Genomic DNA, 60948 nt, shown 5'->3' with positions numbered 1-60948 from the left:
TGCACTGAATAGTCCCGTTTAAGCACTATACCACATGTGTCTGCGAGAACAGAGCATATTCAAAGTTTGAACATGTTTGTGATCAGTATTCAACAAGGCACTATACCACATGTGTCTGCGAGAACAGAGCATATTCAAAGTTTGAACATGTTTGTGATCAGTATTCAAGTAGTCACTATTTTTCAATGCAGAAGTATCAAGAATGTTCTGCAGTATTTGTAGCACAAAATATGGGAAAAGATGATATTTAGGTGAGGCTTACATCAATATTGCAACTGTGTGTGGGCCTAGGAGGGAGATACAACATTGGGATACTATTATGTGTCTCAAATCATGATGTTGAAATTTTTGCTTGCTCTGACATTCCTCCTGTTCTTCTAAAAACCCTGAAATACAGAAACACCTAGCCTTTAGTTTTTAAATTCCAACTTGTTGCGGGATTACAGACACAAAAGCATTTCCACAGTCGTGTATTGCCTGTATATTTGCTGCATTCTTTTGTTATGAAGGTATAGTAGCACACCAAATACTTTCTCTTGTAAAATCATGTCCGAAGTATAAAGAAATGAATATCTATGTAAAGCTTTGTCATTGTAATATGTGTGGGTGCTTACAGTGTCTTGTTATGCAAAGTTATATAATATAAAATATGCCATACTTTTACATTTTGAAAGCTCTGCTTAACGTTAATGTGCCTCACTTTCTGAAATTGCCAGATTTTGGCTGACTGAGCTGTTGGATGATACTCAGATGCATGATACACACCCCAGCAGCAAAGTTTTAAGAATTCATGATGCAACTGTACTATTTAGAGGTCTATGAACCTAGTCTTTGAACTAAACATCACAAATGGTGCACCAACAAACTGTTCACTGCATTGTTCATTTTAACAGTGTTGTCTGGGGGAAATACTGATGTTGGTCATTAATGGATTCTTTTTTTCTTCTTCTTTTTTTTTTTGGTAGTAAATGAAAAAAAATCATGTTCTACCCAATTTTTCTAAACCTTCATGTAGTACACAATATCAGAGTACATGGTACCATGCAGCTCTCATATTTCAAATTGGACATGTTAGATGGTGTCACCAACAATCAAGAGCATTAAGGAAGAAGGAAATTAGCGTAACTTAAGGTCATTCGTAATAATTTTGAGGCAGATTACGCATGTGTAAGTAGCAAATTTGCCCAGCTTGATCTGTGGATACAAATTCCATTTATGGAATCATTCATTTGAAATAATCAGATTTTCCTCAAAGAAGAAGGTCCATACCATCAGCAATAATACATAATGAGTCCTACATCAATTAATGCAGAAGAGAGGCAGAGAGAGAGAAAAAAAAACAACAACAAACAAACAGTGACAAGAAGTGTGTTGTTTAATAAATAAAATTGCATGTCATCAATCATTTCAAATGTCAAAATTTATATTTGTGTTCATTATAGTGTTATCACATTCAATATGCCTTGAGCTCGTGTTAATCACATGTTGAAAACTGACAGACACTGTCCCAAAATATAAAATCAAAAAATGAGATTCATATTTAATTTATGATACTCAGTATACATATTTGATATAACGCTTTAAGCTCGTGTACATCAGTGGTTGAAAAATGAAAGGTATCTGTTGCAAACTTATACATAATTATGTACATAATATGTTTACATTAATGATATGTATCTCCACCTCTCAGAATCATGTGTGTCAACAGCTGATGTTGAAGTATATACTACTATGAAATCTATCCAGTATGCCTACTGTCATTTACTCACGTGACCTCCACTTCCTGTGCCTTTAAGAAAATGAACATGAAGGTGCCTTCTACATAGTGTTTTTGTCTTACCACCACCACCCATTCAGACAATGAAGTGCATGATGAAGTTGGATGACTTTGATAGAGACTAAAATGACAATGACGTTGCAATGGTTTCAAGGTAAAACACAATAAGAAAGGAATAGTTGATTTTCGTGTATTTTCACCAAACAGTGATGTGAGAAGCATCCACAAAATATGCAAATTGGAGGTGATGACATCATCACCTGACAAGGCTCCCAATTGACCTGCGCATAGATTTTCACCAACCATCCCCTTTTCACATGAAATTAAATATAAGTAATACATTTATCCTATAGACATCATCTTGTCGCCTCTTTGTGGTAAAAGGGGTATCTCACTGAGCAACGAATGCTTATGAACGTTGCGAATTTTGGATTCGCTTCTTCTTCTTCTTCTCTTCTTGCTTGTGGTCTGTCTGTCTGATCTGTCATCTTAAGTCTTATGCAGTGAAGACTGCGTCCTTCAGCCAGGACCTGGCAGCAGGGGTGAGGCTACGGAGGGCAGTCCACCCTCCCGCCAGGCGATAGATGGTGCAGTCCTCTACCAGGTGATCTGCTGTCTGTATTTCCCCGCAGTCGCATCTGTCTGTCTCTGAAAGTTTCCACTGGTGCAGGCATGCTTGGAAGCGCCCGACTCCAGTGCGGAGTCGATTAAGGCGACACCAGTCCTTTCGTGGGAGGTCGCAGCCAGGGGGATGAGGTGTAAGTGGCAGCATGCACCCTCCTGGACCTCCCCGACCCCCGAGGGATATACTTTGTTTCTTTGGCATGGCGACCTACATGGCAAATATCTCTCGATGGGGCGATTTATACAGTAACCATATGGTCACTTGTTGGTAGCATTGGTGAAGTAGAAAGAACTTCGGCGACACCGTCTTACAACCGTTTGCAGAGACTTACGACTGTTTTGCAAGCGCTTGCAACTGTTTGCTGAAAAATGAATTCGCAAAGAAATTTTGAACATGTTCAAAATTCAATTACGACCAAAAAAAAAAAAAATGTTTGCGACAAGGAAAACTGTTGGCGAATTTTCTTGCAACCTTTAGCGAACCTTTTGCAACCTTTTACGTACCCTGGCGAGCATTCACCGTACTCTCTAAAAAAAATCGAGTGAAAATATTCACTCTTAAAAGAGTGAATACAAAAAAGAGTGAATTTAGAGTGAAATTGTAGTGAATTATGAGTGAAAATGTTCATTTTCACTCATTTTGGAGTGACCTCAAGGATCACTCGAAGATTTTGGAGTGATCCCTGAGGTCACTCCAAAACGAGTGAAAACGAACATATTCACTCAAAATTCACTCCAATTTCACTCTAAAATCACTCTTTTTTGTATTCACTCTTTTAAGAGTGAATATTTTCACTTGATTTTTTTTTTTAGAGAGTAAGCAAGCATTCACCGCTCAGTGAGACACCCCCTTAACGTAGAAAAGATGATTCTTACCTGGAAAGGGGGCGAAATTTATAAATTTTGACCCCAAAGCATGATATTATGATCAGTTGCCTCGGAGATTTGTAAGACAATTTTAACACTATTGCGCCTTCTAATCTCTGTATGTTATAAGATTGTAGATACATACCACTGCTCTGTGAAATCATACATTTAAAATTCCATAAACTTTGGTATTGAACGTCCATCAGGGTTTATTTTAGACGACTTGAACATCGAATGAGGTTGTGTCTCCATCTATATCTGACGTCTGTGTTGTTCTCGATCGAGATTGTGTAGATTAATTTATTGGGATCTATTCACGCCTGCTTTCATTCTGTTCAGTGTTTCCCCTTTGTAATACCTGGGCCTTGCATGTAAAGCACAATAGCTGCGACATACATGATTTATCAAACGATCTCAATAACAACTTTTTACGTATTGTATTTTTTGTGTTTGTGTGTTTACATAAGTTTTGTGTCACTCCGTGCGTATGTGTGCTTTTGTTCGTGGATTTGATTTTTGTGTTTGTGTACACATACATACGTTTGTGTGTGCGTGTGTGTGTTTCTGTGTGTATGCGTGTACACGTGAGTACAGAATATGTTGAAATCGTAGCCAAAAGCGGTAAGTACAAGAATTCAAAGCTTTGGCGGCACAAAACCTGAACCGTATACGACCTTTTACTATGCAGAGCTGTAACTTCACAGTATGAAGTGCCTTCATTTTGACAAGGCTATAGAGAACGTCAGTAAGAATGTCTGTCTAATGACTGACTAGTATAGATTTTTTTTTTACTTCATTATAACGGGAGTGCACTGTATCAAAATTATGTTATTGTTCAGTCAACACCTTCTAAAACAGTCGTTTGAAACTCTGAATATAGGCTATAGTTCGCTCCCGTTATAACGGAAGTCCTTGGGACCGGCGCTTTTCCTTCGTTATACATGTATCGAAATTGCGTTATATACAGTATATACTAGTACTGGAAATGTATGAATACTATGTCGATGATAACCTTTTGTCTTGAATTTTTACTTCGTAGAGCGAGCATTTCGTTATAGCCTCACTTGTTACAATGAGAGTACACTGCGATAGGCCTATACATTGTATTCAGGTGCAAGGTACAAACCACATGAAACTTTGTTCGCGGCCATGATGACATCTCCTCAGCTAATTACAGTGCACTCTCGTTTTAACGAACACAGTTTTAATGAAAATAAATGCTCGTTACAACGAAGCGAAAACTCAGGTCAAAAGAGTGTCACCTAAACATTTAGGCCTACGTACTTTACTGTTCGGCTATAACGGAATTTCGATAAAGCGAAAGAAAACCGCAGGTCCCGAGGACTTCGCTACAACGGGAGTGCAATAGTTATTGTTCAATTAACACTTTCTAAAACAGTCGTATGAAAATCTTGATACAATTGTATGATTAATGTTCTTAATCTGTCAAGAGTTGAACGAATCATTTACTATGTCCTGTTTGACTTCAGTTTCTTGTGTGAAGGTCATCTCACAAACTGAAGACTGTGGCATGGATATTGTCCGTACATTTGAGGGATCTGAAATTGTCTCTTTGATCTCTCGGATGAAGTCGACTGCGGATCCCACGTGTTATCCTTTCGATATTTTGCACCATTGTGGACTGTATACACCAGCTCATCATGTCGAGATATGGAAACCCTGTAACTTTTGATGGGCTTAAAACGATAGTTGAGGTACATCAGCAAACCCTGTTTGATGTAGGGTTGTGGTCAGTTTGACATTTCAAAGGATCTGTTGTAGCTTCATAGATGACACCACGGACTATCAGTCACACCGTTCCTTGTTCGAGTGTTCTGTCTGCAGCGGTTGTGCCTCAAAAGCCGCATTTTCATTATCCACATGTTCCGGTGTTGTATCGGTGTTTTACCGCTGTTTTACCGCTGTTGTACCGGGACGGGTGGCAATGTGAAGGCGCACGCTTCGTCACAGACTACAACGGTGAGATGTGTCACGGTATAGCTCCGTAACATTCTGTTACTAGCATGTGTCCCGTTGCAACACCGGTGTTGCACCGTGATGGATGTCACTCTGAAGGCGTAACCGGTAAAATTTCGTTGCAAGGCATTTTCTCCCCATTATACCAGTCCGTATTGTCTTCTTAGTCAGAACTCAGAACATTCATTCATGGCACTGTCTTATCTCCACGACAAGAGAGAATGGTTTGGGGGTGTAGATAATAGACGACTCGCCAAGATGTCTTTTCGGAGCCCACGAGTCCGGTAAACGCAGAGAGAAGTCTTTGAGAACGTCGACGAGGACGCTTCTTACCAAGGTGAGCGAAAGTAGCTTTCCGGGACAGTTGCGAGGTCCTGAAAAGAGAAAGTGAATAGAAAATAAAAATGGTACAGATATATTGATATCAAGTACATGCTTTACACTTTAAAAATAATTAAATGATAAATCCACATTATTGTCACTCCTTCAAACTAACCTTTAGTTAAATGTTAGATCTAACACCCATATTGTTCAATTTTACACTAAAAAAATGTTTTGAGTGTTACATGTAACATTTACAAAAAGGTTGGGGTAGTGGCAAATTTCTATATGTTGATGTGCAATTTCTTTTATCATTTCGTTTTCCTGAGTGTATGAAAACAATAACGTTGACGGTGTTAATACATGTAGTGCCATTACCTTCATCAGTTCTGTCACCGCGCTTTCTGAGCGTAGGAAAGTTCCTGCAAATGAGCACTTAATTGGTCAAGGGAGACTTCGCATGTATGTATTGTCATTGGTAAGTGTATTTTTACTGCATGCATGGCGATCGATACGCGGGTCATACTTGATGCATTGACTGGGCTTGTTTATACCGAAAAGTTTGCGACATGGTAAAACTCACTTTTGAGCCTTGTTTGAGCAGGCAACTTTCAAAACTCGCTTAGGCTCTTACCCCGTTAATGTTTAGCACGGGAATGCGCTTCGAGTTTCAACAAGTTGCCTTCTCTTCGCATGTTAACATTCCTAAAAACTGATCGTAGTTCCATATCATTCATGCTCACCAATCGAGAATCCCATTATGTCCGTAGAGGTCAGGCCACCACTTTCGTCGATGTATCTGTCTGGACGAAACACCAAGGGATCTTCCCACTTCCTGGGGTCTTGCTGGGCAAGCATGATGTTGGACAGTAGAATCGTGTCACGTGGTATGTGGAACCCGCCAATCGTTGTGTCGCGTGCCGCGCAGTGCGGCGCGCCAAGTGGTGCTGGCGGAAACAGGCGAAGAGTCTCCAGGATGGTGGCCATGGTGTAAGGAAAACTCTTGTTCTTCGCAAGTGCCGATGGCCGTTGGTTGCCTGGAGACAACATCAGAGAGTCAGAAAGGAAAACAAAACAAATGTTAATGACAGTACGCCTATTGTTTGATTAGAGCTAAAGTAACGTTTGCCAGTTTCCTCTCGCCAAAGATGTGATCATTGTATGCCTTCCTTGTGAAAGTTTCTTCTCATTAGCTATTAATTACAATCGGTGAACCAACGTTAATGTGAAATCTGGACAGACTTAAATCGTTTCTTTGAATATTCTATTTACAAACAAAATGTGTATACATATTATCATGTCCATTTCAGATATTCGCTTCACAACAAAGTATAGAAGCTATATTTTCCCCCTGTGATGAATGTCATTTAGTATGTATGCGTCATTATGAGTTTCTAGCCTGAAACTTAGTAGCCTTTTGTCAAGGCCCTCTCGCTGTGTGGTGGTGATCGAATGGGGGCGAACGAAGCGAGCTCAGCTGAGTTGTTCACCTCGCGCGGTCGTGCTGGGCTAGGCTCGCTCCGCTCTCCCGTTATAGCCATCATACAGCGAGAGGGCCTTGACAAAAGGCTAGAAACTTACTGTCTTTGACCGTTGACTCCTTGTGGATCTTCGTCTGTACATCCGGATGGAGTGCCAGGTTGAGGAGAACCCAATTCAACAACGCCACCACGCTCATGCACCCGGCCTGAAAGACGTCCGTCAGAATGCCGGCAAAGTTCTCCGTGTTTTCCGCCTCGTCGACTGGATCGGACGCAGTGCGTCCTGACGTCCGTTCCTCCGGACCGTCACCATCCTGCAGTTCTTCTCGGATGCACTCATCCTCACCCTCTGATTTTCTCCACCCACCACGCTCCCAGTACAGAAACGCATCCACAAGGTGCGTCGGCTTGCCAGCGAAATCCTTCCGATGCTCCCGCACGTGATTCTTCATGGACACCATGACATCAGCGATATTAATGGACATATCGATCCAGTTGGTTAGCAGCGGCTTGAGCCAACTGGGAATGTATCTGCCGACTAACACCATGATTGGATTTGAAGTTAGGGTCTTATCTAAGAGCTTTATGAGCCTGTCGTTATCCTCCTCCATCGGGTCTTGGTGTGGGACTTTCCCCAACGCCAAATCGGCAAAGATCTTCATGACAAGGGCGTATGTCTCCGAGTTCATTGGGATCGGTCGGCCGGTGTTTTGTCGGAGTTTGCTCTTGAACCGGTCGATGTGTTTATGCAAGTGATTGCTGAAAGTGGAATCACCAAGCCCCAGGAGACGAAAACCATTCGAGAGGTGACTTCTGTTTTGACGATGAAGGGGTCCAGGCTGAGTTGTCACAATACCTGTGGATCGAGGAAGGGGTAGGGTGAGAGAATAATGATTTCAGTGTGCTGAATTGGCAATCCCTCGTATTAAAATCTGTGTCGGGGTTTGTCAAGGAACACACTTACTATGCAAATGCACTTCGACTTGTATTGATTCATTATTCCATGATCATCACTTTTGGGGTAAAAAGAATATGTAAATGTGCCATACATAATACATTCTTTCTAGTTTTGTTCAGATTACGAGGATATACCCCCACACACTAAAAACACCTCCCAAGCCAAGATTCTGCCGGTGACGTCTGCAAATTATCGATAAGGCATACATGTACGAGCAAAAGGTATATCGAAATGCTCTTTCCCCCATTAGAGACCAATCAAGCATAACCAAGCATATTTCCCTGCAACGTTTTTTTTTTTTCTTACCACATCAGTAACATGGAAACAATCAAGTTATGCTCAGTCCTATATAGGGAAACATATGATAACCTGTTATATGATATATGTTTATATACATAGTGCGAGAGATTGTTCCTTTCCCAAACGTACGCGGTGCCTCATTGAAAGCAGTAAACACAAGTCGCGGGAAAGTGCAAACTTATCCGAATCTTCATATTGGATATTTTCGTGTTTGAGTGCGTGAGTGACCTCATTGTTCTCACTTCATGCACTTATGATATTGTATTTACAAAGACATTCTGTAACAAACACGTGACACAGACACGTAGACACAAAAGATGGCCCTTTCTTCACCTCTCGTATGCTGTGTGGCGTTTATCATAGCCTGAGGCCGGTGACTGCAGTTCGCGGCATTCCGCTGGAACGCTTCCTTGATCAGGTCGACGCTGCTGAGAACGACCATCCTCGTTTTGCCGATCTGTGTGCAGCAAAACGACGACGCGCAAATCAGAGAAAATGACGTATATTTAATGAAAGGTCTGTTCTAAAGAGGCTGAGGGTGATTCAAACGTGCACCTTTTGCATAAAGAAATTAGCACACCAATTATCAATTTCGACATATTGCAAGCTGTAAAGAAAACTTCAAATATCTATTTTCATTATACAACGTCATGGACTATATACTAGTAGTGTACTGCCTATATGTGAAAAGAGCTAAGAAACACATTATCTACTTTCGAGTGCATTTTATGCACATTATTACTTTTTATCAATCCAAGATTCTGATTGGTTGAAATCGAGGACATGATTGAATTCAACAATTACCTCCAATAATCAATGATAACTGTTCGAAAGGAGTACTCTACTGCTCTATGCTGGTATGAAGTACTCAAGCTGTCTCATAGTACTTCATAGTACCAAACCACCCATGGTACTAATCAGCCCTCTTTTGGTTCGTAGCGGTAAGAATTATGCACATTTTATTTTGACCCTTGTGCGAAAATTTGCACATTGCTACTTGGATTTACCACATGACATTCTGCAATTGGTAAGTGAAATTTTATTCGATTTAGTTGGTATATAAAACAGATAATTGGACTGCTTTTATCCTGGGCGTTGTTGATATCACTGCCACTCATGGGATCTCAACTTCATGCCATGTGACCCTTTAATAGAGCCAGCTTCTCGGCTCACAGCATTCCGAGCTTGGTTCCACTATTGCTGCTCCAATTATATTTAAAAAAAAATGAGAACCCCCCCCCCCCCCAAAAAAAAAAAAAAAAAAAAAAAAAACACACACACACACACACATACACAAAAGATAATGTTTCAGAACGAGAAGCACATCCTGCAAAACAAAGGTATCACCCTCTCATCCTCCACCCCCCCCCCCCCACACACACACATTCGTAAAAGCAAACATCATAGTAGGAAGTATATATGCCGACAAAAAGCCTGTTGTGTCTCGTTGAGCTCTCACGCTCTCTCATATTCCTTGCTTGTTAAGCCAAGGGCAAGGACGGCTTCGTTTGGCTTCTGTTAGGTGATTGGCTATACCACTCCAAGACGCACGAAGTTTATCCGGGGATGACGGAGTGGGCGGACTTTGTATCGATTCTTCAGAGCAAATTGGCCCTGCCAATGACTGTCATCAATGTTGTTACCTTTTGCAACCTTTTATGACCCTTAAGACCTTTTCGAAGAGCAGTGATATACACAAGGGAAGCAATGCTCTTATAACAATACGTCAAAACAGCTCGAACTCTCGATATCTACCGGGAATCAGTCGTGATTAGAATATTGAGTGGCAGATGATAAAGTAAGGGCAGGGGGTAGCTCCATGGTAAGGGCAAGGGCGATCTCTGTATACTGCTCCACGTTGATGAGAAAAAAAAATCACAACAATACTCTAAACGCATTTTTTCACCTCGTCAGTTCCCCCAACAGGTTATGGTAATGCATTCAGTTCATCACCCCCCCCCCCCTTCCCTTACCACAGTCGTGAGAATCTAATAGGCGCTAACGAGCTCCCTGTCACGTACGTGTGTATACGTGTAACAACAGCGACTTTAAAGGGATGGTAACAGTATTGGTGGAGATGAAAATTGGGCTTTAATTTTTTTTTGCGAGATACCAAGAAAACACGAAATAGTACAGAGCATACCATTTTAAGAGAAATTCAAAGATTATTTGATGAAAATCGGGTTTGGAATAGCTGAAACATCAAAAAACAAAGTAAAACAAAACGATCGTAATAAAATGTGGGTCCCACACGTTATTAGGGTCACTCCATTTTGTATATCTCAGCCATTTCAAAATCAATTTTCATCAAATAAGCGTTGAAATCCTCATGGAATTACATGCTCTTATATTTCGTAAGGGGTTTCTCACTATCTCACCAAAATGATAAAAACCTGAAGTTAAGTCTCAACCAAAACTCTAAGATCCCTTTAACTCTGAAAGGCGATTGGCTACTTCTTCAAGGCGTACGAAGTGTTTATTCGGGAATGATGGAGTGGGCGGTCGGACGTAGGCCTATAGTAGTGATTCTTTAGAGCAAAATGATCGCCCTGCCCAGGGCTGTCACCGCTATTGTTGCCTCTTGCGACCTTTTATGACTATTTCAAGACCCTTTTCAATTGACTTCGTAAGTAAATTGATGAAAAATAGACTAAGTGAGAAAGATTGAACTGGCACGCGGCAAGCAGTACACGTGTCATGATGCGAACATTTAGCGACAGCTGTCTAGTGTAAGGGCATGGAGCTACTCTGTTAGTAGCTCCATGGTAAGGGCAAGGACGGCCTGTATTCACTCTTCCGTTTTAGTTGATGAGGTGGATTGTGTAACAAATGCACACACACACACACACACACACACACACACTCACACACACACACACACACCACTGGCGTAGCCAGGGGGGGGGGGGCGATGGGGGCGGTCGCCCCCCCCCCCCCCCCTAAGATTTGGACCGGGGATTTGGGAGGCGGAAAAAAAATGCCTGCATACTGTATGCATGCACATGAAGCGGGTCTCCTTTGCAACCTTTCATCAAATAAGATATTTTTTTTTAATATTTCACTCAAAGTGTGCACCAGATCGTTGAATTTCAATTCAAAATATGCAAAATCTCCCGTGCTTGGGAGGGGGTATCCCCCTCCCAAACCCTCCCCCTCTGTGCCTCTTTCATTAGCTAAGTACACTTTTTAGATTTACAAACAATTCTGAATAATTCTGAGTGCACAAGACTTATCACTTACATTCCGAAACCTCAAGGTTACCTCTTGTATAAGGGGAATTTCCCCTTTTAATCGACCCTTTCCTCCCTCAGCCCCCCCCCCCATCAGTTTTTTTTTTTTTTGGTGATTTCCCAAATGTTGATTCCATCAAATATGCGTATACGAGATATCTCAATTTCAACCTTAAAGAGATAAAAGCTCCATCGGAAGGGAAGGGTGGAGATAACACTCGCCCACGCCTTCTCCCTGCTCCCCCCCCCCCCCCCGCCATGCAAAGAAGTACATTGTGGCTATACCCAGATCGCTTTATTTCAATTCTAAAAACGCAAAAGTTCCGCGAGCGGGAGGGGGAATCCCCCTTCCCCTAAGCTCTACCTCACTAGACTTTATACATACGCACAGATGGTGCACATTCGGAATAAGAGCTAAATTCCGTGATTTTAACACTTCGATGAAAAAGTATTGCACCAAAAATTTGCACCAGATCGCTGAATTTCAGGTCTGAAAACGTAAAATCACCTTCGTGTGGGAGGGGATGTGCATGCCCCTATCTACACCCTCGTGTGCATGCTTTTTCTGTTTGATTGCTGAACAGACAGCGTTCATGATATTCAGTGTAAGAATTAATACAAGAAGACTAGTGTATTTAAATCATACCATTTTATAGGCAATTGTTCAATAATAATCTACACTAAAATATACTGCAACCTTAAACAAGTGGGACTGTTTCAACTCGTTAAAACACGCATCAAATTGCACCATTTGCAACGTCAAAATGCAAAAAGTTCTCACCGTGGGAGGGGGGACACCCCCCTCCCACACCCTCCCCTCCCCTCCCCCCTCGCTCGCTCAGCTCGCTCGGGTTCAGTCGCGTTCATGATTCAGTGAAAAGAATTAATACAAGAAGTGTATTTGAATTATACCATTTTATAGGCAAATTGTTCAATAATAATCTACATCAAAATAAACTGCTACCATAAACAAGTGGGACTGTTTCACGTCAATAAAACGCGCAAAAACATGCATCAAATTGCACCATTTGCAACATCAAAATGCAAAAAGTTTTCTTACTGTGGGAGGGGGGACACCCCCCTCCCACACCCTCCCCTACCCCCTCGCTCGCTCCGCTCGCTCGGGTTCAGTTGCGTTCATGATATTCAGTGAAAAGAATTAATACAAGAAGTGTATTTGAATTATACCATTTTATAGGCAAATTGTTCAATAATAACCTACATCAAAATAAACTGCTACCATAAACAAGTGGGACTGTTTCACGTCAATAAAACGCGCAAAAACATGCATCAAATTGCACCATTTACAACATCCAAATGCAAAAAGTTCTTACCGTCGGAGGGGGGACACCCCCCTCCCACACCCTCCCCCCCCCCCCCCTCGCTCGCTCCGCTCGCTCGGGCTCGGTCGCTTCGCTCCCTCGCAGACTAACCGCCCCCCCTAAGATGAAATCCTGGCTACGCCGTTGACACACACACACACACAATACACACAAAAACGCGCTAAATGTCCTCCCTGCCAGTTCAATAATGCGCTCATGTCATTTTCTTTCTTTTTTTCTTTTCCCATTGCTACATAAGAATCCAATAACAAGCTCCCTATTTGGCCTATTTCGCGTTAATGACGGGTACTTTTGAAAAATTATTAGCTATCATGCACCCCAACACTGGCATAGTTTATCCGGGATTCGGGAGAGTGAGGGGACTTGAGTCCGTGTTTATATAGAAGTACAGTATACTATTCGGGTATTCGGGCTCGTTTTTCGAGGGCACGCGAATAGCTTGAATCGAACGATAGGATTTCCTCACACCGGTTCACATAGGAGGGCACTATTCGAAAGTACCGAATAGCTGCGAAAAGTATAGCAAAGTGGGAATCGAGCTTGTTCGATTTTCTTGCAGCGTATACCGTCTCTCGTTCATGAAATAATGACACTTTTGGTCTGGATTTGCCCTTTAGCAAAAATAAGCATGTAGACTGACATTTTGATGCAGTTTAGAAATTGTTAATAAGATTTGCTGGGATGTAGGAGGAAGAAATCCTCACTGCACGGGATGGTGAGTTGACGGTGCGGATGATGGTGTACTCGGTGCCGGAATAGCGAATAGCGAATAGGCCCTACCGAATACCGAATACCGAATACCGAATACTTCTACGTGAACGCAGCCTTATGAGAGAAATCTCCCTGCCAAAAGGCTGCCATCAATACCTCTTGCAACCTTTTACGACTTTTTAAGACCTTTCGACTTCGTATGCAGGTAAATTGATGAATAGTGGTCGACAAAACTGTAAATTATTTATCGCGGGCACGGATGAGTGGGTTAGGACACTTGGAACAAAACAGCTGAAACTCCCGATATACACAGGGAAGTATCGCGATTAGCAGTGAGTGACAGATGATTCAGTATAAGGGCAAGGACGATCTCTGCATGTTTACTCCAAGCTCCGCACCAATGCGCTGGATTAAAACACAAGACAAAATAAAACAAAATTAACTGGATTCGTCCTTGCTATGTTGAAGTTCCCGATGTATTCAGTTCATATCCAGGGAGGTGGGAAGCATACCATCCCCCCCCCCCCCATGCAAATCCAATAACAAGCTCTATTCCATTCATTTCCAGAGACACCAACTCTCCCGTTTCGACGGGTGAACTCCCGCCGAAAGCCCATTTATGCAAAATCTCCCGTTCTCCCGCTTGAGATTTAATTTCTCCCGCCCTGGCTCTGTGTCTCCCGTTGGAAAGGATTTCTTACTTATTGCCATCGTATGTTCGAAAATAAGCCTTAGATAGCACCAGAGAGCATCTAGAACCCTAGAGCTATAAGAGAGCTAGACCTGGACCCCGGCCGCAAGTAACTTTGCGCTTCGCGCTCGTGATCGCACATTAACTTGGAGTCTCCCGTTTGCTAGGGGTTTCAGGCGGGAGAATCGCCAGATCAGAAGGTGCTTGGGGTTGGAGTCTCTGCATTTCTTATAATGACTTTGTCAGTATACATGCTTGTACCTGGAGTCCAGTTCGGTATACATTAATGTATTGGTTCGTGATGATAATTATAAGCCTTTTGAGAAGGAGTATACATGTATATAATTTCTAGTAAAAAGGATTACATTGCCACTTATTATTGACAACATTATGTTATGGGTGATAGTATTCCTGTTTCTGAGAGAGGTAAGTTGATTTCCCCTTCATTATTACATATACAGTAGTAAAAAAAATAAGATGTTGAGGAATATATCTTCGTTATCTATCGTTGTTTTGCCGTGACGTTACCAACTGGTGCGGTCTTTTCATCAAGCGATGGCGGCACCAAAACCATTAACAAATTCATGACAGTTGAATAGACCCTACGAGATCGTTCGATTTCCCTTACAACTTCACAAATCAAATTTGTACAGTACATGAGTTTTAAGGAGATAACTATACACAAACATTTTGTTTATGAGTTTTCTCTGCATACATCCTGTGTAAAAATTATTTTAAAAAAAATAAAAAAAATCGTTCACAGCCCCTCAAATGCTTACTATTCCAAGAAGAAAGCCATCGTACCTGAAGATAGACGATAGGACCGTGTAACTTGGTGAGATCAGCCAGCTTTTCGAAGACGTCGGACCGAAAATCAAGCAGGGAGCCAAGAAAGGGAAGTCCACGGGGGCCCGGTGGAAGTCGATGAACTCGACTAGCGTATCGTCCCTCATCACTGTGATGACGACGTCCCGCCGCGCTGAGCAGCCTTGGAATGATGTAGAGAGCGATTAAACACGATACGATGGTCACTAACAAACTGAGGTTGAAGCACCCTCCGGCAATGTACTCATCACTCGCAGTAGTACCGGACATCGGGTTTTGTCCCCCTATCTTGTCAGTGGCGTCGGTCATTGCTGCTCAGGTTTTCAATGAAATGTCTACCATTTTATTTTGATTGGTGTGTGTTGCTCCATGCAACAACGGAATCACATCAATTCTGAAGCACTGAGTGGTTACATTATGATTCTTCTTTCACATTGGGCAGAATGTGATGTTACCTGTTTTATAATTGTAATCTGCATCTTATTAAATCAAGAGGATATTGCCCCTGTTTCAATCCAAAGTGATGAATATGATTAGAAACACCTATTATTGTAGAACAAAGTGTGAGAGCGCGATTTCCTTCGTAATGAGTATCTGAAGAGTAAACCGAGGTATCTCGCCATATATTATAATATGCAGATGCGATGAAACATAAAAATATCCACTGCTGATACCCGCATGTAAGCAGGAGGACAATAGCTGACTAACACAAAAACACCACGCAGGAGAATCGAATCTTCCAAGTGGCGACGGCGAAACACGCTCTGCTCATTCAATCTACTGCGTCAGAGTGCGAGGTAACGCATCGGGTGTGTGGCATTCATTCATTCACCGTCGGGATCAAAGCGCTCGATACAAAAACACTCCGTTTTCAGCAGCCGCGCGGGAGAGCTTTTATCTTTTCAAACCTTGTCAAGTATAGGGAATACGTTATGCTCATCCAAGCTACTGCGTTGACTAGAGTATACTGACAACGTAGGCTTTATCATTTTAACTATCCATCCATTGTGATCAAAGACCTTTGCAGGCTGATTGCCTACCCACGCACGCAACAGTGCTAATCTGACTTAGGTTGATCGCTTCCCCGCGGGCACGCTTCCTTGAATTTGGGATCCCCCTTCTTTCTGAAGGAGTCAATTAAGTGCTCTTCCATTTAACTACATTATGCTAGGAAAGTAAAAATGTGTTGATTTTTCTTCATGTTTGCCTTATAATTGTTGTCCATAATGACGACATGAAGAATATTTATTCTTCTCAAATAAAGCGATGACGGCACCGAAACTTTAAACATTCATAACTTTTGAACGGATTGTCCCATTTTCCTCAAACTTTCACTGATCATTTGTGTTCTACTAATATCGCTGCTTTCACTTAGTCCTACATTTATACTGGGTTTTGGCTTCCTTTAATTTCTGTGAACGTGCACATAATGAGGGACCGAGCTACGAGGGAGGCGTTAGCCTGTGAGAAGAATCTCTTGGCAATATTCGGCCTGTGTGTGCAAATTTATGTGTAGGGCTGATATACATTTATATGCACTATCGATGCACTTATTCACTTTCCATGCTCTAAGCCGCTCCTCCAGAGAGTGTGAATTTTGAGACCATGGTGGGACCAAGGAAGAGGTTCTTGATTTCAACAATTTTATGCTAATTACTACGCGGAACAAAAATAAATCCGTTCAGTTTTTCGTCAAATCTTCAAAGAACGCATGTATCTCATAAAGAAGTTCACATCTAAGCATTGTTTGTGCACGATAAATGTAATCGCTAACGTTTTGTTTAGCACTTATGTAAGAGTGTTAAGTCTTTCGAATTAATAGGCTATATTATGCACGTTTCTGCTTGTTTAATGGCATAAACAAGTACAAATTTCACATGCCGATTTTTGTTCGCGTGTCCTATTATCCGATTATCTGCGTATAATGATAATGCTGCCAATAATACTGAAAGGGACAGCGAACTACTGCTCGATAGGTTTGTTTTGATTGAAAAGTGTTGTCTTTTGTCGAAGCAAAAATGGATAACTCCATCTCTTATGCATACAACTTTGCTGGTGCAAATTGATTATTTAATTATCTGTAAGTTGCCTTCCTGAACTTAAACGGACATGCACACACACACAAAAAAGCAACCAAAAAAAAAAAAAAAAAAAAGTAAAAGGGAATAGAAGCAAACGGAGTCAAAAGCATTACAGAAGCATCATCATTTTAATTACACAATTGAATTAAATAAGAGTATTGCCATAAACAAAATAGAAGCATTTGTTTCCTAAACGAATACAAATATAATTCAGATAGGCAATCATAACGAGTATGAACATACACACGCACAGATGGGCACAATCCAACGCAAAACTAACTGTGTGATCATGAATGCATGTGTGTGTGTGGGGGGGGGGGGGGTGGCTTACAGTGGGCGGATCCAGAGGGGGGAGCACCAGGGTGCCCGACCCCTCTTGATTTGTTGTTAAAAACAAAAGAAATAGAAAAAAATGAGATGAAACCCAGAAGTAGCACCAAAAATACTGTTTGTGCCCCCCCCCCCCTCTCACAGAATTCCTGGATCCACCCCTGGGATATGCACTCTTCAAGTGAAAAAAATTCACTTGAAGAGTGCATATCCCAGGGGTGGATCCAGGAATTCTGTGAGAGGGGGGGGGGGGCACAAACAGTATTTTTGGTGCTACTTCTGGGTTTCATCTCATTTTTTTTTATTTCTTTTGTTTTTAACAACAAATAAAGAGGGGTGGGCACCTGGTGCTCCCCCCTCTGGATCCGCCACTGTATGCCACCCCCACCCCCCCCCCCCCCACCCCCACCCCAAAAAAGATAAAAAAATAGCCAGAGAAACCAAATTGCAGCGACATGGAACAGACATAGGTGTTGAGGCAGAAATAGTGACAAAAGAAATGTGTTGACACTAGTTTTGTGCAGTGAAAAGAACAAAACAAAAAAATGTGATAATAGAATATTTTCTCTCATACCCCCCTCAAAAAAAAAATACTATAAAACAGGAGAAAAAGCTGTTTTAAAGCTGTAGTAAAACGCAGAAGGGGAAAAAAAACTTTCAAAAGACGGAATTAGAGACTATAGGCCTAAGTGTGCACTGCACTTGTGAACCATCAAAACACATCAAGCCTTTGGGGTGATTTACAAGTGTTTTTGTTTTTTTCATGCACCTAAGGCACAAATCAACTAGCATGTTTTATCACTAACTCATGGTTCTGTGTATACTGGATCCAAATATGGCTGTATTAAAGAACTCTAGGTTCACCAATTTAATGTTTTGTTTGTTTGTTTCATTTTCCATCTGAGAAGATGGCTGGATAGCTAATGTTCAGCTGTACTAGCTAGTGTTCCATGGGGTCCAGTTGGATGTGAGGCAGGACCACTCCACCAGGTTGTGCACCCTGCTCTTCGTAATGAATGAATGAAGCAGGATTTTTACGTGCATGAGTTGCCACTCTCTTACACAATGTAGCTTGCAGCTGATTCACATCCTCTCATGGTTAGGCAGCTACTTTTCACAATACGAGTATGCCAGACAACATAAACTTTTATCAAACCTCCCCTGGGAAATTTGTGCCCATCAATACATTGTACATACAAAATATAAATATTCTTCTTTGTTTGTTGTTCCAAAAAGAAACGTATCACAACTCGATATTAAAAATAACAATAAAAAAAAATGATACACAACATACTTTGTCAAAACTGAAAATGAAGTGTCATATTCTGCTGCTAAGATATTTCACACGCATTAAACAAATTGCCAACACACACTTCTCCTGTAAGAGAAAGTATCTCCGATAATAACCTCCATTATTACACTTTATTCATAGACAGAAAAAAAAAGTTCCCAACATATGAATTAGTTTCAACACTTGATATATATTTCTTCACCTTCTCCTTTCTTCAATAACTTCAATTATGTACTTACAATGCAATGGTTACTTAAAACTGATGACCACTGCAGTGTAAAAGCTGGATTCCTATTTGTGTCATCTTGGTTCCTATCTGTGTCACAGATGATAATTACTTCAAAATTTACTGGAATGTCATAGATACAATAAATCAACTGACACTATCACATGTACAACACAGATGTACATTTTTACAAGATAAAGCAGAAAAAAAAACAAATAAAAAGCTAGATAGAATAAATTTCTTTCTACCCTCGTCGCACAGAGAAACATGCAAACACTGAGCACACGGCTATTTAGCACGATAAATCATCTCCAGAGTCCTAATTGCAATTAAAGGGAAAGTCCTAATCACTTAAAAGTTAGTCTGAAAAGAACAAGTACAATCTCACAAGCATGAATAAAAATTTGCTCAAACTCAGACTCAATGTAAGGAAGTTCTGAGATTTTAAAGATTCACTTTTTTTTTTTGAAAAACAGTTCTTGAAAAGCTGCTGGTATGCAAATAAGACAGATGATGTCATTATCATCCAATTTTCCGTTGATTGTGTACAAAAAATATATATATGAAATTTAATTTTTATGCTATACTATAAATGTAAAACAAATGGTAACTCCCGACTAAATAACTTTCAAAATAATGATCGCTCAAACACATTAGGATTTGAGGCTGAAACATAATTACGTTTGAACAAAAAGACTGGATATTCAAAGTTTTTGCGTACAAACTGTATGGTAAGTTGTGAGGCCATGACACATCATTAACACACTCATTTTCATATTCATATTAAATGTATTAAAAACTGTTTACAGATAAATAAGCAAAATTCCACAATTTTACTCTTTCTTTTCAGACTAACCTCTTAACTGGTTCAGAATAGCTCTTCAATATAAGACTTCTTTTTCTTGTAATATACTTCATAAGAGCAGTAGCAGCAACAAGAAAATGTGCACTTTGTTTAGGTAATTTCACTTTTGACATTATAACTTTTCTTTCAAAGAAACCACCTGGGTGTACTGTCCACTAAAAAGTGGTTAAAATAAATATCTTCTAACAAAAGAAAATAGAGTATACATTTGTTCTGTGAAAAATATTTACTGACATCAAATGGTGCATATAAATATTGGTCAGTGATTGGTCACAACGCAATCACATGACTGATGCAGCGAGGATCAAAATTGTCATATTGTTACCATTGATATCACGTCAGGCAATGTGATTCAAGAATTTGACTGGATGCAATGGGGCTAGTATAAAATGATGTGTATCTATGTAGATCAGTTCATAGTACAGTCAACCTGGCTTAAGTCGACCTTGCATTAAGTCGAATAATCGCCTAAGTCGAAGGTCTTTTCAAGTCCTCTTCTCTATATGCTATTGATTTTGATCCCTCAAAAGTCGAATTTTCTGTAAGTTGAAGCTATTGTGAGTATTTCTTCAGTCCAAATAGATTCAACTTAGGCGAGGTTGACTGTTATATTGCCTAGTCTGTCACTGTACAAATATACTGCTGAATGGTCCCTTGGCATTTATATTTTCACTTCTGGGTAATATTTTCCCTAAGAACTACACATTTTAGGAAAATATTATATCACGGGGAATATAAGTGACCTGCCACAACAAAAGGATCCTGAAGTTGCTAACGGCTGAGCTGAGAAAATTGAGTTTGAAGTCAGATCATCAAAATCAGTCAAAACTATAGGATTTCTGTTTTGTACATAATTTTGTAGTCTAATGTATTGTCTAACATCTGCCGAAATTTTGAGGCAAAATGATCAAAGGAGAGGCAAGAAATCAGCATTTTTCTGGGCCATGATTTTTATGCCTCCGCCACGAAGTGGTGCCGGAGGCATTATGTTTTCGGGTTGTCCGTCCGTCCGTCCGTCCGTCCGTCCGTCCGTCCGTCCTTCCGTCCGTCCATCCGTCCGTCCGTCTTTCCGTCCGTCCGTCCTTCCTTCCGTAATGAATTTTGTGGACAGCGTAACTAAAAAACCTTTTGAGGTATCCTAATGAAACTTGGCATGTATGTGTATTAGGGGGTGAAGTTGTGCCTATCAACTTTTGGGTGCACATGCTCAAGGTCAAAGGTCAAAAGGTCAAGGTCAAATACGTAAAATTTCACTATTTCCACCATAACTATGCAATGCTTGAAGATGTTTTCTTGAAACTTAGTGTATACATGTATTACCCAATTAAGATTCTCTGGTGAAAGTTTGGGGTCATGAGGTCAAAGGTCAAAGGTCAAAAGGTCAAGTAAAAATATTAAAACTTCACTTTTTTCTCGGTATCTTGGAAATTGTTCAAGGTATCTTCATGGAACATAGTATATATACATGTACTGACTGGCAGTGATTATCTAGAGAATTTAGGGTTCATGGGTCAAAGGTCTGGGGTCAAAGGTCAAGAGCAACACTTCAAAATTTTACTATTTCCCTCATATTTATGCAATGCCAGCAGGATTATTATTATTTTTTTTTACACTTGGTGTATGAATGTATAACCTAATAGAGATTCTCTGGAAACTTTCTTTTTCTTCTTTTTTTTGTTTGCCTCAAAGGTCAAAAGGTCAAAGATCAAGGGAAAGTGCTGAACTAACTTTTTCCTCCATATCTCAGAAGTGGCTCAAGTTATCTTGAAACTTACTACATATTTATGCATGTTGTGCCTGACAGTGATTATCCTATGAATCTTAGGGTCAAAGGCCAGATGAAAATGGTAACGATGAACTTTTCAATACAGAAATTGCACTTTTTCTCCATACCTTGAAAATTACTCAGAGCGTTATAAACTTATGAATGGGTCAAAGTCAAGTTAAAGTCCTTAAAGGGGAAGGCTAGTACCTGATCAGTGGGAATCAGTGCGAATGCTTGGGGATGATTGTTCCAATCCTTGTGGGATTCATTTAAGAGTACATTACATATCTACGGTTGTGTGAAAATCATTTGCATCAAAACGGTCTCATATTCAAGATATGTGCAGATTAATGCCCCGTCACTGACCAGGGACGCTTACCTGGAAACATTAAACTGCACATTACTTGAATATGAGACCATTCTGAAGCAAATATTTTTCACACAACAATAGATATGATAATGTACTCTTGAATAAATCCCATAAGGATTGGAATAGTCATCCCCCAGCATTCGCACTGATTCCCACTGATCAGGTACTAGCCTTCCCCTTTAAATCCCCAAATACATGCTCTCCTATTCATCCAATTAAACCTACAAATGTAGGTCAAGGAAGGTGAATATTCAACATATTTGTGACAAACTTGTCATTTTAATATTTTGCCAATTTTGTGAAAATGTAATCACACATTGTCTACATGTACTATAGACCTATTAGGAGAATCATGCATTATGGCGGAGGCATACCAGTCGCCTTAGCGACATTTCTAGTTCAACTTTCAACGGAACAGAAACGTGTCCGAAGATTTGGATTTAGCGCTGCAGCTAGACTCCGCCCCTAGCAACGAGGGAGTTATCTTATTGGTCAGTGGGCAGCATCCTGGTTACTGATTGGTCATGTGTAGATCACTGGCGCTAAGCTTGAATGAACATTGTGGAGGTTGCTACAAGCATACCTTCTATTATCAAGAGGTGAAAACTGTCTTGCCTCCCCTTGATCTCATGAGGGAATTTTGAAGGCGGTTTTCTCAAAACGCCGATTTCCTACACCACTTGACATGCGCTAATACAATCATTGATATCTCTGCAACCAAGTATTTTTATGAGTTGTGTTATATATGAAATTAAAGTGGAAGAGTAAAGGAATAATGTCACATCAGATAATCGTCCTCCCCAGACTTAAGGATCCTTTTGTTGTGGCGGGTCACATGTAAGTCGCATGAGGATGTCATGTTTTATTACACCTCTAAAAAGGCAATACCTTCATACTATAATGGTGCATCCCTGTCAACAAGATTTAAGAAAAAAATAGCTCCTCTCTTCTCTTGCTATACTAGCATATATGACCCAAAATACACACTGAAAAACATGACAATTTATCTTCAGCAAATATTCAACTAATCAACGTCTGAAAAGATTTTACTGTTAAAGGGGTTTTAAAAAAAGACAACAGTTAAACTTTTACACTGGAGAAATTACAGTCATGAGGCAATTATCTGTTTTTGTCATATAAATCTCAGTACTTTTCAGAAATCATACCTACACATTCAACTGTACACATGGCATACATACTAAATAACCAAAGAAAACAGTATCGGGACATTGTGTGTCTGCACACCCAGACTGACACCTTTATGTCCACCCAAGACGTAAGGACACAACAGCACGGTGTTACACCGCAGAAAGCAAATGCCAATAATTGAAAGCCAGTTTGTCATTAGCACAAATGCAAATTTCCCAGTGTACAACAGAATTGCCGGAGAGGACCTGGTTGTGCGACTGGCATACAATTATTTCACAGTCTCCTTTCCTTTCAGGCAACAAAGAACACATCAAGTCTGGACAGTACAGCTCATACAAAGTATCCAATGTCTACAGTCAATTTTGTTTTGCCCCACAAGTAGACGTTACAGTTTCAACCCCTGTGCAGTTTTGCAAAATGCCTGATTCTCTACGATGAAGAAACCCACACACTGACTGGCATAGGTGGGACTACATCACGCATGATCTCGCACAATGTAGTGGACATTCTCCTGTGATGACTAAGAGACAAAACCACATGCGTACCATAACTCTATATCACTGAGGGACACCTCACAAACATTACACTAAATTAGAGAGTGATGAATCACAACATTAATGCCAAGGGAAACACAATTTTCATGACGCTACAGGGCTTATCTCAATGGAGGAGACATCACCACTACTGCCGCGACCGATCAGTTGCAGCGACTCGAATGACTCCAAAGACCAAAAATGGTTTGCACTCTCACCAAAAAGGTGACTCCAGGGCAACGTCTCGGACATCTCCAAACAGGGCAAAAATGAGGTCAGCAGGTTGCCATGAGTCCTTACATGGTTGACGAGGTTACATACACAAAATTTGTCTCCAAGACTTGGCCGCAACTGATGAAGACGTCAAGAAGATGTCTACGAGACTAGCTGGAGACTGGAAAACATCTCTGAAAAATATGAACCTGTTCGATTCTCCGGTTACTCCCTGGAGACCTGGCTGGTCCCCAGGGGACATCTCAGAGATGTCCCCACAACCAGTGGAGACTCCAGTCGCCATTGTGTCGCCGCCCAGTCTCCAGGCCAATGAGATTACCCATGTGTGAGCCATCACAACAAATGTGCGATTGGGACAAACAGTTGCCCTACACTTCCTTGAAGTATTGCAAAAGTGTGCAAGGTGACGGCAATCTTGTGACTATGGTGGCACATCCAAATCAATTCAGAAACAAATGTACAATAGAAATATCACTTTTCTGTTAATGAATAACCTGCTTTCTCGTCTTATAACCCTTTAAGTCTCATACCAAAATTTAGAGTTGCTTTAATAACAACTTGTAAAAGATAGATTTCAGCCTTTTTTCCATCATTTCATTCAGCATTTTGTTAGTCTGTTTGGCTTACTGTATAAGCTGTTATTTTCGCATGGGTTTAATTTTCACGAATTTCATGAATCACAGTTGGACTGCGAATTCAACAACACGCAAAAATATCACCATGCGCTAAAGGTAATAGTGCTCTTATGAAGGCCTCTGCGTCAATTCGCAAAAACAACATCTCGCGAAAATGTCCGTGACCTACTCATTCGCAAAAATAACAGCGTATACAGAAAAATATGTCAAACTGTGTGAGATGACACCCCCTCCCTATCCCATTTTGCATGCTAGCTCTCTTTCCTTGCTGAAGCTTAAAATGACACCAAGCATCTCTTTCACTAAATTGTCCAGAAAAAGTACAAATACAGAAACAAAAATGGAGTAAGTAGCAATTAAAGTTGACAACAGTGACAGAGTAACTGACTGGTATGTACTCTTCATCATGTGGGATCAATGTTCAATATCACAATCTAATTTGATGTAAACTGATTTGCTTTACAAGATGCTATAGAAATCATGAACGCTTGTAAGAGCTAGCAACTGTGGGATCGACAGCTTTATGTGACTTTGAACGACAGGGTTCTCACCCTTTGCTCTTTCCAATTGGGTAAACTTCTTCAGCGAACAAAATCCCTCTACAGTCATTGTCATGGAGATGCCAAGAACGGCTTGACCAGTGGCACAATTTGTGCATTCACAGAATTCACATAATGATATCGTTGGCATAGACTGCCCTCAAAAGGTTAAGTACTATTCAGGTCAAAATATGACCAAAGGTGACGATGGCTGCAAAGCACTTTACGAGCAGATCAATGACAGCTTCTGATGTGCGTTTTGCTGCCATAAAGATAAAGCTGGCACCAGACTGCGTTCCACAAAAACAAACAAAACAAAACAAAACAAAACAATACATTCATAATATTGTATACGCCTTATATTTAGCGGAGCTGGGGGTTTTTTTCTGCAAATTGGGTCTTTCAGACAATTTCGCAAATCGTCCAATTCACGATTATGGAATAAAGTCGGAATGGAGAAATGTATGCACTCACATCACATTCACGTCAGGATCAGAGTAAATATTTTTGCGTGTTTTTAAATTCTCAAATAGTACCCGACTCTGGCGAAAATCCAACCCTCGCGAAATATAAGGCGTATACAGTATGCCTTTGGTTAGAATCTAATTGCCAGGTAGCAGTCACTGACATAAACTTTGCAATAATGAACACTGATAGCAAAGGTGGCTTTCGATAATAAAATAATCATCTTGATCAAGGATGACACTGATTTAAAAACACATTTCCACGATGCGTTCGGCGGTGGATTGCTCCCAGACGCAACCAGAATAACCCCCGCGATACTACACGATCTCCTCGGTCTCCAGCTTGCCCCTCTCGTAGTGTTCTTGCAGGATCAGCGTCAGCTTGGTCAGGGCCTTCACGCACTCCTCCAGGTCCCGGATGATGATGCCCTCGAAGTCTTCCCGTTCGGCGTCCTCCTTGTTGGTGGCCAGGAACTGCAGAAAGTACTCCATGGAGGGAACGGCTTTGGCTGCCAGCTGCAGAGGGGGAGAAAGAAGAAATACCATGCCATTGGAGACTTCCAAAAGAGCCCTTGATAATAACAATAATAATGATAATAATAATAATAATAATAATAATAATAATAATAATAATAATATTAATAATAATGATAATGATAATAATAATAATAATAATAATTATAATATTATTAATAATAATAATAATAATAATAATAATAATAATAATAATTATAATATTATTAATAATAATAATAGTAATTATGATAATACTGACAATAATAATAATAATAATAACAATTATCATTATTATTATTATTATTATCATAATTATTATTATTATTATTATTATTGTTATTATTATTATTATTATTATTATTATCATTATTATTATTATTGTTATTATCATTATTATTATATGATGGATCACTAAACGGCATAAATGCTGCTTTACTCTATAGATATCACCAATGTCAGAGCGAGAGAGGGAGACAACCCCCCCCCCACAAAAAAAGAAAGAAAGAAAGAAAGATAAATAAATACAATTGTATTGATTGAGCTTAAATGGCTTAAAACAATAAACTCTGGACTCCCAGAAAATAATTGCAACCCTTAGAAATAAGATATCATCAATGTTAATCCTTTTCTCCTTTTTTTTTTTTTTTTGTTCCATTTTGACATCAACACTTTATTCATTGTGTTTCTGATATGAGCAATTCTATAGGCCAAACCCATATGACAACAATATCACTACGCAAGTACTGCAGAAAATCAGTCATAATATAGGCTGTATTAATCCATAATGGCAACTGTGATTTAAAGAGTTTGCCTGCTGATGCTCAGATTAAGAGAAAGCAGCATGAATCACGGCCATTGTACCCTAAGATTCCCTTTGTCTTGAACAAGTGAAGCTGTTGCACATAAAAACTACAATGTCTTATATTTTGGAACGTGGACGTGAACAATGGCTTCCATTGGTCCATTAGTACATGTGGAATAGTATCCTGTAGCCCACCATCCCATTTTTCTCTGGTGGCTTGTTCGGGCAAATAGAATCTTTGAATCTGAAACTTTGGTGGCCTGATAGTGAAATCAAAGGAAATATTAGATGTCCTTTTGAATTCCATCTGTCTGATTGGGCCAACAAGATATACAGTAACCTTTATTGAAATTTGGTGGTCCAACATCCAACTCTTAGTAGCCCTGGGCCACCGGGCCACCACGCCACCAGGCCATCACTAATGTCGAACCCTGCCTTACAAGACTGATACACAGAGATGACCTTATCCTGACATTCATCTTTTATCTCTTAATGATCTAATGATAGGTGTTATGTACTGCTACTACAAATTACAAGTACAGATATTTTGGAGAGACAAATACACATGTTGACACAAGAGAAGTGCAGTTTCAAGAGTGGTTTAACTCAGAGGTGTAAGAATACTTGCAGAAGAAAAAGTCTGAAAAAAATCTGAAACTTGATGTGTACAACAAGTCTTAAGTGCATTAAACTGTAAAAATTTCAATTAATTTGAATGGCAAAGAAAAAAAAACAAAAACAAAAACTGAAAAGTGGGTTTTTGGGCAGGGTAATAAACGCTTCAGATCAAAAATCCAAAACCATTTTCCAATAATTCCTATGCATACGTGGCAATAAGACCTGTCTGTTCCAAGACTCCCACACAGAGATCATTTTCTCAGGGCATCGGTATCTTCTCTTTAAGACAGAAGGAATAATTTTGTCTTCTTTTTTTTGTATAAGGACAAACAATGACCTGCAAATGAATTAGACGGGCTGAAACGCAGCACTATATGGTAGAGAATACAGTGTGACACCAAGTTTGTTGGGGCTTCCCCCATAAGTGGAACAAAGTCATGGCTTGAGAATATCATCAGTACACATAAATTCACCAGTATCAAAATCCGTGTGGAATGCAAGATCAGTGACTCTGATAATTCATCCACCATGTTCTTGCTGTTCTGCCACTAAAAACTCCACACCAGCTGATAAAAACAAACAAACAAACAAACCCAAAAGTGGATATAAACAACACCAAACATATCAAATGCAAATTCACTGTTAGCCTCTCAAGACAGTTTAATTAGTGTGTGTGTGTGTGTTTTAACTCTTTATGTGCCATGGTGTAAACCCCCTGTGCGCCACATTATTCTGAGACAGCAACATATTGTCATGCTTTGGGTAAACATTCTTCCTTTTCAAATCTATGTAACTTCTTAATAGATTTTTGTTACTATGGATACGTAATGAGCGAAGTTGTAGGGAATCTGCAAAGCTTTGCGTAGATGTAAATTACATGACAAATCTATGATTGTTCTTCTTTCAAATGACCGGTAGCTACATTATTGTAGAGCCATGAATTTTTGCACACAAAACAGTGAGAGAAACTTAGAATTTACTAGCAAATCCAGTAGGGAATACAGCTTGATAGTCAATCACCAAATAAAATGCAAGCTACATGTGACAGGACTGGAATCGCGAGAAACTTTTTCAATGTACTGTGGCATTTGGTAATCTATTGATCCTTTAGGGTGGGTTTGTGCGTTTGAGCAGAATATGCGAACTTGGCTCGCCATCGACAGAGTCGGGCGTGAGAACAAGGCGTGTGAGGAGTTTAATCTTTTGACCTTGATCTGAGTCTGAGTTTGTTTTCGTAACCAGTCCATCAGCCAATAAGACAATGGAGATTAGGTAAATAATGGCTACAGGAAACTTCCATTGTACTTACAGCAAAAACTCCTCGGACAACCCAGCCATGGTATTTCTTCAAAGTCCTCCCATACGCATTAGCTGCACAAAAGAAGAAAGAGAGGGTTACAATGTTAAGAATGCAAAGTTATATCTTTCGTATTTGCACTTGAAAAGATAAGAGAAAGATTACAGATAGGAGTATGTGGAACAGTCAGACACCAACTCGATCAACATCGAGGAATGAGAGATATTCTGTGTCTATTCTCTCTGCAAACTGACAGATATCGCTGGGTCATATTTGAATTCAGATAAAACAATACTGAGCTATCTTTAATCTCCCCCCCCCCCCCTTCCACACCCCAACCTTTGCACATGCCACTATGTTGTTTCATCTCTGGAAGAGAGAAATAAAAAAGAATAAGCAGCACAAACCCACCTAGATCTCTGTACAAAGTAAATACAACTTGATAATACTGTATACGCCATATATTTCGCGAGTCTAAATTTTCGTGAATCGGGAATTCCCGACAATTTCGCGAGTGCTTAAATTCGCGATCGCTGGAGTCCTGTACTGAACGGAGAAGTGTATACGCGTATGTCACATATAACATCGGGATCGAGTCAATATTTTCGCGTGTCTTTAATTTCGCGAATAGCACCCGACTCGCGAAATTCGCGAAAATAAAAACCTTGTGAAATATTCGGCGTATACAGTAGATGAATGGTCAATGACCTCTCTCTGTTGCTTGATATAGAAACATTTGCCTTCTCTACATCAGCCGATCATGAGATTTACTCCAATACCATGTGTTCTGAGGTTTTCCAAGGTCACGACTACCTGAGTCATGATTCAGCAATGTGAAGTGGTAGATGAACGAAGTTGTCGAATACTTTTTAACTGTTTGAACCCAGCTTCTTTGTTATTAGATGTATACTAAAAAGGGACAAAAGCAAATAAAAATATTACTTTAAAAACAACACAAATCTTTGTTCTTTACTAGCCTCAGATTCATTTATCCAGACATCTTTAATGGCAGATTTTACCTGTGACTTTCAGACATTCTGATGTCAGGAAAAGCAAACATTTCTCTTATCACTTCCTAAAAATTAAAAAAAAAACTAAACTAAAAGAAACATTTAGGCATTGCAGAATAAAAAAAAGTTAAGTTTGCACAAAATTTGTCAATTGCCATGGGCACCACAAAATAATTGACAAAGAGTATTTGATTTGGAAGGGAAACAGCTCATAACATTTTACTGTCTGGCCACCAAAAAAAAATTAATTTGATGATTTGTGTTGAGCATTGCATATACCTACATACACACAAACATACAAAATTAATTATGAAGTCTGTCTTACTTGCTGCCAGGTTCATGTCCCGTTCTCCATTGATGATCTCTTTCAGAAACTCACGTATAAATTCCAGTGTTCTGCAGAACAAAAAAACAATTATGGCAAAAATTACATATCATCATGTCACAGATAATTTTAATTAATTAATTAAAGGTACAGTTCACCTTGGAAGCAGTGATTTTAAAAATGTTTGAGTAATCACATTTGATGCATATGTGTAAGTCAGTTGTATCACTAAACATCCTACCATATAAAAATTCCACAATAAAGCCTAAAATATAAGGAGATATCACTATTTTTCTCACTAAACCATAATCGTAGACGGTTTATTCAAGAAACAAATCTATTATAACTATTGTTCACTTTGTGTTTATTCATTAATACTTAACATTGATTTTCCTAATGATTTTTTTTTCATTGGTTGTTTCTATCCCTAACTCACATTTTGGAACTACTTTGAAGCACTAAAGTTGGGTTTTTGTTTCATTGATATGCAAATGGCAAATAATGCCTCTAATCTTTAGGAAACTCTGCTACCAGACTGCATTTCTTTACATCAAATTCTGTGGATTCAGTGCAAGTCATCACAACATGATCAGAGTGGTGTCCCTCATTTTTTTTTTTTTTTGGTCATATTCACTTCCTTTACAGCATTGTCACTGCACATGCCATCAAGTGAACAAACATTACACCCGTAAAAGCTCTTGGCTGTTAAAGGAGAAGTTCACCTTCATATACATGTGGATTGAGTGAAGGCAACAATATTAGTAGAACATATCAGTGAAAGATTGGGGAAAATCCGACAATCCATTCAAAAGTTATGAATTTTTAAAATACCTGTGCAATCACTGCTGGAGGAGAAGACTACTACAGTGTATGATGTCACATACTTACAACGATATAAGGAAAATAAAAGGAGAATTTCACAAAACTTGACTTTTTGAATAAAGCGCACATTTCTTCGACTTGTATCTGACTTATGTTAGGGGTAATATTATTCCCCCTGACTTCTGAAAGAGAGAAGTCGAATGTTCTTTTATTATGTGAGAAAAGTGAGAATATCTGGAATTTTCTTTATACTTTCTTTATATATATAGTTGTACTCATATGACATCACAAGGTATAGTAGTCTTCTCATCCAGCCATGACTGAGCAGAAACTTAAAAAATTCATAACTTTTGAATGGATTGTCCGATTTTCCTCAAACTCTCACTGATGTGTTCTACTAATACTGCTGCATTCATTCAACCCGCATGTCTATGAAGATGAACTTGTCCTTTAAAGAGGAGAATCCAAACAGGCAGTTTAGATCTGTGATGCCACTGCTACGACGCACCTACTGAGTGTGCAAGACAGCTGTTATCAACATAGCTCCAACTGTCTACACCTCTAGGAGGTATGTGTCTTGGCATTAGCGTAGCAGATCTGAAGTTGTCTATTAAAACAGGAGGGGGAGGGGTATTGGGAGTAGGCTGGCATCATCTTTCGATGCTTTCATCCGTTGTTGAATTCGCAGTATAACAGCGATTCCTGAAATCGGCAAATATAACAGCTTTACCAGTAAAAGTTTTTTGGTGACTTTGAGCAAGTGGAACTGTACCTCCTAAGCCACATGAGGGCGTCTGTCGCCGAGTTCTTGACCTGAGTTGTCTTGGAACGGACCTCCTCCTGCACCATGCCCTGTAGCATCATGAACATCTCAGGGTCGGTGCTGTACTTCTGCCGCAATTTCTGGTAGAGATGAGAAAAATACATACATATGCAATCATATTCATTTTCAACTGATGCCATGCTAATCTCATATTTCACCCATTACCAAATTACCCTGAAAATGATACTAGCAAGAAAAATGAAGACTGCACAGGGGGAAACGGTTATAAAATACATGCAAGAAATTTTATGTTGTGATTTGTTCCGAGATAGGCATGTCCAATGATGCCTTTTCTCTACTGATTGGCACAGATAATTGGACTCGAATTGACAATCAATAGGAATTTCCAAGCCATGGATAGCATAGTCACTCATGCATAGTCACCAAACTTCATAGTAGAGAATCCACGTACGAAACAAAACAAAACAAAAACAAAGAAATTGGGTCATTAAATATTCCAATTCATACCTATCATGCATGTATGCTTGTATGACAGAAAGAGTCAAAGTCAACTGCGTGATATAATGTTCAGAATTACTGCTTCAACATAACTGTCAAAGAACTTACTCGTATGTTACCGTTGACATCCATTTTGACGGGGGCAAAAGCCGTCGGACTGAGGGCATCTGCAAGAAGTACATGTGAGGCAAGGAAGTTGGTTTCATTAGCAATCCAAGTAAATCTAGACCGTTATACTGTAAAGCAACATATTTTCACAGCATGAAATTTTTGTGAATTGGAGCCAACAGCATTTTTCGCTGCATTAAATTTTCGCAAATTGACACTGGCATTCAAGGCATATAGTGTAGACAATTGCGAAATTTGCAAAATCAAAATGCACACAATCATTTTGGGTTTTACAGTAACTATGCAAAGTATTCATTTGTTACAAGAGGGGATGGAGGTATTCAATAACAAGCACTCATGTATAATTACATGAGAATTGTAACATTTGGTGGCATACACTGGATGACTCGAAGGAGAATTCCTGGTTACAAAGTAACATCTAATATCACATACACTCTTTTAAATCTCTACTGGCTTTGAAACTTTTGTGCAGACCTCAATGAATTCAAGAGAGACCTGTAGTATTGCCATTGTATTTTCAAAACTATTGTAGGGTTTCAGCAGCAAGAACAAAAGGTATCCTTTTAAAAGATTCCTCTGCTCCTTCCTCCTTTTATAGTATCAAGCTTAAGCAGCTTTCAAAATAAGGTTTCCCACAAGGGGACCTTTGTATTGCTAATTGAGGCAAGGATGCCAACTTCGTACACAGCACTGCAGGATTCTGACGGCTGAAAAGGGATATTTTTTTTTTTTTTTGGGGGGGGAAACAGTATTTTACCTTTTCTGCAATAGGCATGTCTAGTAACACATTTGAGAAAAGTAGTATTTTGAATGAAATCTGTGGTATTTTCGTCACCAAACAGTACAAAATACTGCAAAAAAGTAACAGTTGGCATTTCTGTTGAGGGTGTCAAACTAGACACAAAACCCACCTCCTCCCCCCCCCCCCAAAAAAAAAAGAAAATCAATGAAAAACAAACAACACCACAAGACACTCACCAAACACCCCAACTATACAGGTGCACGCATCCAGAAAAGGCTGAGCTGGAATGCTTTCATCCGGTTCGATTTGCACGTCGGAAAATCTGAAAAGGAAGCCATCCAGTTATACCTCAAGCATGTCCAGTATTACACAAAGATCTGTGCAAACTCCTTCTCAATCTCTCTCTCTCTCTCCAATGTTGCATTAAAGAGAGAGAGAAAAAAAAAAACACTCTTGGTACTCCTTTCCTTTAATTCAGTACACTTTTCCCATTATTCTAAAATGCCAAACAAGCAATGAATACCTTTACCCACATTATTTAAAGGTATAATTCATCATTTGCAGATGAAACAAAAATCCAGCATTAGTGATTTAAAATAGTTCTAAAATGTGAGCTAGGGATAGAAACAACCACTGTAAAAATTTGAATCCGTATAATCGATGTTAAGTATTGTTAAATACACATAATGTAAACAATGGTTATAATAAAAATGTTTCCAGACTAACCTGTCTACAGTTATGGTTTATTGAGAAAAAAACAGATATCTCCTTATATTTTAGGCTTTATCGCAAAAATCTTATATGGTACAACTTGTAGGATGTTTTGTGATACATCAGACCTACACATATGCATCAAATGTGATATCTTGAAAATTTTTGAAATCACTGCTTCCAAAGGTAAACAGGACCTTTAAACTTTGTGTATTTATACATACATCTACAAAAATAATAATATTTGTAACCACGAAGAACTGGATCTAGTATTTGGCTCCTCCTGTTCCTTATTCCATATCATATATTAATTATTGGTAATGACAATGCATTGTTCACATAATTCTCACACCTATGTTATATTAACCTTGGTCTCAGTATGAGTATATATGTAACCCTGCATCATAAAAACCACCATCAAGTTGCCAGACATGGATTTTTTTTTTTTTTAGTTGAGGGCAGATTCTGAAAGAGCAGACTCTAAGCATTAAAATGATGTATAACTAAATGGGCATTCCTCACCTATCTAAATAGTGGATATAAAGTACACACTCCAGAGAAGTGTTCAACTGAGAAAAGAAGCTTTGAAATTTGGGGTCTATTCAAGTGCTTAATCCTCACCATGCTGCACTCTGAATAAAAGTGACAAAAAAACAGGATTTAATACTCCACTTATCCACAATGAAAGGATTGAATTAAGCTGAAATTTTCCTCTTATCAAGCACATTCTACATAATACCAAAATTTACTTTCAAAAGAATAAAACAATCCTTTCAAAAGTTATTAAAGTGGAAAGTAAAGTCTGTGTCAATGGTTTTTAAAGAATCAAAAGAGGCCATTAAAACATTCACAATCACACTACTCAACAAAAGCATGTTGTAAAAAAAAACTGCAAAAATCACAATTTCACATTCGCTCTATGATAACAAACTTAAAATTTACAGTGTACGTAGAAGAATTGCTCCATTCAGAAAATATGAAAAACTCAAGATAGATAGCTTGACCCATTTTGCTTATTTTGTGTCTTCATGTAAAATCATGGCATGCAACTTTCCCCTGATTTTGTGATGCACTATCACATATGTAGTATGCATGCATGTATATATTTCATTGTACATTTCTTTTTTCCTTTGCATGTGAAATTAGATAAAGTGAACAGAAGTTTATCATTGCATACAAGGTTGTCTGTAGCATGATTTGATTTCATCTTAAAGAATGTTACATGTACTGTAAAAGTGGAAATCATTGTGCAAGTAATTTTTTTTTACGTTCTGTCAAGTAATAAAAACTTTGCATGTTGTGAATTCTGCGGAATCGAAATATGAAATATCTTACACACTACAAGAAAAAAGAATTGTGTTATTATTTTCGCGCTAGTTTCATGTGGCACAAAATGCGCTGAAATTTCAACACCGCAAAAATATTACAGTATTTCTATGCTTAACTTCATGGTCTGAATAATATGACCCTTTGGACATGAAATACACCACAAGGGTAAAGGTGCTGGTTTGTTCATTTGGAGATTGATGGAGAATTGTAATCCCCTCTTTAGAATCAGACTTACTTTGTGGACAAAGTTGAAAAGAAAGTCGGCACCCTTGCCTCCGGAGCATGTGGCACACCGGAGCCATTGACAAGCACCTTTTCGGGAGTGGGCGTGGTCGGTAGTGAGGCAGGAGTGGGCGTCGTCGGCAACGAGGATGACTTCCGGACCTCACCGTGGGCACCGGGCGTGGCCGAGAGTCCCCCAAGAATGCCCTCTTGACTCGAGATACTCGGGGTGCGGCTGGATGGGCGTGAATGAGGGGTACGGGCTGCCATTTCCTCGAGATTTCGATACCTCGTTGTGACTCCGTGTTTATTTACCAACTGTGGGACATATCTTGAATTGAAAGGATTAAACACGATAAGTTATATGACTTTGTCATAAGATAATACTGTAAAGACAAGCTAATCTTGTGGCATGAAATTTTCACAAACTGGATCAAACAGCCTTTATTGCAGCATGAAATTTTCGCCAACTGCCAAAGGCATTCAATGCATATATTGTAGACAAGAACTGTATTGTGCATTCTTATTCCACCAATCTTGACCCCTGAGAAAATTGCGAGATTAAAATGCACACAAAAATTTCTGGTCTGAAAGTAGCTTGATTGCAGGAAGTTTGCAGCGCACAATGTGCAGTAGCCATGACAACACAGACACGGTTTGCCAACTTTCGCACATCAAATATCAATTATGTTCAAAGAAGAGCAAGTAGGGAGGTGCTGATGTGTTCTGTGCATCTCCATTGCCAAAGTTATCATCAGATGTGGAATGTATAAATTTATCTTCTCTTGTCAAGGCATGAGGAGTATTTTATTTTTCAGGGAGCCTCCTGCAAGGTCAGGGAGAACGGGCAGATTTGGGACTGCTGCATATTCTTCCTCAGAAGAATCCCCGAGTCCTGAGCAGGATAGTGTGAAAACTTACAGCTAAAACAATTCTCAGCCAGTTTCAACATTCATCTTTCACCATTTGCGATTCACTCTATCGCGGAGGATTGATGGATATTGCTGTGGCCCGATTTGTCAATTATCGATAATCAATTATGAACAATTACATAGCAACCATGACCGGGTAATTAAAGCTTTCAGATTGTGAACTTCCCGCGAACATGGCTAATATGGCTAATATTTCCCATTTTCATCGTTACCCAACTAAAATTGTGTTATTAAAGCATAATTTTACACATTTCTTATGCCTACAAGTACATTATGGACTAAAAAATTGACAGTTCTACAGGCATATGAGAATTATGTTCTGGCTTTGATGTCTCTGACAAGTTGAAAGTCCATTGTCAGAAGACAGAGGACAGTTAAAGATGTCTAAAATGTCTGAAATGTCAAACAATGAGTTAGACTTCTTATTTTACTCATCTCAAGCTTACCTGTCTTCCACGGAGTGCGATCTCTGCACTGCACTTGACTTTTTCTGCAAATTGTAATGAAATTACAGTAAATTAAATCACACACTACCAATAAAATGACCACTACGAAACAACCAAGAAGAAACCTTTCAATTCAAATGCTAATCTTAGCTTAACCTGTTCCATACTGAATTCTGAAATCCCTATAGGATTAATACACAGATCACCAAGTTCCCGTATGAAACAGCTTAAAAGACTGATCACAGAGTTATTCAGGGATGTTCTGGAATACATCATATGGTTACAATAATTCTCACATACGACTAACATTTAATTTTTGCCAAAATGACAAGCTGAAGCGCATTGAGCAGTGTCACGTTCACTTCACACAGCAATACGCCAGTTCACAGTTCCACTTTGCACATGAGCAGAAAAGGGTTATTTGTACCAACAGGCATCCTGGCTTTTAAATTCACTGGAATAGGCATCTGTGGTGTAACGATTATTTATGTAATCCTTATAAATGCTGCTTGCCAGCACATCCACCTGAGAGCAAAGGTGGTATTTGGCAATATCAATAGAAAGAGATTGTTTGTACATTCAATGCAAAATAATGAAATAGATGCTTTCCCAAGTGTTGATTAAATGCGCGATCGTGGGGTGAACTGAATGGAAAAATGTATACGTGTGCATCACATTCATTTATCGGGATCAGAGCTATCATTTTTGCCTGCCTTTAAATTTGCGAATAGCACCTGACTCGCGAAATTCGCGAAAATGAAAACCTCATGAAATATATTCGGCATATACAGTATTTGTTTACTTAGATGACTGTTCAGCAAAGCACCATAGAGGCATTGCCTGCTCTCACTACCTTGTCTGAATAAGGCGTAGATGGGGGCAGAACTGTGTTGCTGATATCCATGTTGTGGATGTTTGGGGTGAAGGAGTCCTTGGCTAGCTTCATACAGTCCTGTAACGTCTTGATGAAGGTGTCACATGTCGCCGATAGCAGCGAGGAGGACTCATTGAGCTTCTGTAATGAAACGCAGAGGCCAGAATAAGGAGTCAACAAATTGGAAGTCACAACATCGCTCACGAGGTCGCAATGCATTTCAAACTCACAAGGGTGTTTCTAACTTCTGATTATCACATGCTGACGATGCTGATGTGATAATCATTTATCATCTATTTGATTTATCATTTATTCATGATAACTATTTATTATGCTTCTAAAGCAACTGGTTAATAACTCGATCAGGTAGAACATTACAGTCAACCTCACCTATGTCGACCTCGCACGAGTCAATTATTTGTGAAAGACAAATTCTGCCCCAGATGGATAAAAGAATGTGTTTAATTCTATTGTTAAAGTCACAATTCATGTAAGTCAAAGGTTTTTTTCTCATTTCCCTCTGGATTAAACTTGGGCAAGGTTGAATGCATTCTGAAGTTCGCTTACAAAACAGGTACAATACTCAAGCATACACATGTAGTTGATGGATTTTATGGAATAGCACGGTTGCTGTTTTGTTTACTGTCCCACCCATATATTCTCATGTTAGCTGAGTTTAGTGAAAGTACAGAAAGTGAAAGAAGATGTTCCATTCTAAGCCTTTAAAACTGAACACAATTTTCCAGTTGTACTTGCTACCATGTATTCATTGAACCCCTTTGATACTTTGAGGGCCTTTCTGTGCAGGTAAATATGCATTTAAACAGGAAAATATTGTAATCTTAAAATAAAATGGCTGGACTGCCAATCTACATTCCCAACAGGCACTGCCTCACCTCCAGGTCCGGGCCATTTGCCGTCCCTGCACCGGCCAGCTTGACCGTAGCCACCTGCTGGGTCAGAAGGTCACAGTAGAGGCGAAGTTCTGACATCTTGGTTCTCAGGCTGTCTTCAGACTCCTCTGCGTGACATAAGACAAAGACAAACATGAAATTCTGAACTTACTCTGATTTGATTCAATTGTGATCTCATGAAAAACCAGGTGGACTCAATACATCTGTTGATAGCTGCAGCTGTACAATAGAGTGTCATAATGATGACATCACAGCCTTTTGTTAAAGAGGAAATCCACCTCAAAAATAAACTTCAAAAGAATGAGAAAAATATTCCCTGCAGAGCGATACAAAAATGACTTAATTTAGATATTAGAAATAAGGAAGATACGACATTTTGAAATTTCACATTTTTCCGAAAACATTTCTTGACCAGTCCTTTTGAATATTCAAAAGAGCAAAGTGACGATGTAATGCTCTCACAATTTCATATTCATTTCAAATACAGAAATGACTAAAATCTCACATTTCAACTGCATGAATATAAAACTTGCCTTAAAACCACCCAACATAACAAAGAACAAATGTTAACTTTGATATATCTTGGTATGAGAGCATGCTTTTACTTGTATTAGCTAAAAATAGCCATTTTTCTGAATTTCATATATAACATACAATTGTGCATGAAAAATTGTGAAGGTAGGACATCATAAACTTGCTCATTTGAATATTCATAAGGACTGACCAAGAAATGTTTTCCGATAAAATGTGAAATTTCAAAATGTCATATTTTCCTTATTTCTTGTCTGATTTTTGTCATTGTTGTATCATTCTGTATGGAATATATTTCTCATTCTTTTGAAGTTTATTCATTTTTGGGGTGGATTTCCTCTGGGTTGGAACCAGGTGCATGTTGAGCAACAATAGAGTTCCCAGAGCAAACTAGGCGAGGTTGTTAGAACCGGTTTCCACAGCAATGAATGGCTATGCCATCACACTGTGGTGCTCTAAGGCATCAAAGAGGTACAGTAGTTCTTCTGGGTTCACTCTGCTAAAGGGATCGTACAGTCTTGGTTGAGACCTAATTTCAGGTTTCTAACATTTTTTGGTGAGATAATGAGAAACCTCTTATGAAATATGAAAGAGCATGTAATTTTATGAGGAATTCAACATTTATTTGATGAAAATTGGTTTTGAAATGGCTGAGATATCCAAAAAAGAGCGATTCTAATAAAGTGTGGGACCCACACTTTACTACGATCGCTTTGTTTTACTTTGTTTTTGGATGTTTCAGTCATTCTAAACCTGATTTTCATCAAATAAACTTTGAATTCCTCTTAAAATGGTATGCTCTGTACTATATCACAAGTGTTTTCTTGGTATCTCGCAAAAAGTTAAAAGCCCAATTCTCATCTCCAGCAATACTGTACCATCCCTTTAAATCAAACCATTCTGCTTTTTGCCAGAAGAGAACAGAACTGCTCTCACTTCAAGCACCTGATCTTCTTTTCTGTTTTTTTTTTTTTTTTTTTACTCTTATTTCACTTCAAAAACTAAGAAGAAGAAAAAAAACACAAGAAACCAAACAACCAACAATCAGACATATAATGTAATGACAAAACAAAACACATTTTTAGCAGGAAGTACAAATTTTAAGTACAGTCAAACATGCATGGAAGGGAAATAGTCCCTTTATTGCTCTCGGCAGTGTGCCACAAGTATGATATAAGGACTTTTAAATGTTTTCATAGAGAATGTGATCTGGCAAACCTTGCCAAAACTAGGTTTATGCAGGATATTCAATTTTCATGTAAGTGTTGTTCGCTATCAACAAACACTTGCAATTTCCATGTACATGTACAAGTGTATGTTACTGTATATACTCAATGCTCTACAGCACGACATACAAATTGAAGAAGTGTTAATTATATCACATATATGTATTTGCACAATTGCAAATTTCCAGTCAACTGATTATAAAACAGGAATTGTGATGGTGTGAATTAAAGGGATGGTATAGTATTGGTTGAGGTGAGGATTCAGCTTTTAACTTTTTGCGACATACTGAGAAAACACTCTGTGAAATATTGAAGAGCATACAATTCTGAGAGAAATTGAAAGTCTATTTGATGAAAATCAGTTTTGAAATGGCTGAGATATTCAAAAACAAAGTAGAACAAAGTGATCAAAATAAAAGGTGGGTCCCACATTTTATTAGGACTCTTTGTTTTTTGATATTTCAGCCATTGCAAAACCAATTTTCTTCAAATAAACTTTGAATTCCTCTTAGGATTATGTTTGCTTTTTTTTTTCATAAGAGGTTTCTAATTATCTTTTTTTTTAATCATCATACAAATCGTAAAAGAACATTAAAAACATGAAGCCCCATCTCAACTGAAACTGTACCATCCCTTTAAAGCATTTAGGGCCTAACAGATAGGTTAGTTATTTTAAATGTTATGGCATAACAGAGTGCCAACATGCATGAAACATGATATCAGAAAATAAAGCCATGTCAAGTGGGCAATGCAAGCATAAAAAAATTTGGAGAAACACGACACAAGACATACTGCAGACGCAACTATGGACTTGTGCCCAATGAAGAATGAATTCAGGAATCCATAGGCTGCGACAAAACAGCTACATTTTCCATCTTCTTTTGTTTTGAGTGTGCTGTAATGCTAAAAGTGGTTGTGTTTACAAGAACTCTTCATCTTGTGTATGCTTTGAATATCTCAAGCAGCATATTGCAAAGTGCAAACTCTTGCGAAGTGCGCGAACTCATGCTACTTGTTACCTCTGCCAAAGGGGGGGGGGGGGTATGTTTTTGTTACTGTTTGTTTGTCTGTGTGCAAAACTCAACTCCGTGTAACTCAAAAAGTTGGGAACGGATTTAAATGAAACTTGCAGGGAAGGTTGAGAATGACACAAGGAACAAAAGATTAAATTTTGGTAGTGATCCAGAAACTTTTATGGCTTTTATGAAGGATTTTCAATATATTTTGGTAGGTAGGGTCAATGAACTCGGGAGTTCAAGCTGCCCATTTTTGAGGTTTTCATACGCACACTAAAGTGCATGTTCTGGTTTCTGCTAGGGCGAGGCGCGCCCCGCAGCTGAGGGTTGATGACGTACCAAAAGGCTTCTATATTGGGAAATCTGTTGGCATATGTATGGGTGGAAATCATTGATCACTGTGGAAGAGCAAGATCATCGGTGGAAAGCAGCTGCTTGATGGAGGTCTGCACTCTCAGTATGCTTTTCTAGTTATTCCTGGATCCATGACTAGCCATCTCTTGCTATTAAAGTGCGAGAACGCTTGCTATTATGTGCAAACTCTTTTGCTGCCAGTGCATAAGAGCATGCTTACAGCAGGGCTCGACACTAACGGTGGCCCGGTGGCCCCGGGCCACCAGAAATGAAAGTCGGGCCACCAGAAATGAAAGTCGGGCCACCAAATTTCAAAAAAGGGCAAATTTGGTGGCCCGCCTCGGGCCACCAAAATTTTTTGAAAAGTATGTCAATAAATTCGTAACTTTTTGCACCGGAAATTAGCAGTTAAATTTGTTTAAAGGATGGATGAAAAGAACTGATTGAGTGCCTGAGAGTGAGTGTTGCAAGTTTGTTGAAGTTTATTTATGAGTAGATATGTCCAACTTCTAATTCTTACTATCACAAAACTTAAATATTTGACTCATTAAAAAAAAGAACTTCTAATGTTTTCTATTGTTTTTGTTTTTTTCGGGACACCAAATTTTTCTCTCGGGCCACCAAAAATTTGAAATTTATGATTTTGGTGGCCCCATCGGGCCACCAAACAAAAAAGTTAGTGTCGAGCCATGCTTACAGTGTCTATCGCCAGTGATCACAATGATTATTTGATATTGAATGTGCAGCCAGAATAAATTGATGCATGGCTCACAATTCATGAGATTGCAGAATTTTTGCAACCCATTCCATAATATCTTCCGTTTTATCAATTATCCTCTCCTCATCATTTCTTTGTTTTTTTCTTTCCTGATACCAAATCATGACAAAAAAAAAATAGCATTAGCTATTTACAAACCTTTTCTTTGGTGGATTTTTGAGTCAGCAAGACAGGCCTTGGCAGACCCCAGTGCCACCAGCCACCGTTGCCGGTCGGCTGGTGTCGCCCCTCGGACATAGAAGTGCTGTTCACCCGGAATGATTAGATCTAGTCTGGTCTCATCTGTCGGATGCACTGAAAATCAAAGACAAAATACACACTGTTAAAATCCAGTACCATATGACAATTAATTAAGGTTTCTGTTGAGTAGAAGATTTGTAGGGTGACCTGGCTCCTCCTGTTGCTCAGCTCACTAGATTACCCTTATTTCAATCCGTTGAAGACAACTCCTGAATATACTCAGGCAGGTGTCTATGGGAAATGTGTTTTAAGCAAATTCAGCTCATCCTCAATAGGGTAATGATGCCTCATGACGAAATGTTTTATAACAGAATCAGCTTACGAAAACCAACCGATTCAACTGAAATGATCGCGAGACTATTCAATTTCAGAATTCACTGATTGCGTAGTTCTTCTTTTTTTTTTTTCATACGTGCACACAGTTTACAATGTACATAATATGTACATTGTAGACTGTGTGCACATATGGAAAAAAAAATGGAAATGTTGTAAACATGATCTTTTTGTTCAAAAGCTGTTTTTTAGTTTTACAACTGAAAAACAACTTTCATTCACTTTCAACTGAATGGGGTAATACACACATTTGAATATTGTCTGTGCAGTATACACTGTAACTTAATTTTGCTGAACACATATTATATGTGTTCAGCATTGATTTGCCCATTATTCCTTTACAATCAAATTATTGTAAAACTGCAAAACAGCTTTTGAACAAAAGATCATGTTTACAACATTTCCATAATTTTATGTCATGTATTGACTGGCCAAAGGCATAATATTACTGTGTGTATATAAGTCACTTTACTGCAATTTATAGTGTTTTATATGGTCATACTCTGTGTTCTTACATTAATTTTTTTTTTTTATCTCAAAGCAATAAATCTAATATTAGTTTAAAAACAAAAATAGCTCAACCAATAGATAAACTTACTAAGTACCATCAGCTTTGTAGAAAAAACAAATGCATTTTCAAAAACATGAATACAAGCTCTGGCTTTGCAGTAACTGGAGACCAAAGCCTTGCTCACCTACATTAGAATCAAAATGGATTCAACCTAGTGTGAGGCTGAATATCTATACTTGGTATGTTACCTTGAATTTCACAGCATGCCATCTTAACAGATCCCTTGCAACCTTGAGACATCTCATCCTGCGACTTGTAGTACGTCAGTATCCCCTTCTCTAGCACGAACCACCTTGGCTGCCATCCTGTTGATTATAATGTCATAAAGCAGCAAACACTTCATGAAAAAAAAAATGTTCCTTTGGGAAAAGAACCAAATGGGGTAAAATACACATTTGATTGAATATTGTCTGTGCAGTATACACTATAACTTTATTTTGCTGATGTTCTCCACATTTCAGTTTGTTTGTTTGTTTGCCAGTTACCAAATATTCCACTGCCTGTAGCTTCAGTGTGGTCCACACCAAGTCTAAGAAACTTATTTGTTTTTGTTTTGTGTTTTTCTGGTTTGGTGCTGTATCTCTTTTATATGCTTTTTTCAATGTTGCCATTTCATAGGGTATCATGTAACAAAAGAAATAGAAGAAGTTACAAGGTATCATTACCTTGAGGACATGGTGGCCTACACCCCAAATATGTCAAGCAAGGATCAGAGGGCAATCCTCGGGGAGGGCAAAATCTGGGTCTACATTGAATGCTACAAGTTCTCATACTTCCGCAGCACAGGAATTGAAGACAATCAAACACAAATTTAAAGGTCCTGTTTACCTTTGGGAGCAGTGATTTTAAGAATGTTCAAAATATCACTTTTGATTCATATATGTGTAGGTCAGTAGTGTCACAAAACATCCTACCATATAATTTTTTTTTGCAATAAAGCCCAAACTATTTTAAGGAGATACATGTATCACTATTTTTCTAATCAAACCATAACTGTAGACGGTTTTATCTCGAAACATTTATCTACTGTTCAAATTTAGTATATTTAACAATACTTAACATCGATTATAGTGGTTCAAATTTTTACATTGGTTGTTTCTATACCGAACTCACATTTTAGAACTATTTTGAAGCATTAATGCTGGGTTTTTGGTTCATATGCAAGTGGTAAATTATGCCTTTAAGGGAAATGCTGTTTGTGTTACAGAGACTCCAACCCCAAGCATCTTCTGATCTGGAGATTCTCCCGCCCGAAAGCCCGAGCAAACGGGAGACTCCAACTTGATGTGCGCGAAGGGCACATCACGAGCGCGAAGTTCCTTGCAGTCTAGGGTTCTAGATGCTCTCTCGCGCTTTCTAATGCTTATTTTTCAACATACAATGAAATTAAGTGAGAAATCATTTCAAGCGGGAGAAATCAGATCTCAAGCGGGAGAACGGGAGATTCTGCAAAAATGGGCTTTCGGCGGGAGATCTCCTGTCGAAAGCGGACCAGAGTTGGAGTCTCTGGTGTTATGAGCTGTAAAGAACAATGGAGAAGCTCTTTATACAGAAGACAGCAAATTGTCACCATTCTGTTTGATTTCTCACTATCAATTTCCTTTGGAGTAACTAAAGCCATTTTAGATAAATCTGCCCTTACCCCCTTTATTATGCCACCTTCTACACAAAGTATACGCACGCTCACTGCTGCACAGTGCAGCGAACCACTTTCACGTTTGCTACAATAGAGTGGTGTGTGCGTGTGTCATCACAATATTAAGCATACTGCAAACTGTGTCTCCACACCAGTTGATTTTGTGATGTGGTTTAGATTCCATGCAAGACTAATTCCATTGTTTTGAGGTATGGTACTCACTATGTTCTCAAGGTACCACCAAGCTTTAAAGGTTTACATGTACTCGTTTGCATTAGGAAGGCAAACACAACCCCTCGAACTCAAAACATTGTCATACATGTCTCAATCTCATTATCTAAGAAACATTGTCATTGTGCTTGTGAAGAATATGGTGTAGACCTTCCTAATTACAGTAATTTGTGAGTTTCTATAAATCCTAGCTTCATTTTGAATGGGATCTTATACTGAATCAAAGCCAAACCAGGTTATTCGCCATCAACTTAACGACATCATTTATAGTCACACAAATATGGACAACACCCAAGAGATACTTGCACCCAATATTGATTACGGTATTTGTTGGCTAACTCAGTCATATGACATTAGAATCTATGTGGCATGTAGCACCTTTGCAAGCTTTCAGAGCAGATGTGGTTCTACTTCTAGTATTTTAAATTCATAAATGCAAATTGTATAATGGTATCACATCAACACAATAATATGCACCACACTGGCTATATAGGTGGCCTAGGCCTACTGGATAATTTTACTGGACACATTTTTCGGTGCTGATCGTTCCACGTAGCGAGAGCGCCTGGGATTACAGACGCGAGGCGGCTGCGACAGCTGTCTGTGAGCTGCTGCCATCAGCACACCATCGCCCATCACTGCACTGCACGGAGATGACGCATATCTTAGGGCTTTGGCTACGTGGTGGTGAATGGAGTGTATAAAATAGTACACTACAACTTTACAAGTCGGGGAGTAAAATTGATTTTACATTTACCTGCCAAATAATTCGTCCATTTGTAGAGAACACCTTCCATGACTTCAATTCATGCGATGTGCCGATATGCCAAAGTACAGATACTAATCCCAGCTGTAATAACACGGCTGACGGTGCAATGATTCGTAATTCTTCCCCGTTGTTCGCCACGCCAATCCTCTTGCCCACCATCCCACGAGCGAGCAGTAGATAGGTTTAGCATGGATCTAGCAGCATAGCGCCAGCTAGCAGCTCGAGCGCTCAGATCAGTGCCGTGCATACATGCCGTACGTACATACAGCACTGGCTCAGCTGTTTGTGTATACTATATGTACACACGGCATTGGTATCCGCTGCTACACCGGCGCGCCGTAGCATACGGTCATAGCGGCTACACCTGCAAGCAAGGAATGTTGTGTATGCCCACTTTTTCTCCGGAACACTCACACACACACACACACACACCTAAGCTACACACATACACTAACACCGCGTTCACCTTTGGCTCACAGGTAGAATTCTACGAGACGCCTAGAAACTTTTGTCCTTACCCGGAAGTAATTTATCTAGATCATGCTCTTTCTTCTTTTCTTCTGTTTTCTACTATCCCTTACCCACTTTTTCTTTCTTCTTTCTTTCTGTCTTTTTTCTCTTTTTTCTTTCTTCCTGCCTTCCTTTCTTCTTTCTTTTTTCCTTTTCTTGGGAGAGGAAAGGCTATAAGACAAAATAGTTGTGACAAGAACATTATGGCTTGTATAGTTCAACAAATTACTTTTACACCAATACTAGAGGTGTCAATAAATAGGCCTACTGTGACACTATTCATTCTTTTGGTGTGTGTGATATGCACTATATAAATATGGTTTATTATCATCTATAGGGCCTATAGGACGTTTTAGCGGCGCATTAAAAACGCTTATTGTAAAATAGTCCGCTCAATTTTTACCGTTCAATATCAGAGCATATTGAACAAAACGCATAGGCCAACGTATTAATTCCCCATAGGCTACCGTTGTTACTTGCCGTTCAAGATCACACCATATTCAATTCTGTCTTGTTAAATGCGCGAGCGCTCGCTGAATGCGCAAACGCTTGCTACTAGTGCGCGTCATGTTGTTACAATTCACAAGCGCGCAAACATCTTGCCAGTTGTTTGTTTGATACGCAGTTTTAGGGGCTTCCCCTTTTCAGCGCTGGGATGTAGGCCTATAGAAGCCGGCTAATTTTGCGCGTTTTATGCTTGTTCTGCTTGAATGTATAGATGATAAATAATTATATTGGATGGCCTTGATTCATGGAATACCGGGGAATATTGCACTCGTTAGGGTCAATATTGCACTCATCTTCGATTCGTGCAATATTGGCCCTAACTCGTGCAATATTTATATTATATTGGATGGCTATGAATGGGATACCAGGGGATATTGCATGAGTTAGGGCCAATATTGCACAAATCGAAGATGAGTGCAATATTGACCCTAACGAGTGCAATATTCCCTGGTTTTCCATGAATCAAGGCCATCCAATATAATTATTATCATCTACACAATCAAGCAGAGCAAGCATAAACTGCACAAAATTACCTGGCTTCTACTCGTCTTTGAAGTTGACTCGGCAGTCCCATCCCAGCGCTGAAAAGGGGAAGCCCCTAAAACTGCGTATGAAACAAACAACTAGCAAGATGTTTGCGCGCTTGTGAAAATGTAACAAAATGACGCGCACTAGTAGTAAGCGTTTGCGCATTCAGCAAGCGCTCACGCAATAAACGAGACAGAATTGAATATCGTGCAAGTAACAACGGTAGCCTATGGGGAATTAATACGTTGGTCTATGCGATTCGTTCAATAAGCTCTGATATTGAACGGTAAAAATTGAGCGGACTACAATACGCGTTTTTAATGCGCCGCTAAAACGTCCTATATAGATGATAATCCCTGGTATCCCATTCATAGCCATCCAATATAATATAATTATTATCACTATGCAGTCTGTTTATTTGGCTGTAATTGTTAGGACTATAATACAGTGGGGGATCAGGGGGTGCACATACCACCCCCTTTTATTTTCAAAGAAACCATCTGCCCCTGTCATACACACATACAGATACATGCAGACATATGAAAGTACATAGGATACAAATTATATACATACATATACATACATTACGTGTTACATAAAGCATATATTACTACATTATATGCATACATTACAAAATATACTCATGTGTAGGGCCTACATACACGCACACACACACACACACACACACACACACACAAACCAGAGCTACCAAGTCTCACGCATTCTGCGTGAGACTCAAGCATTTAAGGTCTGTCTCGATCACGATCTCACGCATGGCACCCATTTTTCTCACGCATCTGGTGAAGTCTGCAATTTGGGCCAAAAACAGAGACTCCAACTCTCCCGTTTTTGACGGGATATCTCCCGCCGAAAACCCATTTTTTGCAAAATCTCCCGTTCTCCCGTTTGAGATTTAATTTCTCCCGTCCTGGCTCTTTGTCTCCCGTTGGAAAGGATTTCTTACATATTTATATCGTATGTTGAAAAAATAAGCCTTAGATAGCACCAGAGAGCATCTAGAACCCTGGGAATTTCGCGCTTCGCACACATCAACTTTGAGTCTCCCGTTTGCTAGGGGTTTCAGGCGGGAGAATCTCCAGATCAGAAGGTACTTTGGGTTGGAGTCTCTGCAAAAATAAGGAGCATAGCTCAAAGGATTAGAGTGATAGTTGCAATTGAAGGTATATTTCCCTTTTGCCTTTCAAACTTAGTAAAAAAATCATTAATTGCTGCACCAGATCGCATCATTAAGAGCTAATAATTTAAAAAAGCTCCCTACCATATGGGAGGGGGACACCCTCCTCGTTCGCGTGCGCATGCGCGCGAGCGCCGAGACGCGGAGTCATAAAAGTCTCACTCATAAAAGTTTTTTGAACTTGGCATCTCTGACAAACACACATAGCGAACAGCTTGTACACAATTTATACACCTAACATGAATGATTCTTGATGCAATGAATCAACTGCTCCATATACAGTGGCGGATCCAGAGGGGGGCGCACCGGGCGCGCGCCCCCTCTTTATTTCAAAAAATGAGATGAAACCCAGAAGTAGCACCAAAAATATTCTTTGCATCCCCCCCCCCCCCCCCCCCCCCTTACGAAATTCCTGGATCCGCCCCTGATGTAGGTGCCTACTGAACTACCCGGTAATACTATTCTGCATCCATGAACCCACTCCAAGTGTAATAAAGATAAAATCCCATGCTATATGTACATATGTGCCACCCCAATTGGTAGACCTACTACCAAGGGTAGTGGGCCTAATTGATTGATGTGGTGGAAGGCTATTGGAAAGTGCCTGGGAAAGAACATGAGATAATCACTATAAAACATCAGTTGTCCTGCATTCTTTGGACCAATTTCAAGAAAATGTGCTGGAGGAAGAGGAGTTAGTGAAAAATTAAAAGATTGCCCACTTGCATCTAACACAACCACGTGACTTCTACTACATATTCACAAATCTAACACAAAACACTTACTACACACACACAAACACACACACATACATACACACTTCCAACACAATCACTTCTTATACTTATACATGAAGAAAAGAAAGAAGAAGACTTTCACCAGCTTCAATAGACCTCATCTGACCGTGCAGGAATGCATTAGCCAAATAAGGAAAGGACAAAAAGCATATGCAAAAGGAGACATACAGATTGAAAATTTTGCTCTCCATCACAGTCCATTTTACGCTATCCGACAAGATTGTGTCTGTTACTTTAATTGCAGAGCCAGCTCATATCACCATCACACTTACTGAATAATAGATGTAGAGTATTAAAAATTCAGATCTGTGGTAACAGTTTGTTAATGGCTATACCAAACACACAGAACACTATCACTACTTTCATCTGTCACTACTTTCATTCACTCTCACATACTGTACATCTGATATATATATAGCAAGAAAGGCAGCACAATGGTCATACAGTAATTTCTGTTTTTTTATTATTTTTTCCACTTTATCATACATACCTCTATCATCATACAGATGGGAGTTCAACGCCAAAATACATCATACCTCACATCAGATCTTTGCGTTCACATAGAGAACATCCAATCGAGACTACACAGTATAGCTAGTACACTATTTACAGTGGGTAAATTGGTCGCAAACATAATCTGTACACTTGAGATCAAACGCTTGTCATTTGAAACTGTCATCGCCCTTTCCCACTGATCAGAAAGCAAGATGTCAACTCTGTCGAGCCTTTGTCAAAGAAAGCCAATTCAGAGGCTACATGAGCAAAACAATCAGAGAAATAAAATAACCTATAGTGATGAATACACTCTCATAGAAACTAAATGTGTTTTGCTGGTTGCAGTTGAAATTTCAATAATACCTCTTTGGCAACGGAAGTGCTTTTCGGCGATTCCAAAGCATTCCGATGGCCAATCACAAACCTAATAGTTGACAACGTAATTCCATCAGAATCAGTCTTGGGGGAAAGAGTGCTGGAAACCCCCTATAGATCTTAACAGTTCTGTGAGTAACAAACTGGTCACAAGTCTTACAATCAAACTGACACACTTTGTACACAATATCTCTACAAAAACTATCTTTCGCATATGGCCTCATATCCATTTTCAATGAAAGTGTTTTTGATGATGGATCTAGCAATGAGTCAACTTCAAAAGAAAAGAAAAGAAATATAGCAAGTTCACACATGGAGGATGTAAGCAAAATCCTGGTTCACCTTTCTTTTCACAAATTGGTGTACACAGTCCTGCCAAGACCGCTCAGAGCATTTTATGACAATGACAATTTGGTAACATTCTGCAGTTACACAGGTTTCATCAATTCTGTTCACAGACTGCAAAAGAATAAGTCAAGAGACAAATGGCGACCTATGCCAATTTGACATTGTAATTTTCATAGACTGTAAGTTAAATACCACTCTTTACAATTTCTATCCCTCCACAGACTAGTCTGTCATTACAATCACCTGGTTTCAAGAATCAGCAAATATCTGATCTATTTCAGTCCAGAGGACTTGTTGTTTTTATGTATGATGAGCATTTTTGGCCAGTCCTACACACCCTTAATTTTGTTCCTGTGTCTTTTACATTCAGTTCCAATGCATTTGACAAAAAAAACAACAACACACCAACAAACAATGACTTGGCCACAATACTGTTTAAATTCAAAACACACAAAAAGAAAAAAAAATATAAAAAACCCTTTAATTCTGAATAACAGACTGTACTTATTAAGTATTGCAACATCAGAATTTTTAAGGTCATACTAAAAACCTGTGGCATTTAAATGAATGCAGCCTTTAACAATATGTTTAAGGGCTAGAGGTATTGGACTTTTTTTGTTTCAGGCAAGCTATTATGTGTATGAATGTAACATTGTAATTGGGGTTACATCAGACATTTTGCATCTTCAAAACTAAGAAGAATCAACTAAAATGAGTGAAAATATCTCATACGAATATCTCAATAAAAACAATCTCATCTTTATAAAAAAACAACAACAACAATCCCGACCAGGAGTACAGACATGAATACCACTTTGACACACACACACAAGAACATGAATACAACACTTCACAGACAACATCCACCACTTTATCCTAACAGCCAAGAGGCGGTCTCGACTTTCAGATAAGCACATCCGACACAGGAAACAGAGGTGCATTTTCAGTCCCTTTGTTTCAATTTCATCTTAAAAACCAAACCACTTCCACTTCAAAGGGTCTTCTCACATCTAAGTCTTTCACATTAACACAAGATAAGACAGTCAACCTATTTCTGACCACTCCCATTACAGTCCCATCATATTAAATATCTTCTCCATATTTGTGGGCACACATCTATTCTCTGCTCTAAAATTGTTAAAGGAAAAAAAAAGAAATACAGGAATTTGGCTTACGAAGCCTCTCTTCCTTGTGTGCACCTTGAAAATAACCTCACTTTACATTCCTGAGAGTACACGTATAGAAGAGAGAGTTTCCTTTTCATAGAACAGTTTGATGTCATTGATGTTGGATTGTATTTGTACAAGAAAACTTTGCAAAATCTCCTGGTTACCACAAAAAAGAGCACATTATTAAAATTTCCATTTTATCATCATAGCCAAAATATGATTTTCAGAAACTCCATGGAACAAACATACTGGGGTTAATTTGCCCTTCCTTTCACAATTCCCCGCCCCCCCCCCCCTCCCAAAAAAATGAAAAAGAAAAAGAGAGACAAACACAGATAGAGGGAGAAAAGGAGAGGGAGGGACCCAACGTGTTGACATGTGTGTAGAAGTTCTGGAGATTAAGAATCTTTCAGAACCGAAATTTTGACATAACGACTCCCTAGCAGGACATTCTCATTGGCATGTCAATATATCCAAAGAGGAGCGGCGACATTTGAGGATACTGTAGGGAGCAATTTTCTGAACAAGATTTCAATTCCATTTGTCAATATGATCGCAAACGCGCAAAAATGACACCGAAATTTAGCTCATATCTCTCCGTGTATCAACAAAGATTTTCCTTCCAAAAATATATTGAGGTTTCAAGTTTGATAAACAAAGGAGTAAGTAAACAAACCCAACCATAATTATTGTAAAAGTTGGCACTGCTGTAACAAATGTTGGAGGAATATGAGTCTAGGCGACTTGCATATGGGATACTAATTTTACAGCTCATGATCAATGCAAATCATTTGGTGGAAGACAAGCATGCTATTCTACATCCAAAATATTAATAATTAACCTGTTGAAGACTAGTCCCGAGAATATGTGTATTCAGGCAGGTGTCCATAATGAACGCATGTTACGGTAAAATCAGCTAGTTTTCAACAAGTTAATAAAGTGTTGGCAATTTGATTTGAGCCTACGAGGTGTTTGCTCCGGACAAAGCCTGTGACAATTCTGTTCCTAACACATTCTTTTTACTGGCTGCAATAACAGCCACGCTCACACCATATGACATCATATCGCATTATGTAACGGGAAACATGAAGCATACGGGGTGGCCTACACGATACCCACAAACAAAATGACTAGATCAGCCACATGTGTTGTTGCTTGAAAGAGTAATGATCCGAGATGAATTATTTCTCACGTCTGATGACATACTGTTGTTACGTCTTCCGCCATGGGACCACTCGCTGCTTTGCGGTCTTAAAGACTGTCCGAAAGTGACAGCCAAAATCTGAACTGAAATCATGGCAAACCTTGACAGCTGTACAACACAACAACAAAAAATCTGAGCATGTAATTTTTTAATGCCTGTTGTTTCACAGTGAGCATAAAATGATCACAGAATACCTGTAATGTGTGAAAGACATAATTGTGAACTAGGAGATAATTGTGATTCCACTTGCATAAATCTGATGAAACTACTGAAAGTCACTAAAATGGAACAGGAAATAAAGATATCTATATATATTACAAGTCTGTCGTAAAAAAAACAGAACTTCTTTCCTCTGTAAACTCAACGCCTGTTCATTGTAATCGTGCACACATGCCACCGTGAAGTATCTTCTCTTCTGTGTCAACACGTCTTAATAGTCCTATCTTTGTAAAGATCCTTGCGAACAGAATCATTCATAACAGTCTGTAAGCATATACACCAAGTGGCCTTCTCATATGAACCAAAAAGTTCCCACTCTAAGTATGCCTTGTGCAACAAAATACATAACCTCACAGGTGTAAAACTTGAAAGGGTAACAAAGAGGGCTATAGGGGTAGAAATCAATATCTGACTACTAACTGTATAGACAGTTCAAATAAGCAGCAAAGTGTAATATACAACCTGAATAAAGACTTTACATAAGCTGTCTTCCAACATATGTGTAGATACTGCATACAAGCGTCAAAATCAACCTCAATAATGGTTGAAAGTATAATATGCTGTACATAACTTACACTCAGTGATAGTACAAGAAAAAGAGAAGCATCAAAAACAACTGGCTCTTAAAAAGTCAACAACGCTCTCACAATCCATGTATGGCAAAATGAGATTTATTTGCAAATATGAATGGGCAAGAAAAAAGAGCAGTATATGCAGCAGACAAAAAAAAATCTTGAATTACAAACAATTTTTTTTTTAACGAATGAAGCGACTTTGTTGGCAGTATGTTATGGGTACCTTTAACTTGCCAATAATTCATGGTACAGTGTACGTATTGAATACAACTGCATATGACATGATTCTATCATTCTCTCCCATTTCTATAGCAATATACTGAAGAAAACATTGTGATATGAATATTTACTCATATACGTGTCATTTAGCACCTGCATATAATAAACTATTACTATATCTGGGATTAAATGATTTGTTATCTGTTGACAAGACTTTTTTTTTTTCAAGATTACTATGATAATCCATCATGTGAACCACAAGGGGATGAACTGCATGGCATACAGAGAGATGAACTGTGTGGAATACAGAGAGATTAAGTCAGAATCATAGTTTCCGTTAATGTTGTGATATGATAATCCAAGAAGGAATATGAGGGCTTAAAAGCACAAATAAATATGAGAGAGAAACCAAATACTTTATATGACATTTTCGAAATGTCTTTATCATCAGATGCCAAATGCCTCTGTTTCATAACAAGAATATCTAAATACCTAAACTGGCTAATGCTACTGTGGAAGGGCAATTACATTTTTGTTTGAGGGTTTGTACATATGTCACATTTACACATTCTTGGCAGTGATTGTGAGACTTCATTCATAATTACAAATTTGCTACACAATTCATATTTTTTTACATTAAATTACAAGGAATTCTGAATGAATTCTTTCATATGTGGCATCAAAATCCTTTACAAGTATGTAGCAATATTCAGATGTAGTACATCACAAAGTTGGACCAGTAATAAAAATCCAAACGTTCTGCAAAAACAGTCAACTCAGGTAAAATATCCCCTCCAACGCCTCCATCCCATCAAAATTGCTCCTATACGCATTCCATGGGCACGTAATTGCTGATGCTCATTGTAAGTTTGCAGATTAAACACAGTATTCAGATTGTTGATATGTTACATGACATTAATGGAAGTACTAGTTGAATGTTCAGTACTCTCTCTACCAAACAGTGATAAGGAGGGAACTTAATTTTCGTACTAATGGGAGATACCTGAGATAATGTCATCGGAGCATTAAAATTTAGAACTTTCTCTCTTTTTCTCTTTCTCTCTCTCTCTCTCTCTCCTTAGCATATAAAGACTCGCATAATATATAATTGAATGTGCATTACTGTATAATAAGCTCAAAAGTAACATGTTTTGTTTTTTTTTTGTAATGGTTACCCAAAATCGATATACGTCTATCCATAAGCAAGAGGTGTGGAGGCTGTGAGAAACCTCTCTTCCACATTGCATGCAAGCTCTATGATTCGAACCAAGACATACGAACATATATCTATCTATCACTGAGGATATTTATACCTGTTCGAAAACATTGCACATACCACATATGTTGCATAAACTCTTCCAAAATAGAATCTTATATTACACCGCTCAGCATTGTTTAATAAATCTGACAGGACACTACGGACATGGTTAAAATGATGAATCTATATGTCCTCTCATACATAATTATTGACAAGATATATCTCGAACATTGCACTTCACTGGTTTTCTCTTTGGAGGTCTACTTTGTAAAATCTGAAAAATACAAATGCCTAGGTTTAAATTCATTCTCTACTTTCTGGGTTTTAATAATATGGGGAATTCTGTGCCTATGTTTCAAGTACATGCACTCACAATCCTCAATCTTAATCCTATGCGAATTTCAAAACCTTGCCAACAAAAGCAATGCTTACGACATGCATGTGCATCATTCAGGGATACCCTTCATTGGAAAACCAGTGTCATTGTCACGTTAATCTGCTCCAAGGTTTTAATCACATCATTTCCATTTGTCTTCTTGCCTAGTTACAGGTTACTATTTTTTCAAGGACTTATACAATCAGTTACACCCTCTTCGAGATGATTAAATATGGCATAATTTCTTGGATGTATACTGAATATTCCCTATACGCCATGGGCATGGAATTGTTAGATATATTCATTTTGTTTATCAAAACATGATGATTTCATACTGGATGAAATACAGAATACATTTTTAATGTCAATACCCCTGACTTACGTTTGGCCAAGAAAACTACACTGCATATGAATAAAAGTGGCAAATATGAATACAAATTATACTTGTAACATCAAATGAAAACAATTGCCAAAAAGCTGCGCTTTGAATTAATATTCCTATCATGTCCTGTCGTCTCCTCCATCGTACGAAAGCTTCAATGAGCTGCATGACGTGCTTTGACTGCTGTAACGCTTCTCATCAGAACTAGGAGAAAAGACTGGGACACAACGCACCCTCTCATCAGTCTCCACCTTCATCACTGCTTGAGTCCGTCTCCGTGTAGTGAAGCTTGCTCTATGTGATGGAGAAATATGTTACCATGAATATTCCACATCACTGTAATCTAGGAAACTTGCATGGAATGTATAGTTCAACTCTGACCTTTACAAGCAGATTCCAAACATGCATGAAAGAAAAGAATAATTGCATATATCCTTGTTTGTACAATAGGTAATTGAAACCAACAACTGTTAGCTTGTATTCCCTTCATATTGTTTCTCCACCATAATCTGTTACCAATATTTGCCCTAAATACTGTATACGCTATAATTTTCGCGTACATAAATTTTCGCGAATTGCCGCTGTCACACATTTTCGCGAGTGGTTAAATTCGCGATTGGGGGACCAGAGAAAATATGAAGTGGCAAAGAAAGTGTGAATTTTCAACTTAATAGCAAATAAGAATGATACTAGTTATACACTGCATGAAAAAAACTTACCAAACTCTGCGAACTAGTAAGTCAGAATTCAACATTTTTGAAGTGGTTAAGTCCATCGCGCTAGATTTCTGACGAGTGGTCCCCTTGCGATAATGGATTGGCTCTCTACAGTATTCGTAAGTAGACGTGGACGTGCGTAAACAAGCTTAGCCAGTATGGTCTGTTCGGTAAGCCGTGACATGGTATACTAGTACTGAAATGTTCGTATCATCAAGGCAAGGGATTCATTTTGGAAGGTAATATTTTCGCGTGTTGTTAATTTCGCGAATAGCTCCCGACTCGCGAAATTCGCGAAAATAAAACCCACGCGAAATATATAGCGTATACAGTAGTCCCTCACCAATGAAGCTCAATACAGGATATGCCCTGTATGAATGAAATGTCATTCTGTTTGCTCTGAATGTCAATGACTTCTAAAGACTGTATTCCCTTTACCTACTTGCCAAGTGTCCATGAATTAAACTCTTTGTCATGCAACCATTTTCAAATTCTTTGAATATCTTTCATCTGGGGCTGGTGCCAGCTCTCCCAATTCAAACCTTTGCTCAACCTAAAAAACTTAGACGACGTATCCGTGTTCAGCAATTCACAAACTGCGATACTGTAAATATCTTAGACAGACAAGTGACAAATAACAGTAAGTGCTTTAATCAAATAAGAGCACAAACAGAACAATTCAGAAACTCATTCTTCCCGTCTACTGTCATCGAGTGGAACCACCTGAGTGACGCCACTATTAACTCGCCATCAATCGCCTCATTCAAAAAGGCCATTGATGGAACCTTCTAATCACCCCTGCGCCCTCTCTCATCCGATGCGTTATGCCCAGTAGGGCCCTGCATCGTAAACATCCAGATCCAGATCTGGGTCTATTCACTATTTTGTGAATTTTGTTAACCCTTTGTGCACTGTCAGAGCCATTTGGCACAGGAAACTCCACAATGTTGTACACACTGATCAGAGTCTCCGGCACAGAAAGGGTTAATTAAAAGAGAGTGGTATCCTTACCTCATAGTTCTTGTCCCCAGAGATCTGCTTCATCACCTTGCGCACGACCCTCTCCTTGTCGGAGAGCCCATCTGAGGTCATGGCGCCCAGGTCGTGGGGGTCCGTCGTCATGGCGATGGACACCGAGGTGAGACTGCTGGGCGTGGTGGTCCTGGCCCTGCGGTCGGGGTCAGGGGTCGGGCCGTGGGAGCGGTCACTGGTGTTGTCCTCTTCTGAGAAGAGCCCGTCGGAGTGGTCCGTCGAGAAAGACTGCCTGCTCTGGGGGCGTAACCTGCAAGTGGTGGATGATACACACAGGGCTACGTGAACATCAGCCGTCTTGAAACCATTGCTGCCATGCAGCAAGCAATCCGACACTATTTTTGAGTTCTGCAACCACTTAAATGCCCTTTCTCTTCTCTGAGAATTGAGAAGCTACATAGAATTTAAAACCATCAGGTCTCAGAAACCACATCTCCACATTTTCACGCTTTATCTTTAATGATTTTGGTTCTGTGTTTCACGACATAAGATTTGAAACTTCTCCACCATTTGCGCCCTTTATTTTTCACATGTATTATTTTGTTTCAACTGCAGAATTTTCAAAAGCCTATCAATGGCTCAATTGTGAAAAGACACTTAATTTAAAGACACACTTTAGAAGATTAAAATTCCTGTTTCTCTCTTAACCTGGAAAAGTTTTGTATGAGTGCTTTTCTCTTTTGTTTTAGTGCAAATTTAATGACTACAGATATTTCTGCCTACTCTTTCTCAAATATAAGACATTCAGCGATATTCAGAGTTGCCAATTTGATGACAACACTTTGGATGATCTCTGCTGCACAATTTCACTGAGACTTGCTGGGTTCAGATTTATAACAGCACTATTTCCATCATTATTATGGTTACCAAATGGCAGATGAAATCACTTCACATACATTGCATTGTTTCATAAAACAGATAATGAACCACATTTTATTTTTAATTCTTTCTTCTTGTGTTCAGTATCATATTTACCTCTCATTCTGTATTGTCAAAGTATCCTCATCACTGGAATGGTCTTGAACACCTTCTTCATTATCACTGGAACTTTCTCCTCCCTGCAAAAGTTGGAACATGTGCATCAGTGCATTCAATATATGCTTCATATGAATACATCGCACACAAGTTCTGCTCCATTCATTAAGAAATTAAAGGTTTACCAGAGAGAACATCCCAGAGCACAAGAGACTTGATCATAAATAATATCATTTGCAGAAATTAATATTTCATCAAAGAAAATCAAATGTAGATCTATACAATAATCACTGAACATCTAAGTGAAACACAAATCTTCATTTAATCACGCAGCAAAACCTGACCATATGCTGCGTAACATAATGCATTAAAGAAATAAAATATTACTGTCGTCGGGGGGGTCTGCTCTGTGAAGATAGTGCTTGCATGTACATGTATTTGTAACCTTGCAGTTACATTTTAAGTTCTGCCAATACATAAAGAGTTAAAATGTTAAGTCCCCGAATGCTTTCATTATTACTTTTTCTTTACTTTTCCAACACTAATCATAATGAAAGAAAGCATTTCAATACAGATAAAAGACAACTAAACAACAAGTTTTTTCTTACCTTATCTTTCTCTATCACAGCTTTTGTTTTCTTGGTTGGAGATGGACTTCGCTTTGTGATGCCTGTTGCCTTTTTGGCAGAGCTAGGGTTCCTGCGCACGGGACTGTCGGCCGAGGCAAGACGGTGGCCTATGTAGGATGACTTGAGTCCCATAACTTCCATGCCTGCATGCCTAACACTGGCCGTGGAATGATCCGAAGCAAAAGTCGTGTCAAGTTCAGAGGTGGCAGTGGTGGGGCTGTGCGAAAAGTCCTGGGCTGTGCCCGCTTCGTGCCCGCTTTGGCAGGCGGCCCCTTGCACTGCGCTATTGCTGTTCAATACATCAATGTCACTGGTGAAGCTACCCACTTGCCTCTGTCTGTGTTTGTGTTTCCGTGGCAACGGAGGCGGTTGGCCTTCGTTCACGATCTGGACGTGTCCCGGGCGGGGCTTTGAACCCCTGCCACTACACCTGCAGATCCCGCAGGCAATCTCGGCGGGCGAGTGGATGCCGTACCGACAACCGAACTTCCTGGGCAGCGTTCCGTCCTCCCTGCTCACAGTCCTCTCGCTCTGAGAGCGCTTCATGGAGCGGGCGCTCTCCGCATCGAGCTTGCCATAGTCTGAGGTAGTGGCGGCTGCCGAGTCCTCTGCCTTGGGACTGTCCTTGGCAGTCTTGCTGGCATCCGGGCTCTCCTTGGAAGGGGAGACTCCGGCTTTCCCAAAGCTGCCTCTCCGTGGCTGTTATTGCGTCTGTGCCGCGATTTGCGCTGAGGTAATGTCTTGGCGCGGTTGGGCGAAGTTTTCGCGGTCAGGTTGGCTCGTGGCAGCGTTGCCGGCGATCTGTTCTCTGGCTCTGGGCTAATTGAGGAGCTTCCCGGGCTGGGGGACCTGAACAAAGAAGTGTTGAAAATAGAAATGCCAAAACCATATTAGACATTATGCTTCTCATGGAAATGACAGGCTGGTATAATGATAAAAATCTCATATGTGCTTCAATTACAAAAAGTTATCCCTGGCATCTCGGTCACTACCACTTTTCTTGACGACACTATGGCACATTTCACATATGATAACTAGTGGCTATCAAAAAAGGTTTGAAAAACACAGAGGGTTAAAATTTTCATCTGTGCCAATGGCGAAGGCGAAACGTTACCGACCTGCCGAGGGTAGCGGAACCACCATGAGACTGGAGGGACTTCTCGATCAGCTTCTGGACCGTGCGGGCCTTGAGGATG

General features: G+C 39.3%; 3 protein-coding genes across 3 annotated transcripts in view; all 3 read right to left on the bottom strand.

The window, feature by feature from the left end:
• Positions 1 to 5428: 5428 nt before the first annotated feature.
• On the bottom strand, positions 5429 to 15414 carry LOC139743293 (cytochrome P450 2J4-like). Its single transcript, XM_071653786.1, has 5 exons — positions 15085 to 15414; positions 8639 to 8762; positions 7148 to 7903; positions 6310 to 6603; positions 5429 to 5619 (listed from the first exon to the last, which is right to left on the bottom strand). The coding sequence occupies exons 1-5, from the start codon at positions 15412 to 15414 to the stop codon at positions 5429 to 5431; spliced, it is 1695 nt and encodes a 564-aa protein (XP_071509887.1).
• Positions 15415 to 25826: 10412 nt separating this feature from the next.
• LOC139743301 (pleckstrin homology domain-containing family A member 8-like) lies at positions 25827 to 46391 on the bottom strand. Its single transcript, XM_071653795.1, has 13 exons — positions 46232 to 46391; positions 43796 to 43912; positions 42602 to 42757; positions 38541 to 38665; positions 37624 to 37785; positions 36771 to 36814; positions 35406 to 35723; positions 33367 to 33452; positions 32368 to 32426; positions 31750 to 31880; positions 30156 to 30226; positions 28833 to 28894; positions 25827 to 26103 (listed from the first exon to the last, which is right to left on the bottom strand). Exons 1-13 carry the CDS (start codon positions 46269 to 46271, stop codon positions 25906 to 25908), a joined length of 1569 nt encoding a protein of 522 aa, XP_071509896.1. The 5' UTR covers positions 46272 to 46391; the 3' UTR covers positions 25827 to 25905.
• Positions 46392 to 55939: 9548 nt separating this feature from the next.
• The window catches only part of LOC139743300 (mitogen-activated protein kinase kinase kinase 13-like), a 13453-nt gene continuing 8444 nt past the window's right edge, over positions 55940 to 60948 (bottom strand). The window contains 6 exon segments of the mRNA XM_071653794.1: positions 55940 to 56694; positions 58128 to 58398; positions 59124 to 59206; positions 59732 to 60444; positions 60447 to 60601; positions 60871 to 60948. The exon segment at positions 60871 to 60948 is cut by the window's right edge and continues 172 nt beyond it. Coding sequence (XP_071509895.1) covers positions 56641 to 56694; positions 58128 to 58398; positions 59124 to 59206; positions 59732 to 60444; positions 60447 to 60601; positions 60871 to 60948 — 1354 coding nt within the window. The 3' untranslated portion in view covers positions 55940 to 56640.

The sequence above is a fragment of the Diadema antillarum genome, unplaced genomic scaffold (assembly GCF_040938485.1).
Source record: "Diadema antillarum isolate AM-2024a unplaced genomic scaffold, OU_Dant_1.0 seq00001066_RagTag, whole genome shotgun sequence".
NCBI classification, from domain to species: domain Eukaryota; kingdom Metazoa; phylum Echinodermata; class Echinoidea; order Diadematoida; family Diadematidae; genus Diadema; species Diadema antillarum.
Note: the sequence above shows the minus strand (reverse complement) of the source record. Positions and strands in the feature narration are given on the sequence as shown.

Coding starts and splice junctions, on each gene's coding strand:
- LOC139743293 (XM_071653786.1), bottom strand. CDS start 15,414: ATGACCGACGCCACTGACAAGATAGGGGGACAAAACCCGATGTCCGGT. Junction 7,904..8,638: donor CGCCACACAGCATACGAGAG/GTGAAGAAAGGG, acceptor CTCGATCCACAG/GTATTGTGACAACTCAGCCT. Junction 5,620..6,309: donor CATAATGGGATTCTCGATTG/GTGAGCATGAAT, acceptor TTCTCTTTTCAG/GACCTCGCAACTGTCCCGGA.
- LOC139743301 (XM_071653795.1), bottom strand. CDS start 46,271: ATGGAAGGTGTTCTCTACAAATGGACGAATTATTTGGCAG. Junction 33,453..35,405: donor TTTTCAACTTTGTCCACAAA/GTAAGTCTGATT, acceptor CTTCCTTTTCAG/ATTTTCCGACGTGCAAATCG. Junction 30,227..31,749: donor GCCCTCATGTGGCTTAGGAG/GTACAGTTCCAC, acceptor TTTGTTCTGCAG/AACACTGGAATTTATACGTG.